This window comes from Cydia fagiglandana, chromosome 16 (assembly GCF_963556715.1).
Source record: "Cydia fagiglandana chromosome 16, ilCydFagi1.1, whole genome shotgun sequence".
Classification (NCBI taxonomy): domain Eukaryota; kingdom Metazoa; phylum Arthropoda; class Insecta; order Lepidoptera; family Tortricidae; genus Cydia; species Cydia fagiglandana.
The window spans coordinates 13,144,880-13,216,968 of NC_085947.1; the positions used below are offsets into that span (position 1 = coordinate 13,144,880).

Here is a 72,089-nt window from a genome sequence, read left to right on the forward strand (position 1 = left end):
TCCAAAATGTCTGCAGCACTATGTATAATTGACCCATCCTCCTTTCTATTGAAAAACTTTAGTTTGCTTAAAATTCAAATTTGTAGCGTTAATTGTTTAAAATTCGAATAGAAATTGTAAAGTTACCTTACAGACCTCGCATCTAAATATATTTGGTCATGATATTTTTAAGTTTTATTCACCAGTACTGGAGTTTGCTTTTATTAGCGATTTCATCAAGATGTAGCTTTATTTAATCCTCGTATTTCAACCCGTACAAGATTAGAACCTTTTTCATGTAATGTCATTCAGTTTTTCTTTATTGATTTAAAATGCCATCTAAATGAGTGGCCATCTAAACGTTACGGTCACGTGATCGCTGTCTCGAGTTTATCATTTTTTCCCCACCTCAAAAAGTGCCCAGCGCCGCTAAAGAAGTTTTCACTTCAAAAATACTATTATCATATATTGTAAAACACGTTACATCCCTAGGTCGTTGTTGTGTTAAAAAAACGATGTCAAAAATGTAAATGTTGCATAGTTTTGACAGAACTTGATTTTTTTTTTTAACTTAAAACCATTTCAAAAGTTACTAAAAAGGACCTTTAGCCTCTAGCCTAGGGTTGCCATACGTCCCGGTACGCCGGGAAATGTCCTGGTTTGAAGCATGATGTCCCGGTGTCCCGGCCCATAAGCAAATTGTCCCGGTTTATAAATCATAGTTATTTAGTAGGGGGCATTGAGACAGACAGACGGCCGGACGGGCAACAAAGTGATCCTATATGGGCTCCGTTTTTTTCCTTTTGAAGTACGAAATCCTAAAAATCTACCTACTATTATCTCGAAAAAATTAAGTTTTGCAAACTATATGGTGTTACATATCAAGTGATAGAGCTGTGGGAATCTCAAATATATTTTATTAATAATTTTAAGATTAATAGTTTAGAAGTAATTTAAGTAAATAGACAAAAAATTACCACTTCCCCTCTTTATCTCCGAAACTACTAAAATTAAAAAAAAAATACTAAATAGTTCCTTACCTATAGATGACAGAAAAACCTATTAGAAGTATGCAGTCAAGCGTGCGTCGGACTTATTACTTAGTCTTTGATCGTCCCTTACGGGTCTTTTTTAAACATTTCACTTACGTTTCACATCAAAATATACATTGTTGAAAATTGTGTAATGTACGGAACCCTTGGAAGGCGAGTCCGACTCGCACTTGGCCGGTTTTCTTTAAATGTCCCGGTCTGAGCCCCCACACTTATGGCAACCCTACTCTAGCCGCCCATACGTCAAACCTAGCCAAGCAAAATGAAATTTTATTTTGTCAACACAAAGTTCAAATTAGAATGGAACGGGGGACCTTTTTATAGGTCTCTGGGCAGCTAGAGGTTAATAATAACTTCGTGATACCGAGATATCTTTATCTCACCCTAAGACATATGTAACTTCGTATAAGATGAATAAAGTCTAAGAAAAAAACGTGCCTCGGAAATCAAGAAAAAGTCATTCTCGGATAGATGGCGCACACACCTTTAGCCTATTCTCGGCTAGATGGCGTGACGACACCGTTTCATATTTAACAATTTTAACACATAAATATCAGTGAATGAACATGGATCAAAATGATATAAAAATAACAAAATCATTTATCGATAGGTATATATTCATTTTTTTGATAATTTTTTACGTGTTTATTTTGAGTTATAGTCGTGTGTCGATAGATGGCAGTAAATTTACAGTGACTACAACATTTACTATGACAGGACCCCTCTATACTATCTATTCTTTTTGTCTCAACTTTGCCACTCCCATAGAAACTTGCCCATTACGCGAATGTTCGCCCGGCCCGACTCCCCAACTTTGTCATTTGCTCACTTGTGTCAATGTTTACCTGTGTTCATTAATGACACGACATGTCCTTACGATGTGAGAATAATTTATCTTTATTGCAACGTCTTAAGGTTCAAATTAGTTATTGGTCATATAATGAGCTATAAATCTTAATGGTTCAGTGTGTAAAACTGACACGTTTTATTATCTAGTTGAAGAATTGATTATAAGTTAAGTACTTAAGTTAGCTAGCTAGTTTCTGTCCTTTAGGGCACAATTTGTTAATAAATCATTAATTTCACTACAAAAATATCTAAACATCTGCTAAGATCACTGATAAGTATTATTATGTAAATGATATCCTACTGTCATTACAATACAATACAATACAATACAATACAATACAATACAATACAAATATTCTTCATTGCTCATCAATATGAAAAGAACATAATATACAAATTAAGCATAACGTAAACTATGGTAGACAACAGGCGGTCTTATCGCTAAAGAGCGCTCTCTTCCAGACAACCTTGTGGATAAGATTTTTATTTCTTTCTTTTGAATAAATAATAATAAATAATACGTTCGTTCGTTGGTTTGTATAAATCAATAAATTATAATCAAAATATTAATCAGCAATACTCAACGCTTATGTTTGCTGATATCGTAAAATCCAGTAGTAATCCTACCTTATTAAATTCAAATACATACGTGTTTATTGAACTAAGTCCAAAATGATGAAACGCTTAGGTATATCGGCATTCGCAAAACCAACCAACCAAATCTAAGCAACCATGGTTGCTCCACTTGCTCCAGTCCTGAGCTCCTGGGCTATAACCGCGAAAATCGAAGTTCGCAAATTGCGGGGATTTTTCTCTGGCACTCTAATTACGCCTTCATTAGAGTAAAAGTGAAAGATCCCCGCAATTTGCGAATTTCGGTTTTCGCGGTAGCCGCTCTGAGCCGTCATTAAAATAATAGGATCTTGCATCGAGCTGTTTCCTTTTTCCGGACGGAATACTCGTTAAATAAAGGCATACTCGTAGACAGACTAGACGCAAAAGCAGTTTACTCGAATAAATATGGCTGAGCCGACATCGCTTAGTCGGTAGCAATATAGCAACTGCACGACAGCTATTTAAAATGAAATATTTGCCAGTTCATTTTAATTTAACTTGTAGGTATAGTTATTATGTTATCACGTATGTACAGTCGCCATCAGATATATCGGAGCGGCCAAGGTGTTCACAATATCTGAACGCGCACTCTAATACCCTGACATAGAGGCGTGTTCAGATATTTGTGAACACCTTGGCTGCTCCGATATATCTGATGGCGACTGTACTCGAATTCAATCGATCGATCAAATACCGCAATGTATCGCAAATCGCATTCGGTTATCGGTGGCGTATGGAGAGACCTTAAGGCCACTTGCACTATCCCAGTAACCCGGGGTTAAGCGATTAAACCGTTAACCCAGTGTCAAATTGTACTGATAACCATGGTTAAACCTGGAGTTACCATGGTAACCGATTAACCTTGGGTTCGTGGAATGGTGCAAGGTGGCGCTTAGATGAGTAGTCTAAGAAATAAATCGTGCCTGCAGTTTGACGGACGAAGTACTTCCACAGAATAAATAATAGTACTAGGTACAGAAGACTCACTCTCTAACAAAACGTGTCTGTCACGATCATCACAGATATGGCCGCTATGGCGACAGCGCCACGCGCGGCTTATGGCAAAACAATACTTTTAGCTACCTGTAGCAAAGCGACGAAATCGCGGATCAACTTATGCCAACCAAAGCTACCGCAGCCATACAGCGCCATCCATATTAGCTACCAAATTCGAAGCGTTTTGGACTTGAATCTTTGATAACCACTAAAATCTGGACGATCGCCGATTTTGCCTCCAGACGTGATTTCATTGCTCTCACTGTAAAGTTTATTCACACGAGTTTGAAGTTCAAAGCTGTAAGGCGGCTTTCCATTTCATCGGGCGCGGCGGGTTCAACAAGTTTCGTATAATTTATGCATTTCATATACTCGTATGTTCGATTGATGTATGACTGGAGTCATTTATTGATGTCAAAGATGACAGAATTTGCCAAAGGATAGACTAAATACTACGGGACCGCCTAACACTAAATCAATTCGGCCCAACAAGACATAGTAAAGCTTTCGTTATGGCTAGGTACTTGGTCAAACACATTTACTAAACAAATTTAACAACAGAAATAGCAGAACACGTGTGAAGGGATCCATATCTGATCAAACACTTTTAGTCGATTTCTTTACTATGCAACGCCGGACGCGGCAACCGCTAAATTTGGCCGGCTCCGCATGGCTGACATTTGGCCGGGCCCGACTGCCTCGAACTTCAAGATATTCACAAGAGACGACACGTACTAGATACGTTATAGTTTAGATATCAACTAGTTCTCTTTTGCAGCGCTATTCCGGCAACCATATGTCACTTTTACGTTAGATAGAGTAAGATATCTATTAGATGTGAATTGGATCTCTAAGTCATATCCTGTGAAAATTGTTCAAGAGTATCTCCAGAATCGCACAAATGTCAAAATTTGACAGGTTAGATCTTAAACATCGTTATCGTATCTTGGTGATGTCTAAAAGATATCTAATAGATGTCTATTTCAAAATCCGAATCGGGCCCATAGTCCCTTGTCCCTTCAGTCATTATGTACACATCTCTCGATGAACTATGTATACATAATACATATTACTAGTTCTAGTTACTATTTATTTATTATTTTAATGTATATTAACTGTGCAGTTAGCTGCGAAATTGCATGAAAAATTTATAAATGAATTCATTGATAAAGTCGCCATGCACTTTTACGGCTGATGTAAGCAACCAGTGTTGGCCGAAACGTTAATGCAATTGAAAATTCTTGACCACTACCCAGTACAAGTTGAACCGTCAACTGTAACCGTCCGTTACCGTTTACGGTTCAATTTGTAATGGTTAATGGTCAATTGCAATTAACGTTCGGCCAACACTGGTAGCAACTAATAAAGTCGCTGGCCATGTCCAAGCAAGATTGTCATTTATTGACAATAGTGATCACTCGCACAAAACCTTAGTTTCATATGCGTAATGCCCTTCCAACATAATGCTCGAGAGTAATGTCGTCCCATTTTTCCAAATCAAACAAATATGAAGTACTCTGCGTCACCTTCGCCGGCGGCGTTCCTTCTCTTATCTAAGCCTCAGCGTATCTAAAGCAAATCAAAATATATTCAACCCAATACAAGTTCCAACGACCTTAATTTACAATCTCCCGTTTCTTTTCAGGTCCAAGGGGAAAGTTTAAATTGAACGGAGGCAATTTATGAAAAAGGCAGAGTTCCTTGCACGATACGCAAATACTCCCATAGACTGCCGATGTTTGCTCTCGCCGTCTTATCATTTGATAAGTTAAAACACAAGCCGCGGGCAAACAACCTTATCATGCCCGTCTCACTGGGGACTCTGCGGCCCATTTCAGCACACAACACTTGAAACGCAAGATTAATTACGCTGCAACGCGATGGAAACGTGCGAGTGCAAGTGAAAAGACTGTGAATATTGTGTAAAGTAGTTTTAAAATTCGGCAAACTGGAGGATCTAAGCACGATCGAGGTGCAGGAGACACTGGGGGAGGCTAATCTCAGTGCGAGGACGTTAGAGTGTTTGGCCAAAAACGATGGGCTGGAGGGGAGGTACTGCCCGGCGTACCACGACGGGCTGCTGTGCTGGGACCCCACGCCGTGGAACACGAGGGCCATACAGAAGTGCTTCAGCGAGCTAAACGGAGTCCAGTATGACGATACGCGTGAGTAGCTTTTTAATTATTATTTTTTATAGGTACGTGTCTATGTTGAGAACATTAAAATCCTCTAAAGAAGATACTGAAATCAGAAATATTTATTGTGTACACTGTGTAGGTACAAGAACTATAACTAAGTACATTTTTTGATGAGTATCAACAGTTGAAAATACACAGTACACAGTACAGTTGAGCTGAAGGGAGGGAAAAGGGAAATGCCGTGTAAAATATATAGAAAACCAGTTGCAAGATGACATATTACGCGGAAAACCATGCTGAGAGTCATCGTATTGAACAGAGTCTAGTATACGCTTATATGTTATATTATATCGTTTTGCGAAAAATTTTCACTATTTTTGACGGCCTTCTAATCTATTCGGTAGTGACACTGCCTAAGAAGCAGGAGGTCCCGGGTTCGAATTCTGGTAGACTTCTATACTTCCGTCAGTACAAATGAATAACAAAAACGAAAGTCACTCCATACATTATTATTATAGGAAGCCGTAGTGATATTTTTTTAGGCTAGGCTGTCAATGGCATATACTCAGTATTTACCATTGCCTTTTGAATTCTGGCATCTAATTTTATTTTACATATAACTACTCAAATGCGATTATTTAGCTAGTTAAATGCTTATACATATAAGTAATTAACGGTTTTACGCTTAATAGGTAATAATCGTGATTGTTGTGGTCCCTTCAGAATATTCGAAACTACTCGTATTGTATAAAAATAAGTATGAATATCGTTATGAAATAAAGAAGCTTAAAAAAAGGCTGCTTTACATAAATGATATTTTAAATTTTTAACAAGCAGAAAAGTCTGCGAACGATGCTAAATTATTGCGATGCTAAAATGATATTACCAAAACAAATCTCATAATAAATTTCACTTGTAAAAAATAATTTCTAAGGCCGTTTAAGCTTTTCAAATTTGGCTGCGTAAAAGTTGAAAACAATGAATTATTTATGTCATTTGCCGCCGTCACCTGACAATAACCTTTTGTTTTTACGCAATACTTACTGTTTTTGTGCCAAAACATTTTTAAACAAGAAAATATCTAAAAAACCGGCCAAGTGCGAGTCGGACTCGCTCACGAAGGGTTCCGTACCATTACGCAAAGAACGGTAAATAGGGTTTCTGGTTTCTCGACCTTTTTAATTTCTCGAGGCACGGGAATTCTCGACCATGATTTCTCGAGTTTCTCGAGTATCTCGAGAAATTTTGAAAGCTCCGAAACACACGATGTTATTTAATTTTTTTTGGCATTTTACAAATCGGACTCGTAGGAATCGTAGGTGAGATCAAGAATCAAACATATATGGTATATTTTTAGTCACCATAAATTGCACTTAATAATCAAAAATACAACAAAAAAAACTATAGATACAGGCGTACGCATCGGCCATGTTATGCTATAGTGTATTTCTTTAGGTATTCAACAAAATGTAAATAAACCATAATATGGTATTTTATTAGGCAGCAATATTCAGTCAATAAATTTAACTCGATGTGACAAAACTTACAGAAGTTTTACTACGTAATATTACTCGTACTTATTCAACGTAACAATAAAGCTGCTAAAATTGTAATATTTTGCTAATAGGAATATATTGGGATGATATGATTTATCAAAAGTAATTTAGTTTTGTAATATTTGTTATTACACTTATTACATGGTAACAAAATTCGTAACAATTTTTTTTAAAGCGTTTTTCAATTAAAAGACACTACATGAATGTCAAGAATCATGATAGTTCAAAAGTTTCAAAACATGAAAATCGGTTAAGTCTAGAACGATAGGGGACGGATGAAGATACCTAGTTTTTTATTTGGTTGGTAATAAATGTATTAAGTGGGTTCCTACCTGAAAACGTAAAAAAAAAACATTGTTCATATTTATTTAACTACCTAAAGAAATACATTATAGACACATCATGTGTTATACGCGTGTTTTCTTTCTACTTATCACAAGAGATTTATTTCTCGAGTTCTCGAGGCTAAGAAATTAAGAATATATTAATTTCCCGTCTCGACTTAGGACCAATTTCTCGAGATTTCTCGCCTCGGGAATTCTCGAGCAGAAACCCTAACGGTAAAACAATCACGTTTGGTGTATGGGAGCCCCACTTAAATATTTATGTATTATATTATTCTATTTTTTTTTTACCTATTTGTTGTTATAGCGGCAACGGAAATACATCATCTGTGAAAATTTCAACTGCTTAGCTATCACGGTTCATGAGATACAGCCTGGTGACAGACAGACGGACGGGCAGCGGAGTCTTAGTAATAGGGTCCCGTTTAAACCCTATGGGTACGGAACCCTATAAAATAAACTAAAGATAATTTACCTTCTAATCGTAATACAAATGAATCAAATGATAGACTTTGACCACGCTAACTTTACACACACTTGACAGTATTTAATGCTTACATATCCCTTTAAGCTCTGGCTGAAAACTAGGCGTCGTCCGATTCTGATGATATTCTTCGGTCATTGTATAATTTAAACGTATTTACCAATAATAGAAGAAGTAATGATATGTCTCTAAATTGAAAATAATAAAATTGAACGAAACAAAAAAATGCAAATCTTTTCAGATTGAAAATTATTTTTAGGTATTGTTTACATGTAGAAACGAGGGCCTTAAGGTGGTTCGCCTAGGTTACTCAAAACTTAACTCTCGCTAGATGGCACCACTTTTGCAAAATTTCAGGTTTTATTTTTTTGTGAAATGGTCATGGTATTTGTATACTTAAAAGTATGTTTCGCGCACTCTTTAAATAAATATTGAACAATTAAAGTAAACATTGAATACTTCATTGTGCAAAAACCACCTTTTTAATTCGACGGAGTGTTGCTGTCACGCTTTTTCCTAGTATTACTCACACATGCAAACAGTGTTTCCGTGATCCTTGTAGTAGACAATTTCACACAACGTAAGTAGGTATGTTGCATTGCAATAGCGTAACGGTATGTTCGTGGAAATAACTACGTGCAAGAGGATTGGGGTTCAAGACTGGTGCGAGTAGGTAATTTCTTTTTGTTTCTCCTTTGTGTTATCTTACCTTTAAACGAGCAATTATTATATATATGTTACTGTAAAAGCCCGAAGTACGGCAAAACCTAGGATTTACCGGTAAAACCTAGGTTTTACCGATGCCGATCGGTAAAAGCCCGAAATGTTAAATCTTACTAGTTTACTTCGGGCTTTTACCAACACCGATATGGTAAATCCTAGGTCTTACCACGGCAACCGGTAAAGTTTGAATCATGCACTGATTCTTGAGATTATTAGATGAAAAGTAGGTAGGTTTGGATCTCCCGGTTCTGCTGAAGGTGAAAGAGAACTCTACTAGCCTGCATCGTGGCTAGGCACCCAGGTTTAGGTATAGTTAACTTTAAAACCGAATCTGCAGCTGGCCACTTTATTGAGTAATAGAAACGCGTTCCGTATGTGTTTCGCTTTCCAGATGACCAGGGTGCCTAGCCAAGGTGCCAATGGTTTACGCTCCGTAGCGACTGAAGCGCAGCCGTGTCTGTCGCATTAATATGGCAGAGTGATAGAGAGAGGTATTACCCTAACGTTCGCTACGGAGCGAACGACTGGCATCATGGCTAGGCACCCAGATTTAGGTATAGTTAAGATTACCGCCGAATCTGCAGCTGGCCACTGTATTGAGTAATAGAAAAGCGTTCCGTATGTGTTTCGCTTTCCAGATGACCAGGGTGCCTAGCCAAGATGCCAATGGTGTACGCTCCGTAGCGAACGAAGCGCAACCGTGTCTGTCGCATTAATATGACAGAGTGATAGAGAGAGGTATTACCCTAACGTTCGCTACGGAGCGAACGACTGGCATCTTGGCTAGGCACCCAGATTTAGGTATAGTTAAGTTTGCCCGAATTTGCAACTGGCCACTGTATTGAGTAATAGAAAAGCGTTCCGTATGTGTTTCGCTTTCCAGATGACCAGGGTGCCTAGCCAAGATGCCAATGGTGTACGCTCCGTAGCGAACGAAGCGCAACCGTGTCTGTCGCATTAATATGACAGAGTGATAGAGAGAGGTATTACCCTAACGTTCGCTACGGAGCGAACGACTGGCATCTTGGCTAGGCACCCAGATTTAGGTATAGTTAAGTTTGCCCGAATTTGCAACTGGCCACTGTATTGAGTAATAGAAACGCGTTCCGTATGTGTTTCGCTTTCCAGATGACCAGGGTGCCTAGCCAAGGTGCCAATGGTTTACGCTCCGTAGCGACCGAAGCGCAGCCGTGTCTGTCGCATTAATATGGCAGAGTGATAGAGACAGGTATTACCCTAACGTTCGCTACGGAGCGAACGACTGGCATCTTGGCTAGGCACACAGATTTAAACGCTTTTTAAAAATCAAAAAACTATTACTTATGAAAGCAGAAGAATATAAATGATCGTATTTGATTTATAATTGTTACATATTTGCCGTAACTTATTTTTAAAATGTGTTTTTCAATTAAAAGACACGTCAAGATTGTTTACCTTATTTCTAATGCTAAAAAAAACAAACTATAGTAATAATTGTGTTTTTCATTCATAGACAAAATCCATTATTTTATCCACAGGAAATTTTATATATCTCTTTTTTATTGCAGTCAGGATGTCCTGATTGTAAAAATAAGAGAGATTAGGTAGAGTATAATTTCTAATTTTCTTTGTCAAAAATAAACGAATACGTGTAGCCCATACCATACTTAATCAATCGATTTATGATAATAAGAAAAATTAAATAAAAATAAAAAAACAATACGAAATTTAGATGTAACAAAAATACAAAAAGTTATGTTCCAGCATACAATTGACTGGGGATCGAACCGGGAATCTTCCGTTTGTAAGCAAAAAAGCGACTGTTTGCATAACACGCCATGATAGTTCTTAGCTAAGCTGACGAACTTCGGGTACTTATTCTCGCTTAGGTCAATTAAGTACCTGTCAAACGTCAGTGTCAACAAAATTGCACTAAACATGACGGCATTCCAAATTCGCGCCGTGGTCAGCCCGGCAACGTCGGAAATGGTATGGCAACGTCGCAAATGTATCTGTACACGACATTTGTGACACACACATACGTAAAATTGATGAAAATTTAACTATGATTTTTGCATGATTTCTGTATGAAACATTGTTTTCCTGTTAATTTCGCGCAAACGAATATTCGAAGGAAGATAAATGCGGAAATATTTATGTACTAATAGTGTGTAGTTACTTAATGAGCTTTGATTGAATTTTGTATGAAAATCGAACCACCTTAAGAGGGATATTAGACGTCTATCAATCTTTGATAAACGTAGTTTAGGGCTTTTCAATCAAATAATCAATATTAAAGTTATGCATAACCTTTCGTAGCCCATAAAAAAATAAGTGCTTTGTTGCCAGGGAGGTTTTGAGATTATCCTGAGAAACGGTTACTATGGGACCAACCCATAAATCGCGGAAAAAAATAGGCTGTTTCATACATTTTGGCGGGACAGTTTTCTATGGAACGGTATTTTTTTTTCGCGATTTCGGGGTTGGTGCCATAGTAAAAGTTGCTCAGTATAATCCCAAAACCTCCCTGGCAACGGGAATGCACTTATCTTTTGGCCACCGTGTATAACTTGAGATCGTTCGTACAATAGTTTAAACAAATAAGTTTGTTTTTGTTATTTACTCGTTTAGTAAAACGTAGATCTACTACAATAGTAGTGTTGATAAGATACTACAATGAAACGAATGTTCATACTATTTAACAACTTAAGCGATATTATTAAATTGTACAACGGGACTTAATCGCGTACCGTAAAACGGGGTCAACAGATCGCGGTGTGAATAGATAAATTTTGAACTTTTTCTTTCAAGTTGTTATATTTAAAAACGTACATCTCTAAAATTAGATTTTTTGGAATACATATATAGAAGACTATTTATTCTCTACATTGATATCAAAAGAACTTAATCAAACTGCCTAAAAGTTAGATTTTTTTGACTCTAAAGTAAGGTCTCGCCGAGGTAAGAAATGAAGCCTGTCTGAACTTTGTTCTAGCGGTAAATGTTTTGACATTAACTAAGTAAAAGTTAGCTAACCTGGTAATATAGTATCTGTAGTACCTAAATAATAAATAATATCACTAATTTTCTCTATAATAAAGCATTTTTTTGCAAAAAACCAAGCAAATTTACGTGATAAAGGGGTCAGTGGACACGCATATGGGGTGAAGAGTTACGCCATAGGGGGTGATTAGATACAACAAAGGGGTGTAAAGACTTTTAACGCCTTGGGGGTTAAAAGACACGAAAAAATAATTTTGTGTCGAATAGCTGTTTAACAGATATATATACCATTTGCCAATAGAGTATCCACATAATAATGACCAAACTCGATGCCTATGACCACTAAAACTTAATATTTCTATTCACCCCTTTCTTGTGCCTATCGACCCCGTTTTAAGGATGTGGAGAAATCAGGTAGATTTCTTTGATTTTCTCTGAATTGGGTTGGTAAAATTTTTTTTCACAAAATTGAAGAACTAACCACGACTCAAAAAGTGATATCAAAATTATTACTTTTATCATTTGGATTATTGGCGAAAATCGTCCTTGAAGTTGAAAATCGTGTCTTTTCACCCCGTTTTACGGTATTAAAGTTTTAAGGTTAACCTCCAACGTTTCGAGGACGGCGTTATCCCCGTGGTCTCGGAGAAGACTGGCTAAAGTTGACAGCGACATCAGCGCGAATTTTTCGAACTACCTGCACTTGGTCCTGTTTATCAGGTTCTCGAAACGTCGGAGGTAAATCTTAAAACTTAAATACGCGATTAAGTCCCGTTGTACAATTTAATAATATCGCGAAAGTTGTTAAACAGTATTCAGAACATTCGTCTCATTCTCAAAGATGGTGAAAGTTTAAATCAGAACTTTAGCGGCATACAGGGTGATGCATTGGTCCCTTAATAAAAGCTGTTCAGTATGACCTATAAAGTGAACGGTGGATAAAATTTCACCCTGTATTATTGTAGTATGGTTGTAGCGTACTATGCATACATGTTCAATTAGGATTGTTCATTTTTTTTAGACCCCCATTTTTATTTTATTTTCTGAAAATATAGGTTAATTTAAGATACCAATTTGAATGATTTAGTAATTCGTGGCTCGGTTGAATATTTATAATTTATTGAAAATATGAGATACGACTTCTCGTAAATTACATGTCGTCGGCTGATTAGGATAATGCACAAGCAACAACAAGCATTAAAAAAATAGTTGTCATTGTCAATTGATTGTAATGTCACCTGTCGACAATGTCAGTGTCACGTGTTTCTATAAATAACAATCGTCTGGAATGGAAAACTCGTTTATTTTGAATCATTAATTTCAAAATACCTACGCTATAAATTTAAGAAAGCTGATTCCAGAAATCTGCCTAAGTTATATAATATAACTTAGTTTTATTGGAGTATGTATCCATATAGCATCCAACCATAACTTGGCTGAAATCAAGGGAGCAAAAATACAAATGTAAGTTACCTACATCATATATATATTAACTGATTCGATTTGTAAGAAGATTGGATTCATAAAATCGTTACAAGCGTCCATTGCTAAAGGTAGCTTAGCACCCAGTGGGTGCTTTCTACCGGCTTGTCACCATTGTTTGGATATTGTACTACATACTTATACTACTATATTAGGAACATGCCAATTTTGCTAATTATATCCTATTATTTCAGGTCATCGTGATTCCTATTTAGATACAGCTGTGAGATATGTAACTGCACTTGGGCCCAGAACAAAGTTGAGCATTTTGTATTCAAACGAACGTCATATTAATTATTAATCGTCGTAATACTTTACGACCGTAAATAATGCCTGGGAACAGAGTAAATAACAAACCATACACTTCTCTTCTGGATGGTCAACAAGAAGCCATCATTGTCAGATGCTCGTGCAGAACATGATAAACATACATTTAATGTAAAGTTACTATTTTTTTTGGAAACATATTTCCCAAATTAATAAAAAAGTAGGTAAACAAAAACATGTTTTATTATTCACAACTCTTTATTAAGTCTTGTCCACCATGATATCAGCAGCTTGAACTGCAACATGTACCTGGAAATTAGAAATTATATCTTTTTAAAGCAGTTTCAGGCTGAATTTTGAGTATGGCTATGTATTCTTGTATATTCTTTCTTTCTAGTAGGCACCATCTCTGTTTAACGGTTTGCCTTTAGATACTCTGGCTACATTACCACAGAAAATAAATAGATACCACGACCCTACCAATAAAGTGAGCTTTTAAATACTTAATTGTAGTAAATTAATATTAATTTTATACTTACATCGACGTGATTCTCACAGCAATACTGTGTGTAACACGTGAAGTATTCCAAGTTTAATTCACGGCACCATCTTTCACGTCGTAGGTCTTCGTGGATTCGAACTATTATTTTTGTGAATCATTCCCACACATAGGAACAAGGTTTTTGATATATTATTAAGCAATGAAATCTACTGTTTAGGTATTAATTATAAATCAAATTGTAACAAACAAGCGCAGCGGTTTAACTGAAAAATGTTGTTATGACAATCGATGACAATGATAACTTTGACAATACGTGAGTGACGGATTTATTTACTATGGTTCGATAACTTTTATTATGCAATGACTTTACATTCAGCCCAGGAGAAGGTCAAACTAAGGTCATAAGGATATTTGTTGAAATATCTTCAATCCTCAATTATTATATCGCAGCAAATGTCGGAAACTGTTTAAAAACCTTACATCTCGAAATGGTTTTCGAAATAGAACATTTGAAAAAAAATGAACAATCCTAATTTAACGACTTTGTCATATCGACGACGTTACGAAATGTCCTTACCGTGAGGACAATTTCGAAGTTTAAAAATCTCATATTGATCTGTTATTGATAATTATGATATTAACTGAGGCCCGCACTTTACTTACTTACTGCTGTGGCGCAACGACCCGAAGTGGCTCTTGGCCTCCGACACCAAAGACCGCCATGCTACTCTGTCCAAAGCCGATTATGTCCAGTCGGCGACGACGCCGAGTTCGCTGAGGTATTTCTGCACTTCGTCTCCCGGGTGTCATTCTGAATCCCTAACAACGTTTGTCCTAAAGTCACTTGCCCTAACTGGTTTGTCCTAATGGGCACATGCCCTAACAATAAATTGTCATAACGATTATTTTCCATAATGTAAGGTTCTGAAAAATGGTTAGGTTTTAGAACTTGCTGCCACAAAAGTAGGTTAGGTTAGGGTTAGAACTGCGACCCTTGCAAAAAAGAAAATATGCTTAATAACATTAGGATAAATAATCAATAATTAGGGAAACCAAAATTAGGGTTTTTAGTGTTAGGACAACTGATCATTATGACATACAATATTATGGAATGCAAAGACAGGAAAAAAGACTTTAGGGATTCAGATGTATGTAGGGCGTCCAGACGGTCTTCACTTTGGCCAATTCTAATTTAACAATTTATTATAGTTGTGATACAATCATTACGACTTTGACACGACTCACAGATATCACAGTGCATCTGACGCGCATCAATAGAGTTAGACAAAGATAAGTATTCAGCGGTTTGATAGCCCAGACTGTGAAAGTGCAAGTGTTGTGTACATAGCTCGTGCACGGTCTGTGCTGTCAAAATCGTTTGAGGGCTATCTTGGTATAACTCTAAGGCCCACTTGCACCATTCTATTAACCCGGGGTTAACCGGTTAAACCTGGAGTTACCACGGTTACCACTACAATTTGACACTGGGTTGACGGTTTAACCGCTTAACCCCGGGTTAGTGGGATGGTGCAAGTGGGCCTAAGCGACTTTGTTACTATTTAGCACGCGCGCAGGGATCAATCAATGTGAGTTGTGACCGATTGTCAAGGTCGCATAAAACTAGATCAAAACCTTAAAAATATTATTACATCAGAATCAGTCTCCTTATACAGGGCGTCCCAAGACTATGGAACACCGGGGGAAAGTATCTTAAATATCGTAGATAGGATATTTTACTGAAAGAAGACATTCATTTAAATAAAAAAAAATTAACTGCATTCATAGATTTTTAAATAATTACATGATTGAACCGGGAATCGAACCCGCTACGCGAGAAAAAAATTAACCTGTAGCTTTATCATACGGATCGAAAGGCTTCATCATAAGGATTATTTTTTGCTAAACAAAAACAAACATAGTGTCAGAAATAAAAGGTAGACCATGACTTTTTACATTTGATGTGAAATTTTGCGAAATAATAAAAAGAATGTGACTTTGTTTTCAACAGAATGGGACTCATTTTGAGCATTAGATAAATTAAATAGATAAATTTTGAATTAAAAATGTTAAAATTCATGGTCTTCCTTTTATTTCTGACACTATGTTATTTAGAAAAAAAAAATCTTATGATGAAGCCTTTCGATCGGTATGATAAAGCTACAGGATCATTTTTTATTTCACGTGTAGCGGGTTCGATTCCCGGTTCAACAGTGTAATTATTTAAAAATCTATAAATGCAGTTAAAATTGTTTTTTTGTTTAAAATAATGTCTTCTTTCAGTAAAATATCCTATCTACGATATTTAAGGTACTTTCCCTTGATATCCCTTGGGATACCCTGCATGTTGATGCGAGCGGAACAGATTATCAACAACATATCAATGACAGATCGAGATTAAATTTTTAATGTTCGAATAAGCCTCCGTGAATGTTACTGAATATTCAGCGTGTATCTCAAGTTGAGTCATAAAATGCCCTTGTTGTGCATTATAGGCTTTTATAGCTTGTGGTATATTAAAACAGTCTTATGTGAAGGAAATAAAGTCGAAAATTCAACTACAACATTTATAACAGGACCATGAACCTTTGGCATTGATATTTATTTTCAGTGTCAGACAATGTTATATACTTATCATAGATAGATTCAATGGACGCTAGAGGTACTTACTTATAGGCTTTATTAGTTTGGTTCATTTACAATAATTTCTTTCACCGAAAAGCGATTAGTAAATATCAAATGATATTTTGTACATAAGTTCCAAGAAACTCATTGATACGGGTCGGGGTTTGAACCCGCGACCTTCGGTTTGAATATCGCACGCCTTGCCGCTAGGCCACCAACTTTTCTTCTTAAATAATATTTTGTGTTTTCATATCGACATAGTTATATTAATTAATATTTATTCTTAAGTATCTAGAATGTTTAGAAATATTATTAATTATAATTAATAATTAGCAACTATGTAATAAGAAGTTTTGATTAACTTTTCAAACTTATAATGTTTGAATAGCAGGCAATTAACTAAATTACAACTAAAGAAAAATTAGAAGTTTCACAAACATGGACTTTCAATATAATTAGTTGCATTGTTTTTAATATATGAAATATTGAAATGGACGTTAATTTTATAAGTTTCGCAATTCTTTTTAATTAAGTAATAACTAATAGTCGAAGTACGTATTCGTCATATTTAATCTTCAAAGAATTATTGGAAAGATAAAAACTTTATATGAAGTTATTTTATTGCTTTCTCTTACAAATCAATTACATGTAACAAAAGTTATTACATTAAAGAAAATGTAGAAATAATAAAATAGCCTATATACGTCCCACTGCTGGGCACAGGTCTCCTCTCAAGCATGAGAGGGTTTGGGCTATAGTCCCTACGCTGGCCCAATGCGGGTTGGAAACTTCACATATACCTTTGAAATTCTTCGCGGGTGTATGCAGGTTTCCTCACGATGTTTTCCTTCCCCGTAAAGCTAGCGGTAAATATAAAATGATATTCCGTAGGTACATAAGTTCCGAAAAAACTCATTGGTACGAGCCAGGATTTAAGGCTCCTCTTCACGTTGGGCCAATGCCAACGCCAACGAGGGACGCAGCCATGCGGTAGAATGAGATAGCAATATCACTTGCTCCCTCTAACGCATAAATGCGTCCCTCGTTGGCGTTGGCGTTGGCGTTGGCCCAACGTGAAGAGGAGCCTTTAAACGCGCGACCTCCGGATTGAGTGTCGGACGTCAGATCCACTCAGCCACCACCGCTTCAATGACACATACACATAATATTATTTTACATAGACATAATATTTTATTTATTTAGACCTGTCGGGAGTACGTGATATAACTCGTTCTGTACGAAAATAAATAAGTGATGTCATTATCCTAGCTTATATCCGATTAAATAATCTTTGAATGCAGCTCTTCTTATCTCTACAAAATGTGCCTCATCTGGTCATGGTTCCTACACACAATGCGACTGCGAGTAGTGAAGATTTTTTCTTCTCTTTATTTTAGCACAAACAGTCATTACAAAGATAACCGGGAATAGCAAAAAAGACTTGTAGCCGTATTCATGCAAAGTTACAGCCTTGATTAATGCTTGTTGTGGATCGGGTGCTAACAAACACGATTCGTAAACACCAATTTGCCGCTAATCAGTTGATCAAGGTTTCAGGAAAAGCTCGGAAAGTTAGAGAGCCTTCGGCCCGTCTTTATCTCGTTGCTAACTTACAAGATGACCGCCAAGATTATGAACAGCTGATTTTGCACTTTGTTGTCAACAACAAGTACAAAATCTGCAATCTTGTTGACAAGTGCAAAATCTGCTGACGTGAAGGTTTCTATTGAAAGCTTTAATTCATCGGCATAGTTAAAAAAAACTTAAATATTAATGAGAAAGTTGGTGCTTTGTGTGATTTGCAGTAAACTAACAATACATTTTTTTAGGCAGTCGTGTAAAAACAATACGATGCAAAATAAAGTCAATGTATTCTATTGCGGGGATGTTTGTTTTCATTTAGTACATTATTTATTATTTGCGACCTTATTTATTACGACTACTTACTATGCCTATAATACAACACAACAACAACACAACAACAACACAACACAAGCCTTCTTGAGCTTACTGTGGGACTTAGTCAATCTGTGTAAGAATGTCCTATAATATTTATTTATTTATTTATTTATTTATTTATTTATAATACGCAAGAGAATTGCCTCGTTGCTCTGATGCAGAGTGCGGGCCGATACGACTCACCTAAAGATAAAGATAAAGATAAAAAATAGTTTATTCAAGTAGGCATATTACAATGCGCTTATGAACGTCAAATAAATTTACCGGCTCCAACCGTACACCTCTGCCCCGAGAAGATTTAAATCCCCCCTCAGTTGGAGGAGGGTATCCCAACATGGGACCGGCAACAAACTCGGCGGGACACATCTTTTCAAAACATTATTACATCTTATAATTAACATGCATTACGAGTAATTAAGAAAAATACAATTTAAATTACTATAGAATTCATGCAATTATACTCAGTGAGTACATAACTTTATAGAATTTGATATAAAAAATAAACATATATGTACATGAAATCACAAATACGTAGCTCTTTCAGAAAACATATCAAATCTTACAAAAGGAAAAGAAATTAAAATCAATAAAAGAAATGAGAATACATATTATATGAATCTGACTGATTGTTATGAGATGCTTTCATACAATTTGATGTGCTTTCTTACCTGAGCTGAGTCACCTTTAACTCTACACATAAGGCCTGATTCGAATTCAATCTGCCAAATTGAAAACCCTATTAATGGTACTGAAGCTAGCTGAATCAAGATTTGTTTTTCCATAATTTATTGAAAATTTGTTTAAAAATTGTTATTTATAAGTAAATTCATCATTTTCCATTTCTTCCCGCTCCTGTCGTTAGTTTTGTTGTATGCCCTCCATCATACATCCGACAGTGTTTTTTGACAGTTTCTTAGTTTGAGTCCTATCAAGAACAATGTTTATTTTGAAATATTATATTGCATATAGTTTTTGTTGTTTTAACGAACTAATTCCTTGGACACTCCACTCCATACCGTTCAATAGGTCAATACTGTGGGACTTTGTTGAATCAAGTTTTTTGGTCCGATTTCGAGGGTACTGGCTTAAGCATGCTGATTGCCTCATAAACATCGTGGATCATCTCCAAATATTATCAAAGTAATATTGGAAATCCGCATTATATTAAACTAAAGCTGCGAACCGTTTCTTTTAGTGATGTTGGTGTCGATTTCTCTGTCGAAAAGTAACCAATGCCCGGTAACTGACACCACATCGACGAAATTCCTGATACGCCAGATATTTGAAGATATGTCTAGATCCTCATTGTTTCATGGATATTGCAATGAAATTACCTTTCAGTATTGGTATAATATTAGGTAACAGGTTATGTTGGAAATTAGTTATGTGCAAGTTTCTTCCATACTTATCAAGTTTTTGACAGCAATTTGGCGCCTAATTAAAAAGACGGCGGCGTTTATTTGATTTTTTTGATCATCTTAGAATTGATAAAAAAAAAATTTTTTGGTATAATAATTTTGTGATTCTGATAATTATAATGTCGTAGTGTATATATAAAGTAAGCTAGAAAATATCCAAGAAAAATCACTCTGAATTTGTCAAATTTGTTTCGAATCAGGCCTTAATACAATATTTTTAATTACTACTTGTCGTTATTACAGTTTCTGGTTTGGACCATGCATGTTTGTCTGTCAAGTAGTCCTCGACTCTGTAATAAGCCTTCAACATAATATTATAATATTGGCTTAACCACTACTAGGTGATTATTATTGTTATTGCTGTCTGTGTTTGTTTGGCGCTTTCTGATTTTGTTCCACTAACACTTAGTTTTTGATCTTAATTATTACTTAACCATTATATAAAAATATTGTTTTCAACAGAAAACGCCTCGCGGCATTGCGCGGAAGGCTTCTGGCACAACTACTCGGACTACTCAAACTGCACAGAGCGCATCTCCAACACCTCAGCGACAGACGTCACGAGCCTCATCTACCTCGCTGGCTACTCGCTCAGCCTCGCTGTGCTGTCGCTGGCTGTCTTCGTCTTCCTATACTTCAAGTGAGTTGACACTAGCTTTAAGGCTGATTTAGACGGCGCGCGAACTCGCATGCGAGTTATGCGGCACGCGAACTCACATGTTAGTTAAGGTGACAGTCCATTTCCAACGACAGCTGCATTACTGTTCATTTTACTATGGAAATTGACAATGACAGCGACGCGTTCAGTACTAGTAGTGCAGCTGCAGTCAGAAATGGAATTTTAGTAATTTTACCATTATGCGGCGCGCGAACTCGCATGTTAGATTGCGGACTGTTGGTTACGTCCGATTCAACTGACCGATTGAAACCCCCCATGGCTCGAAACTCGCATGCGGGTTCTCGCATCGTCTAAATCAGCCCTTAGTCTATGGTTTCAGCCGGCCTAGCCAAGATGATTGTCGCTAACGCTACGACAACAAACGCTTTGTGTCTCTCTATCAATCTTCATATTAGTGCGACACTCTGCCCGATTCGAACTTTAAGCTACGTCAATTAATAGATCTGGATATAAAATTTTGAAAGGCTTTCTCGGAAAATATTAGATGTACAGAGACAATTCTAGTGTCTTATTGTAGCAAATTTAATCTACTTTAAAAGCGCCCTGGGAAGTTACTATCAAAAACTAGTACTTTAGGGTTATAATCGCCCAAATCTAAAAAAAATTGCGGTTTATTCTATTTTTGACAAAGTTGCGTTCGGCGCTCGAGGTCACAAACTTGGATTAACTATTCATTGGGCCAACATCATAAACAAGTCTGCAGAAAATCAGAACTACCGGATTTGACGCAAAAGAGCCAGGTTACAAAATTCGACAAATTTACTGGATTACTCAGTTTGCACAAAGTAACTGTACTGTACCAACATCACATCAACTCGATAATTGATCGTAATCAATTCTTTCTTTGAAAATCTTTCGCATTGAACATCTAAAGCATCCGCTATCGGAAGATAATAAATCTAATACAAAGAGCGGAACATTGGAGTACCCCTCGATTTCGATACGAATTCAAGATAGGAGTACTTAATATATATTATCCTTAAACTAGCGACCCGCTCCGCACGGGTTAATAAATTATACACCTAAACGTTCCTCAAGAATCACTCCATTGATAGGTGAAAACCACATGAAAGCGGCGGCGGGCTACTTTGTTATTGCTTAAACTTAGATAAAAATAACATCCATTTAATATTTTTAAAAAATTCTCTACCATAACTGCAACATATAAGAGCCACAATAATGTAACAGGACCGTTGTCACTGTCCTATTACATTCACCAAAAAAAATTTTTTTTTGTACAACCGTACGTATGCATCGCATAGCATCGAATCATATCAGGAATCCGATAGATAACACATTCAATATGACTTTTCTAACAATTTTGTCAAGTGCTCTTCAAATATTTCATTATCATTCTGAAGAGCTCAGTAATGATTCATTGATCCCAAACTAAAGATTTATAATATAATACATAAATAAGTACCTACTTAATAAAATTAACTAATAAGTAATAACCTACGTAGGTTAACCATTGGTCTTGTACATGAATACTGTGACATTAATTTGTTGCGATATACCTTATATTCAAGTGAATAAAAGGTATATCGCAATTTAAGTTGGTAACCAACTCACTTTAAAAAAAACATACTTAAGGTGTCGCCACAGATACAGATTCTTAATTGGCTTGAGCCCGAGCAGGTGACGTTACTGTACTATATTAAGTTACCAGTCAATTTCGTGTCACGTTAATCATGCCGAATAAAAAAACCGGGCAAGTGCGAGTCGGACTCGCGCACGAAGGGTTCCGTACCATAATGCAAAAAAAAAACAAAAACAAAAAAAAAGCAAAAAAAACGGTCACCCATCCAAGCACTGACCACTCCCGACGTTGCTTAACTTTGGTCAAAAATCACGTTTGTTGTATGGGAGCCCCATTTAAATCTTTATTTTATTCTGTTTTTACTATTTGTTGTTATAGCGGCAACAGAAATACATCATCTGTGAAAATTTCAACTGTCTAGCTATCACGGTTCGTGAGATACAGCCTGGTGACAGACAGACGGACGGACGGACGGACGGACGGACGGACGGACGGACAGCGAAGTCTTAGTAATAGGGTCCCGTTTTACCCTTTGGGTACGGAACCCTAAAAACGATCAAGCTTACCGGCTTAACCCGCAGACATCCTAGAGTATAATAAAAACCCTTTTTTGAATATACTTAACTGTCCTAAAAATGGTGTTACACAATTGATTTGGTTATTTACATGATTACTATATATTTTCTTAGCAAAAAAGCTTTAAACGTACTCAATTTTCACACATTCGGCGCGATTCGGGAAATGAATTAGAGATTCACTAGATATGAAATAGTAAAGATATGTGACGTTCCACGGAAAAAGGTGGCATTGCCCCGGCTGAATATTGGAGCGGCGTTAATAATAGCGTAAGCGCCAGCCGCCATAAGGTACCTTTTGCCGTGGAACGTCACATATCTTTACTATTTCATATCTAGTGAATCTCTAAATCATTTCCCGAATCGCGCCGATTATTATTTAATTGAATGGGACTTAATCGCGTATGTTCTCCGAGCCCACGGGAACGATGCCTCAAAACGTCGTAGGTAATTTAACCTCGTGCCGCCCACCATACAAAATTATAGCCAAGAAAATTAGAATCTTGTTGTATTTTCAATTGGGTTCATTTTCATTTGTTCGAAAATTTTACGAGACAAATGAAATGCTACCTACTTTCTTTTTAATTAAGGTTGACATTCCATCGAAACTGAGTGTACATCCTAATGTACATTGGGCGGCACGAGGATAAAAGCTTAAGTATATACGCGTTTCAAATTTCAATCCCGTTAAAATAACAATAAAGCGACAAAGTGCTGTGTCTGCTTGTTGCGAATTATTATTATTATTCGTATATTCATTCAGCTTTTCCATTTCAGAGATCTAAGATGTCTACGAAATACAATACACACAAATCTCATGTCGACGTACATTCTATCAGCATGCAGTTGGATACTGAATTTATCTCTACAGGTAAGTTATGATTATGATTACCTATTTGGGTCATTTGCAATTGTTTTGTACCTTTGTCAAAATTTTTCTTAACATTCTCAGTTACGTAACCAATTTTAACCATATATAAATGCATTTTTATAGCTAACATTCGTAATGAAACTGAGAAAATTAAGAAAACATTAATCTCATCTTTTCTTAATTTTCTCAGTTTCGTTACAAATGTTAGTTATACAAATTTGCATTTTTGTGTGGTTAATTTTCGTTACGAAACTGAGAATGTTAAGAAAAAAATAGACAAAGGTACAATAAAGCAAATGACCCATTTACCAGTTTATTTATGTAATTCAGGTGAGGTTTACTCGGGTAATTCCGAATGTCGAAAACTGTCGGATAATTCCGAAAAGAGACTTTTATTCTGATGGAATTAAGGGTGATTTTCATCTGAATTTCGGAATTATCCGACATTCGGTATTACCCGAATACACCTTGCTTAATTGTTAATGTAAACTATAAATCAAGTGAAATATCACCTAATAGTAATTAGCAGGTGCTTTGTACACTATTTACTGAAGTCGAGCAATTATCCAGCTTTAATGCTCAAACTTGGCTGCGAAACTGTCTTACTTACTTTAAAGGTCTTCTATTAATAGCAAAGTTACTAAATCTCAATCTTAGAACTTAAATTTTAAATCAGTTTCGATCCGAATATTTTTGGACTAAAAAGTGTCCCTCCGCAATCTTAGTATCGTAATAAAGAGTTATATAAGTATGACCATCCGTTAAAAAGTGATTATCGGGGTTTTTTAGTGACAATTTATTTTGTAGAATTGAATAAAATTGGAACTAAGGAAAGTTCGAGACAACTGGCCCATAATGTTTTGTCCTTTTTGGTTCATTGGCAAATAGTTAATATGAACGTCTTTTGCCCTATAGAACAATCGTTCCACTATGGCAATAATAAATAACATAGTTATTACATAGTTATATAAATGTATACAGGTGTATACATACTTGGTCACCTTAATTAGAACGAACAATCCCTCTGGAACACCTTTTCTTTGGGACACACGAAAAAGCACTTTCCTGTTCACTAAATAATTCCATGATGGAAAGAAAAGAGCACGTTCCTCTAAAAATAAATAAAACTAGTTCTAAACTAAAGTAAAATTTTCCCCAAGGAGACTAACTGGAAGTCAGTATGGGCCCGATTCGGATTTTGAAATAGACATCTATTAGATATCTTTTAGACATCACCAAGATACGATAACGATATGTTTAAGCATCTAACCTGTCAAATTTGACATTTGCGCGATTCTGGAGACACTCTTGAACGATTTCCACAGGATATCACTTAGAGATCCAATTCACATCAAATAGATATCTTACTCTATCTAACGTAAACATTGGTTGCCCGAATTGCGCTGCAAAAGAGAACTACTTGATATCTAAACTATAACGTATCTAGAATGGATCTAGTACGTGTCGTCTCTTGTGAATATCTTGAAGTTCGAATACGGCAGCATTACTTTGAACTAAAACTTTGACCTAAATAGGCACTTTCCTGGTCACTTAATAATTCCATGACAGAAAGAAAAGGGCACGTTTCTCTAAAAATAAATAAAACTAGTTCAAAACTAAAGTAAAACTGGAAGACAGTAATTCTTTGAACTAAAACATTGACCTATATGTCAATATTGCGTTTGTGGGACGAATAAACGAGCGAGAGCGGACACGGCTGTTTTTCACGAAACATATAAAAGTCTTCGCTAAGTGTAGACCAGTATAAATGTTTTCACGGTGTGTGTATAGTTGTTAGGGATGCAGGTCTAGTTACATTGGAAATGGCAAGCAGCCGAGGAGAAATGTTTTGTGAATTAGGGAGCAAGACACAGCCCTTAGCGTAATGGACAAGGGAAGATTTACGACCGTCTGTCTGTCCTGTCCAGTTACAAATGAATGTGTATAGGTTTTTAAACAACTTTGAATTTCGTATAAAGTTAGGAAAGAACAATGAAAATGAGAAAGAACAATAGTACATTGTGCAACATGGGGCGTAAGTTGAATATTGCAAACGAGAGTAAGTTAAAGCCCATTCATAATAAAAAAAAAATCGCGACGACTTGCCGGAGCGATTTATAGACTCGAGTTTGCAATATTATTACGCCCCGAGTTACACACAATGTTTTTCATCACACTTGCGATTCAAAAATTAAGTATAAAGACAAAAAACTGTTAATTATAGCACTAGAAACTTCATAACTCCCTAGGGAGAACGCTTTTTCTATAACTCCCGCTAAACCTGCGTGCAATTCCACATTTACTGAGCGAGTGTGATGAAAAATTACTTCCCAAGTAGGTAATAACTATACTAAAATCTAAATGATAACAAAGATATTGCGTAAGAAGCGACAAATTCGTGCTTCGAATTTGACAGTTGATGTAAATGGCGTTGTATGGTCATCCGCATACCCAGTAGCAAAAGTGCATACCCACTTTATTATTAAATTCCACTCGTGAAGTTGGTATACTGGGCATCCAGGCGGCGTAGCACGGTCGCGTTTTTATCGCTTGTCACCATGCCTGTCACGTTCTAACAAGTATGTTAGTGCGAAAGGAACGCGCATAGTGATAGTCGATAAAAATGGAACCGTGCTGCGCCCACAGCTCGCTGTACATATTATAGTAAGTTCTCTGGTATAGACTAGACATAAAAATTCAAAATCGCTCTCCTTCCTGATTCGACTGGCAAATCATATTACTTTTTGGCAACCGGGTTTTTTAACCTAATTAGACCCCGCTGAATCCGAATTTGCCGGTTGCTTGATCGAAATGTTGACCGGAAGTGAGATATTTGACATTAAAGGTCCCTTTTTTTAGTTTTTCGTAAATAACTCTTAAACGGTGGCGCATAGCAAAAAATGTTCTATAACATAAGTAATCTGCATAAAATTCCCTACAAGTAAGATTCAGTACAATTTTTCGCTAGGATCAATATTCAAAGAGATATTAACGCGGGAAATTTAATTATAATCACTTCGAAGGTCCCTTTTTTTAGTTTTTCGTAAATAACTCATAAACGGTGGCCAATATCAAAAAATGTTGTTAAACGATAACAATCTACACAAAATTTTGAACAAAACAGATTCAGTACACTTTTCGCAGGGATCAATATTTAAAAAGATAATAAAGAGGGAAAGTTTTAGTATAAGGAATTCTAAGTTTCCTTGTTTTTATTTATTCGTTAATAATTTGAAAAGTATGACGCATAGCATTGAAAATCTTATACATAAATAATAAACATAAAATTTCCTACAAGAAATATGTAGAACACTTTTCGCTAAGATCAATATTTAAAAAGACAAAGCAGCGGGTAAGTTAAATAATCAATTTTAAAGTCCCTGTTTAGTTTTTTGTAAGTAACTCGTAAACGGTGTCCCATAGCAAAATAGGTTTTCAAGAATAAATTATCTACATAAAATTTCCTCCAAAAAATATCTGGTACACTTTTCTCTAGGATCAATATTTAAAGCGATATTAAAGGAAGAAAGTTAATTACAATCAGTTCACAGGTCACTTTTTTTTAGTTTTTCGTAAATAACTCGCAAACGGTGGCCCGTTGCAAAACAATATTGTACATAAACATTAAACATTAAATTGTCCACAAAAAAGGTTCTGTACACTTTTTCGCTACGATCAATATTTAAAGAGGTATTAAAGGGGGTAAGTTAATTGTAATCAATTTCCAGGTCCCTATTTTTAGGTTTTCCTAAACGACTCGTAAAATAAGGCTCATAGCAAAATAAGTTCTTAATGTTCTTGTAAATAAATAATCGGCATAAAATTTTCTACGAAAAACATATTGAACACTTTTCTCTGGGATCAATATTTGACACGATATTAAAGAAAGAAAGTTCATTACAATCAATTCACATGTCACTTCTTTTTAGTTTTTAGGGTTCCGTACCTCAAAAGGAAAAAACCGGCCATGCGCGAGTCGGACTCGCGTTGCAAGGGTTCCGTACATTACCCAAATTTCAACAATGTATTTTTTAAATGTGAAACGCGAGTGAGTTGCCTTTAAAAAACCCGTAGGGGTCGGATCATAAACTAAAGTAATTGGTCCGACTCACGCTTGACTACATATGTCTAACAAAAGTTACAAAATAGTTTTTTTCTTATTTAAAAAAAACTATGTTGTAAGTTTTCGGAGTTTCGGAGATAAAGGGGTGGAGGGGCTCTCCGAAACTACTGGGTCTAAAATTAAAAAAAAAAACATACAAAATAATTCTTTACCTATAGGTAACAGGAAAACCTATTAGAAATATGCATTCAAGCGCGAGTCGGACATTACTTAGTTTTTGAACCGACCCCAACAGGATTTTAGAATAGGGACCTGGAAATTGATTACAATTAACATACCCCGCTTTAATACCTCTTTAAATATTGATCGTAGCGAAAAAATGTACAGAACCTTTTTTGTGGACAATTTAATGTTTAATGTTTATGTATAATATTCTTTTGCAACGGGCCACCGTTTACGAGTTATTTACGAAAAACTAAAAAAAAGTGACCTGTGAACTGATTGTAATTAACTTTCTTCCTTTAATATCGCTTTAAATATTGATCCTAGAGAAAAGTGTTCCAAATAGTTTTTGGAGGAAATTTTATGGAGATAATTTATTCTTAAAAACCTATTTTGCTACGGGACACCGTTTAGGAGTTACTTACAAAAAACTAAACAGGGACTTTAAAATTGATTATTTATAACTTACCCGCTGCTTTGTCTGTTTAAATATTGATCCTAGCGAAAAGTGTTCTACATGTTTCTTGTAGGAAATTTTATGTTTATTATTTATATATAAATTTTTTAATGCTATGAGTCATACTTTTCAAATTATTACCGAATAAATTAAACAAGGAAACTTAGAATTCCTTAGACTAGAACTTTCCCTCTTTATTATCTTTTTAAATATTGATCCCTGCGAAAAGTGTACTGAATCTGTTTTGTTCAAAATTTTGTGTAGATTATTATCGTTTAACAACATTTTTTGATATTGGCCACCGTTTATGAGTTATTTATGAAAAACTAAAAAAAGGGACCTTAGAAGTGATTATAATTAAATTTCCCGCGTTAATATCTCTTTTAATATTGATCCTAGCGAAAAATTGTACTGAATCTTTCTTGTAGGCAATTTTATGCAGATTACTTATGTTATACAACATTTTTTGCTATGCGCCACCGTTTAAGAGTTATTTACGAAAAACTAAAAAAAGGGACCTTTAATGTCAAATATCTCACTTCCGGTTAAGATTTCGATCGAGCAACCGGCAAATTCGGATTCAGCGGGGTCTAATTAGGTTAAAAAACCCGGTTGCCAAAAAGTAATATGATTTGCCAGTCGAAATCGATTTTATGAAAAATAAAACCAGACTAGTAGTAAAAAGTTGATATTTGACAATCGAGTTACCACAAAGCATGGTGGAGTACAGCGCCAACTATTTCAGCTATTAAGGTGGGGGACACATTTTTTTTCTTAAAGTCTACATCACTTTTACATTCAACTCGAAATAACTGTCAGTCTCAATTTTATTACTTTAGTTATACCTGTAACTTTTACTCTAAAATATTTTCACAGCCGAATTTGCAATAAAACAACCACATCTCATAAAAATAATGGCAATATACAGGGTGATTCATGAGACGTGAGCAGGACTAATCCTGCACACTCAGTAACTGATAATTGATCGATCACCGTCGTGTTTAGGTGAAACAAGCACACTTTTTCCTATTTTTTAACTTTTTGGCGAGGGCAAATTTAATTCTCTACAATCATGGTCACCCTACAAGACCTAATTAATAAACATAGAACCTCTTTAACCGTAATAACAGCATTATGATTACGAAGAAAATAAACTGTCAAACTTGAGTGAGATACGTGTTTTCAAAAGTAACCAGACCGTGATGACATTCAATTTGACACAGAATATCGGTAGTTTAGTATTCTAACTGTAGGGTGACCATGCATGTCGTAAATAAATTAATAACTTTTTTTTCAACACGATTAGAAAATTAACGTTAACCTCACTAATACTGATAGGAAACAGTTGCTTATAATTTACAAAATGCGCAGTGTTAGTCCTGCTCACGTCTCCTGAATCACCCTGTATAACTTAGAATAGGTATCTAGGTAATGGCCTGACTCGGACGTTAAAGCTGGATAAGTACCGAACTTGGCACCGAACGAAAGTTTGCGCAATGCGCATGCCTTAATATATACATATTACATACAAAACTAGCATACATATATTATAAAAATATATTTTAAAACTAAACACTAGAAAATCACATTATGGTATAAATGGCTACTTTCCTACTAGTCAAATCAGCTGCTTTTTTAGAACTGTCAAAACGATTTGCTAATATGGAATTTATATGAAAACGTGTGTAGTGACGTAACGGTCAACTCACCTACTTTTTATGTTTCAATCCGATTTAATAAATAGAATTTGTGGTTAAAAATAACTGTTCTCTATGTATTTATAATAATTATCTGATGTTTTATTTCGTGCACAGTGTGAAATAATTAATTTTAAGTAGAGGAAAGTACCCAATTACACAAATATGGTATGGTACAAATGACATGTGCTTACAACATGATGATTGAAACAAAATTAGTCGTAATTGTGCAAAGTTTGAGCATAAAACTTTTTGCGGCGCAATACTAAAAGGTACCTACATCGACCTATCTAGTTTCAAAAGTCATTAAAAGCTGACATCCCACATCAAAGATCCCCACATTCGTGTAAACCTCGCGTCTTCGTAATGGATTTTTACCGTCTGTCTTTTGTTTAGAATTGGTCGGACGAGGCGTCGCAAGATCAAACGTCGTGTATGATCCTAGTGATTTGTATGCACTACTTTTATCTGACCAACTTCTTTTGGATGCTCGTCGAGGGTAAGAATTTTGTTTATTAAAGGCCGAGCCACACCGGCTTGCGTGTGCGTGACGTGCGCGTGTGCGTGCGCTAAAATGTTGGAGCCGCACACGCACCCGTCACGCAAGCGGTCTGCCGTCTTTCATAAGGATCTGTATACTACAACGCTGCACGCACACGTGCACGACACGCACACGCAGCCGGTGTGCACTCCATTAACGTCTAGTTTCTTAAGATACCCCCTTATTTATCAAATATTACTAGCCTATATTAGTTAATTTATGTTTTATCTCTTTTTTACAAATACATAATCAGCAGTCAGAATGACAGATTAAGACAAACAATAAATAGATAATTGAGGCTTGTAGCGCGTATATCGTCGGGTGACAAGCAAAAGTCTCTAACTAACACCATTGAAATTATTGGACAATAAACCGTGTTACAAGTGTAATAAAGTGCATTGTTACTTTAATTTTTTGATAGTACTTAGTGACTTTTGCTTGTCATCCGACGATATGTATAACGCCATTATTGTGTATAGTAAAGGCACCAATCATAACACATTTAAGAGACAATTTAGAACATTTTTGATGCTTCACTGGGAAATTTCTACCGCTATATGCGTAAAGTTTTTTATTATGTTTTGTTTTCGACGTGTATAATAAAAGATGCAGTGCAATCGTTTTAACAAATTAGGCCTTTGTTTTTTTTTCTCTCCAGTCATGGATTTGGTATTCTAGGGTGGCCAGATTCCAGTTTAAAACTCTCATAATAAAACAAGGCTAGACTAGAAACCGAAGCTGAAAAACATTTGAAGAACGTAGACATAGTCTGTTCAACTTTATCGTAAACCATAAAATTTTATTATTTCGAGATTATTTCTGTGTGAATTTAATGGTTGGCAACTGCAGTTGCGCATAAATAACGCATATTTTTATTGGAAACAATATTCACGGATAATCATAAATCGAATATATAAATAGAGAATCTATGATGTTCTTTTACTTTACAAGAGCAATAAGAAACACTATTCACGGAGAATCATAAATCGAATATATAAATGGAGAATCTATGATGTTCTTTTGTTTTACAAGAGCAATAAGAAACACTTAAAAAATTCCAACGTAGGCGGGTCCGTGTACCGGGCTATAAGTAAATAAGAATTAATGTAATCAAATTCTTCAGAATTGACAGATGGCATGCGATGGACGTAACGGTAAATTTTTATTACTCGCTGAATTCTTTTAATAGAATATTTTGAAAAGAAACCTCGGAGGCTTTCCACGTGTAGTAGATATGAAATATGATATTAACCATAAATGGCATAAATTTTAGCAGTTCAAATTCACAAAGAACATTTTTCTATTGCCACTAGCCGCGGCAGTAAAAATTAAATTGAAATATTTTTGCGTGATCTCTAATACGCAATTGGTTTGTATTTATTTTCTTCTAATAAACATCGAACACAAAATATCAAAACAAATTACTCTAGGGTGTAGCTAAAAAAATGATTGACAGACTGAAATATAATGCTTTGACAATAATTGGAGTAAAAAATAAACACATTAGCTTCGACCTTCGGTATTATGTTTCAGAAGTCGTTTCTTTGTAGGTAACTTTTCTTACAAGTTGTTAATTATATGATTTGTCGAGGGACTGCCGAATGTATTAATATATTAATAAAAACACTGGCTCGGTGTTTGATATTTATAATCTTGTTAGATACATTGTTTAACAAACACGATTTAGAAATATATTTTATTTATATTTCTTCTCTTTTTACTCTTTATTCTTAAATCCACAAAGTCATAACCGTTGTGAGAAGTTTTAAGATGATCGGTAACTCTACACCATAATATAATAATTATGACATTTATGAGAGAAGGGCAATATTCTTTGGAAGCATATTTATTTAATGTTTAATGATATATTATATTATCAATAATATTGTCTTTTTGTTTTTAGGTCTATATCTGTATATGCTAGTCGTGGAAACGTTTACTGCGGAAAATATAAAGTTAAAAGTCTACACCACTATTGGATGGGGTAAGTTTAAAAGTTAATGTGAAATAACCCCATACTCAGCCAGCGTTGGGTAGACCCATGGTAGACCTAAGCATTGGGTACGGGTAAACGCCGACCACATATTATTTTTTATTTCATATTCGAACTTTACCCAACAAGCTTAGGTAAACCTAACAAACAAACACGACAACAACAAACAACAACACAACAACAACACAACACAACAACAATAATAACAACAACAACAACAACTACAACAACAACAACAACAACAACAACAACAACAACAACAACAACAACAACAACAACAACAACAACAACAACAACAACAACACACAACAACAGCAACAAGTGAGTGGGTAACAAGTTTGGGTAAGCTTGGGTATACTAAGTAATCCCGGGTAAACCTAAGTTTACTCAATATTCTAGCATTACCCGTAATATAGGTATACTTAATTTAAGTAAACTTAAGTTTACCTGAGTAGGTATTATTTATTACCCAAGCCGGGTAAAGCCCGAAAATTAAATGAACTTTTACACTATTACCTAGCCAGTGTTGGGTAGACCTAGGTGTGTACGGGTAAACCCCGAATACAGATTAATATTGTTTAAATTTTCGGACTTTACCCTCAAGGCTTGGGTAATACTAGTTTTAAATACCCGGGTAAACTTAAATTTTATCTACCTTCTAACATTACCCGTAACATATACGTAAGTATACGTAGTATTGCGTAGCTATCACGTGGAACTTCTTTGTACTTACTAATAATCTGTCAACCTTTTAATGGAGATTTTGCGTCAGCTTTTATTTATAAATCTGTAGGTACACGTGAATTGTCATTTCAGTAATACAGTCGACTCTCGTTAATTCGAAACTCAAGGGACTTTTAAAATATTACGAATTATCGAGAGTTTGAAATATCAAATGGTTCGAAATTTTTGAGCGGAAAATTATGAAAGTTCGAATTAGGTACTGAGTAATAATCAATTATGATTTATAAATTGCTAATTTTTTAACTATGTATATCAAAAGGTTAGAGATTTACCTACATATTTACATGCACATACATAATGTGAATTAATTATTAGTCTTTCAGAAGAAGTCTCTAATAAGAAGTGTCTGCAAGTGTGTGTTTTATTTGAAAGCACATTGTTGAGACTGATCAATAACTTTTTTTAAATCAGAAATACCTAGTGCCTGAAATGCTTTTACAATAACAAAAGCTCGTGCAAAGATCAAGGACAATCCTATAAGATGAACTTGAACTTGTCTCAGAATGTAGGGTACATACCTCTGCAATCTGATAACTTCGAATTGTCGAGTGTTTGATGCCTATGGGTTCGAATTAACGCGTCGTTTTGTTACTTGGCGAAGATTTTTTTGTTCGAATTTACAAGTGCTCAAAAATGTATGGATTTTTTTCGAAATATAAAGAGATTTTCTAGGGAACTCGTGATAACTTCGAATTATAGAGAGGTTCGAATTATCGCGGGTTTGAATTAACGAGAGCCGACTGTACCTACATAAAGCCGCCCATGTATTTGGAAACGTCGATAAAATGATTTAAACATTCATATACCGAGACAAACCTTTTGATATACATTTAACGCGTTTCCCTTCACGATCACTTTCAATTTCAATTTGTAATGCAATATAAACACGTGTCATTTCATTTCGAACTTTATGTTTCGTATTTAAGGTTCTAAATTGTGTGTCTGTAATAAAAACTTGGAAGTAGATTCTGCTTTAACAATTTGATATGGTTTTCTTCTCATTTTGATACGACCTTCACCTTCAGGTATCTCACGCTCAACCATAAGCGCGAGCGAAATGGCATCACAATTATGTTAAGAACGGGTCACTCACGTATTTTATGTCGAAAACTCTAGACATGTTTCACTCTGTACCGAGGATGTCATGAGCGTTTTTCGACTTAAAATCTGTGAGTGACCCGTTCTTAATATGTATGTTTAATATGCAAGCGAAATGGCTTATGAGACGACTCCTGATTATGATTACATTACGTTAGCATCTAACTAACCGCTAACCCTGATTGGTGCTGACTGTCAAAGTCGTGTCAAAACAAAAAGAAAACCATCAATTTTTTTTTTTATTATTATGAATGGGCTTACTCATGGCCACAGACTAGCCGAGGCGTAGACGTGGCCTACGATGGAGCGAGCTCGCCCAGAAGGTGCCTGTTCACTCTTGATTTGAAGGTTGCCGGGTTATAAGAACACGGAAATATAGACGCCGGCAAGGAATTCCATTCCATTCATAAAGCATATAGGCTTAGCACAGGAATAGCGTGAAAGTGTCTCGCCCGCAAGATAGACTTTACTACCCTTTTTAAGTATAGAGGGATTCTATCTCGCAGGCTCCTGTATTAAGCTTGCAGAATCGGCCTCAAAGGCTTGATTTAAAATGAATTTGTCTGTTATGTTCGCAGGCGCGCCGGCGGTGTTCCTAACGATATGGGTGATATCGCGGTGCCTCGTCACCGTGGTGCCTTCCACCGGCTCCGACGGGGTAATTGATCAATTTACCGCTTATTTCACTATAACGAGCCGCCATCTTGCCGGTAGTTAAGATGTCGAGTTGACATTTTGGAGGGCGATTTTCTCATGACAGCATTAAAGCACTAAATTTAGACGGCGCGCGAACTCACATGCGATTTTAGTTACATTAAATTGCGGACTGTTGGTTACGTCCAATTCAACCGACCGATCAAAACCCGCAATGTAATGAACCTCGCATGCGAGTTCTCGCATTGTCTAAATGAGCCCTTCAGCTTCACTCTAGTTAACCCAGACTAGTTAAACCAGAGTGAAGCTTAGTGCGATGCCGAGATAAGATATAATTTACTCATCGGCCGGCGTTGATCTAGATTCAAACTATCCCCATTAGTATATTCGCTTATGCGACTTGTTAGGTAATAAAATAATTCCCAACAAAAGAGGTCAAAAAAATTTAAATTCAAATTCAAATAAGTGTTTTTGTTTCGATTTCGAATTTCTAATAAAAGCTAACAAGGATGAATTGTTACTTTGTACTAACACGCGTTAGTTTTGTATTCTAAAGTATTGATAATCGAGAAAAATCATGTAGGTTTATTTGCATTTTTCGGAGCTTCGTTTGAAAAATATAGTTTTATAAAAATTTAAAGAGATCAATAGATATTAAAAAGCTAAATATATAGCTAATATAGTCATAAATAAACATTTAATGTTCGAAAACATCCTATCAGTAGTAAAAGTAAGCGAAGTGAATTATAAATGTCACTTTCGAACCACAACGATCTGAGTGTGACACAAAAAGCCTCCGCAAAGCTGAAATAAAGTAAATATTGAACAACACGTAGTATTTTCTTAGCAAAAAATAACCCAAGAAACGTCAAAAGAAAATGTTATTGATATATATCACGTTAACACATCGACGCGTTTCTTGTACGAGTATTTCTCGAGCGCTCGATGTCATGTTATAGACATTTTTTATTACAAAAAAGAAAGGCAATAAAATATATGGCCCAGAACAATGAAAACACACGAACGTAACTATACTTTATGTGAACTTATACAAATAGCTAACTATGTGTATAAGTTCACATAAAGTATACGTTTGTGTGTTTTCGTGTGTACCTAAGTACATATACGTACCTATAATTGCCAACAATGAATACTAGTGACAAGCAAGTACTAGCGACATTATAGCATGTGCCATTACTCTCGCTAATTTGGTACTTAATTACAAGGAACGACTTTCTTTTTGCCGTGATTTGACTCGCACACCTGTGATCACCAGGTGTATGGTGGAATTGTTGGATGACGTTCACGTAATAAAAATAACGATCAATTTTTAGTGTTCCGTACAAAACTTTGTTTACGGAACACTTATGGGATCACTTCGGTCTTGTTTAACATTGTGCAAGAAAGTAGGTACACACCAGAGCTCGGAACCCAGTACCTTTTAATATATTAACAAAACCATTGTTTTATTTCGTTTCCATGCTTCGTTCTTTAAATACTTTTCGTTCCCAGGTGACTGAACGAAAACGGTTTAAAAAATAAAACGGTTTCCGAGCCCTGGTACACATAACATACATAAGGATGGGGCAGATATAGGGTTTGCAATCCGGATCCGAAATGTATGCAATTATCCGGATCCGCGAATCTTCCTATATATTTCAGATCCGCCGTGTAAACCTTAGGCAGATACCATCTGTTGCCCCCACCGGACCACAATGGTAGCAGTCGAGTATGTACGAAATTCAATATTTGAAATGTGTTTCAGCTGGCAATGCCAGGCGAGGCGAAGGTCTGCCTCTGGATGCACGAGCACCAGGTAGACTGGATACACAAGGCGCCCTCGCTCATAGGGCTCGCGCTCAACCTCTTCTTTCTAGTCAGGATCATGTGGGTACGTATTAAAAGTATGAAACTTAAGTTAATCCGTCGAACTACCATCATACAACAAACGTCTGATACTGAGTCGCTACGACCCAAATTGAGTTAGTATCACACGTGTCTAAGGCGCTCCACAGGTTAAGCTATACAATGCGCTAATGGCCAAACTAAAGTTTGACTTTACTTGTAGGTACAACGTAGTATAAGTATTCAAATGATGAATAGTAGCGTTGCAAAATCGCACACAAACACATACAGTTGAGTATACAAAGTCAAACTTGAATAAAAATGTGTGCATTTTCAAGTATAATACTATAAAAGCCAATTTAGCGGACCGGATATACATTTTAAAATGTTTTTTTATTAAATATTAAACACAACGTTATGGATTCCATTGATGCTGCCAAATACATAGGTGCAAAGGTCTGTACATGATCGCGAAAACCACACTTTACATAGATCAGAAAATATTTAAGATCTATCTACTTAACTGACATTTCATTTAGGTACGGTCAGCCAAGAAAGTGGTCTCTTCAGATGATAGAGTCGAAAAGTGGTAGAGCACTTTCTTGGCTGACTGTACCTACCTACCCGTCCTACCTTTAAACGTGATTCGAAAATCATGGAATATCTGATATAACCGTAATGGAACCTTTCCGGGTTTCAACCTTGCAACGAAAACTTAACTAGAAACGGTATAGTTTATTTATTATTTACAAATCCACCGCAGCCAGATACTATCTAGTTTTTAAGTAAAATTGAATAGGACAGGGATCCGTAGATCTCTATAAATAATTTGTAAGGTAATAAGGAGATCCCAAATTCACTTTTAGAGTTTAAAGCTTACGCTCGGAAAAGTGGCAGGTGCTATCAGTTGGGGTTTGTTGTGATAGTTGAGAGTACAGGTGGAAAAGAAAGGGTCCATTCGTAGTTTTAAAGGCGGCCTTCTCGGCTCCGACTGTCTGTGTATGTAAATGTGTGTGTGTGTGTGTGTGTGTGTGTGTGTGTGTGTGTGTGTGTGTGTGTGTGTGTGTGTGTATGTGTATGTGTGTGTGTCTGTGTGTCTGTGTATTAAATAAATAATTCTCCCATTTTCCCCAAATTCTGTTGGCTATCGGTAGGGGCACAGTCTATAAAACAATAAAATCATTCGATGAAACTGTTGTTGCAGGGCAATCGTGATGAAATCATGGCCGTTCATTTATTTGGTCGAGCGCAATGTATGAATTGCCTTTGCTTGCGTCCAGCCCTCGGCCTCACAAAGAGAAAACCTTATATATAGAGTTTGATCTGACTTTTTAGACATTTATTTATTTATTTAATCTTTATTGTGCAGTAAAAATTCAAACGTACAAAAGGCGGACTGAAAGCTACACGGCATTCTCTACTAGTCAACTTTCGGGCAAAGCAGATAACTTGTAGGCGTTGTGATATCATGTTATAATTAATTACAAACATAACATTGTGACGATATTAGCCCCTATTAGACAACCCTCTAACATAGGTACCTATATTTTTTTCCTCAGGTTCTCATAACGAAACTGCGGTCAGCAAACACTCTAGAAACAGAGCAGTACAGGAAAGCGACCAAGGCTTTGCTGGTTCTGATACCTCTGCTGGGGATCACCAACTTGCTGGTGCTGTGCGGTCCCAGTGACGACTCGTGGTTCGCTTCGGCCTTCGAGTACACGAGGGCACTAATGCTTTCCACACAGGTAACATGAAAATCTTGTTGTCTTCCAGCAGAGCAATTAGGAGGGATACAGTATAGCTTCTGACAAAAGTAACTTCAGACAATTTCCATTTCGGGAGCAACGGCTTTCCACTAACTAAACTTAACATATAACTTTGATTTTGATGTCGATCGCTTCAGCGTAATATACTTATTCCAAGATTATAGGCTTCGGTTTTCTTGAAAAAAAAATGTTGTACGGCAAAGTTTGAAAAACAGAAAAATGTAGAAACCTAGTTTTTAATTGTGTCAGTAACATAAAAAAGAATCATGGAGAATGGAAAATATTTAGAACTGGAAAAATCTTTTCTCTTTTTGTACGGACGATCACTTGCTATACTTCCCTCTTACTGGGTGGGCACCGTAGCGACTAGTGTTGATTAAGACTTGAGTCCTGTGAATCGTCTTCTTTAAGGCTCAACTGTTATTCAAGCTCATATGTTTTAGTTAGTCGAAACTCGAGTTCTTATCAGAGACCCGAATTTTTGTAGAGATCACTTGAAGGACTTCAGACAATTCTTATTTTAGTAATCTTTCTGTAAAATGGTTTATGGAATATTCATTTCTTTGTTATGAACGCTATATGCCCGGCTCAAGTTTCTACTCAATTTGTAGGTACACATACTTAATCATTATGCTCGTCCATTGAAATCGAAAATAGTCTTGAGATCTTTAGGCAAACGCAAACTGATGGGCGAAGTTAGATCTTTCCAGTACCTACAGGGCACGGCCGTGCCCAGCCGCCACAAGTAGGATTCATTTTGTTTTGATTTCGAAGACTAAGACGGGATAGGTATAATAAGGCTACGAAATAGCCAAATAACAGTACTTGAGTTAATTAAATCTACATCTCACTATGTTTATTTAGCTCTCAAAACAAATCTGAAGAAGAACCCGAAAGAGCCTGAACAAAAACACTAAGCTTAAACTTTGTGCTAACATAAACCCGCCGGCGCGCTCATATCATGTTGCTAAGCTAGTTGTAAATAAAAACTCACCTAACTTTGCTTTCTCAACTGGTTATCTAACAGAAACCAAGCCTTATTGCATTGGATTAAGAACTGTTTTTGAATAAAATGCAAAGGACATGTAAGTCACACCATAGAGGTCAGACTTACCACAATTCTGTTTATTTTCTAATACTGGTTTCAAAACATCCTTTGTGTGGCAATAACAATCTAGCCAGGCAGACATTGCTCTCTGTATAACCCTTTGAAAGCTGGAAACCCTAACCCTAAAGGTGCAATATCATAATTTGTCAAACCCAGAACGCTTATCTTATAGAATGTTAGATAAGATATTGTTAGAATGTTAGAGATCTAAAAACGACCTTCCATTCCATCTTACTTTGAAACCTTCTCAGACAAATTTGCATTTGATTTGATAGTTTTGGGCGGTTAGAGTCAAATCACGCTAATTTTTCATACCAAGTGCTACGTCAAGTATGGAGCTGGGATATGTATGCATTCTTACGGCCAAGTTTTTGCAAAGTTTGGCAACTGGTCAAAGTCTAAGAGAGTTACCAATGTTATATTTTCTAGCTTATATGCATAAACATTGTTATTCGAGTAGTAGTCTAGATACGTAAATGTTTCAAAAAAACCGGCCAAGTGCGAGTCAGACTCGCGTTTCTAGGGTTCCGTACATAAGTCCGACTCACGCTTGACTGCACATTAGGTTTTCCTGTCATCTATATGTAAAGAACTATTTTGTGTATTGTTTTCAAAATTTTAGACCCTGTAGTTTCGGATATAAAGGGGGGCTCATTTTTCGGTTATTTTCTTAAATAACTTCGAACCTATGTATTTTAAAATTATAAAAAAAAATATGTCCATCTTTGGGTCACTAATTTACATATGTGTACCAAATTTCAACTTCATTGGTCCAGTAGTTTCCGAGAAAATAGGCTGTGACAGACGGACAGACAGACAGACGCACGAGTGATGCTATAAGGGTTCCGTTTTTTCCTTTTGAGGTACGGAACCCTAAAAATAACATATTTCGATATTTCATTTGTACTGAAACATTATAGCTAGGTACTATAATATTTTCAGAAAATGTAGTGAAGTTCTTTTGTGCAACCAACGTACAGCCATATTAACTGGACAAAGCTTTTAAAGCCTCAACCCTCTTCTAAGCTCTTCCAATTTTCTAAAGAAGATTTGCCAATTACAGCTTAAAAAGTTTACGTTCATAAAACCTTTATCAAATAGAACACAGTAAAACTTTTGAGGTAAAGCCTCGATGGAATTATGAAAATTCCTTTCAATGTAAAAGTTATGGACTGCTGATTGGAATTTGCAATAACTATTAAATTTCAGAGTTTTGAAACATTTATATGATTTTGATTTTATTCGACTTTGATTCATTATTTTACTTTAAGTGCCAATTCACATTAAATGTCGACGTTTTTTACACCTGACTGATTTTATAAAGTTTTACAAAAGAAAGTTATATTTCGTTGCTCCGGAAAGCGTAAATGGGAAACATATTATCGGTAGCAATTGTACCATCAAAAGAGGCTACATTACAACAAAGGGGGTTCACCAGACGTGCTCGCTAAGCCCTTCTTGTTGATTTCTTGATTTGTGCTATCAAGGTTCCAAGGTGTATTCTTTATATGTTTTTCGAACAAAGCTCTGTCTCCTAGATATTTAATATTAATTGTAAATTGTTTCTTCCAGGGTTTCACCGTAGCATTGTTTTATTGCTTCATGAACACAGAAGTACGGCACGCTATTAGGTACGTAAAAAAACAGTTAACGAAAACCAGGAGCCCAATTCAAACTTAGATTTTGACCCCAAATCGAAGTTTAAATATCTAAATGATGTCATTTATGTTATCACTTATCACTCGCCCGTGCGCCAATGCCGCCAATACATGCATGGACAAGAACGAGCGAAATGCATGCGCGAATGATAACTAAATGACAGTGGCGTATCGTGAATAATCTAGCCATGAAGTCGCATCTGAGAGGCCCTTTACTTTCTATGTGCCCCACCGAAGGGGCCTCGCGCGAGGCCCCTTGGCGCGCAAGGCCGTGGGTGACGGCCCACTTCACCCACGCCTAGCTACGCCACTGCTAAATGACATCAATTAGATAGGTATATTTGATTTAAGTTTATTTGATTTTGATGTCAGAATGCAAGATTGAATTGACCTCCTGGAGCATACGAACAGACAGACAGCGACGTTACCCCATACATAAGACCAGTGGCGTAGCTAGCCGTGGGCGAAGTGGGCCGTCGCTCACGACCTCGCGCCCCAAGGGGGTCGTCGCGCGAGTCCCCTTCGGGCACAGTGAAAGAAAAGGGCCTCGCAGATGCGAATTCGCCCAGGGCTAGATTAGTTCACGCTACGCCACGGCATAAGAATCCCGTTTTGCTGATTTTGGTACAGGAAACTTAGCCTCAGAAACAGCCTATTCGTCGCAGAAGTTGACGGCTAGACGACAATTTTTACATATTGTTTAGCTAGAAAACATTCCCGCACCCAAAACACGGGGGTATGTTTATCAACTTAATTTTATGTCCAGGTATCACGTAGAACGGTGGAAGACCGGACGGGCGATAGCTGGAGGCAGGCGGAGAGGCGCCTCTTACTCCAAGGACTGGTCTCCGAGATCCAGGACCGAGAGCATACGGTGAGCGAGCGTTCTGGCTTCAGCATGAGATAGCTATGTTTTAGTTTCCATTTAGTTAAGATTAACTATCAGTCCAAAAATCATGTTCTAACCAGGCGCGGTCCGACACGCCCGAGTCGCCATATAAATAAAATATATCTTAAAGGGTTCTTCTTCATGTTAAAGGGCTCATCTTCGGGTCATGATAAATTCTGGGGGTCATAAGTATCATAACAGCTTTACACAAGCAGCCATACTTACTCATTATTTCTTACAAAAAAAGTAATATCATTGCTATACATACAATGCTAAGTTAATTTACGGTGTAAACATAAGTTAACGTATGTACCTAAGATGTATATTATATTTACACAAAAGCAAAACATGCTTACTTAGTCAATGCAAATATTAAAAAGGCAATAATTCCATTTATATACCTTTCTTTACGGTATTTATACTTCTGAGAATAAGATACTGATTTCAAAAGAATTGTCTATTAGCTTAGCTTTATTGATTTAAATTAGAAACGGTTTTCTTATTCAATGAATAAGCTTTTTTCCTCCTAATTTAGCTTTATTTCTTTCTAAGATAAATATTTAGAGAAGATGTTTGTTGTTATAGATTTAAGCTTCCAATTAATTACTACAATTTGCCTTATTTTTGTGACAATGTTTGGAGATTGAATCTGAGTCAAAGAATGAATGTACTAATTATCGCGCTCATTCATTCCTTGATTGAGTGTTAGCACAAAGGCTAATTATTAGTATTTTCTGTGTTTATTTTTGGTAATAATAAACAAGTATAATAAAATGTACACTACTGTATAATAATTTATGTAGGTATCCACCTAACTCTCATGATGATCATAATTTTGATTAGCGTATCACTATAACTTCTAATATTAAAAAAAAAAACACAATGCACCTATGATAGACAAATTTGCGATATTTTCAATTTGGCTAAACCTGATGTAATCGTGTAAACATTTATTAGTCACAAATTCAAACCTTCAACGACCATACTTATCGACATAAACGGCTCTATTCGGGAAATGAATTAGATCTCTACTAGACCTCAACAAGTTACGATATGGATAATTTAAAGATATTTGTAAGATAGATATGTCAAATTTGACGTTTCCGCGGTTCTGGAGGTCCTCTTGAACGATTTCGACAAGTTATGACTTAGATATCCAAGTAACATCTAGTCGATATTTAATGTAAATCTAGTTGATCTCTATATCGTCTCTAGATCTTGTGATTATCTCGTTTCCCGAATACGCGTGAAAGTGTCATTCTATGGAACTTGCTAACTAAGTAAACAAAAGTCACTACTAAATTCATCATTCAGAGACAATTTCAATATGGCGGTCTGTTTACATAGTTAACATGTTCCATAGAATGACTCTTTAGTTCGAAAGAAGACGATAGACCAAATCAAATTCAAAATACCGCAAATTGGCATCAAACAAAATAGTAGGTAATCGTCTATGTAAGCATGCTTCATTATCATACCCGCTTCAAACCTCGCTTGTTTTTTCTTTCCAAATCCATATTTGACGCACAATTTCTGTTCCCACTAGGCTCACGGTATGAAGAAGCTTGGCGGTCCTGGATACGATCCAACAAGGACTTATTGCATTTAAGAAGACTTCAGAGGAACAATAATGTGGATTTGGACGAGCATATTCTCTTTTTCGTTATTTTGTTTATAATAAATGTAACCTAATTTGTGTTACTGGTTTTTTTATTCACTCGTTCGCATCGCTTGACACTTTAACCCGAAGGAAAATGCATGTGAGATGGGTCATTCTACTTTTTGTTAACATTTTAATACTTGTGAAAAATATAATTATGCATGTATTGAACTACATAGTATAAATTATAATCTGAAATCGGTTTCATATAATAAAGATAAAGAAAAAGCCATCCATTGGTGTTTGATAAAAATAATTAGATTAATTTGTTCCCAAAGTTGTTGTACATAGTATGTGTAACCTAAAAAAATTATGTTTCCGTTTAAAATTAACGAACGAACGACGTTAGTAGATATGGCTCATAAATTCAATTTTATTTTTCTTTCTGCGGTTATTATGTATGTTAACATTATATACCTACTCATTAATGAACCTCCAGGTCTGTTTCTTGTTTCTGTTTCTTAAGTACACTACATTTGTACTAAAAATCCATTTGTATTATGTGACTGTGTGTTCTAAATAAATAAATAAAAAATAGTACTTAAACCATTTAAAAGAAATTCATTTGATAACTCGTACATTAAAAAGCAGCAGAAATATATAATAACACCAAATTAAAACTGCGGTTTTATACAAAGATCAAGAACTATGGCTACTGAAATACCTAATAGATATTATCAGTCTTAGACATTTATTACAGCTACTTGAAGTAAAAATTACGCCTCTTATAATATCCCTTTTATAATCTAATTTAGTCAATGAAGGGATGACCGATTATTGCGAATTAAGCATTTGAACCAAAAATATGTGTGGGTTAAATCTTATGATCAACAAAAAGTAGAATGGCCCATATTTTACTTATTGGAGCATGACTCCGCAATGTAGAATATTCTGAGTGTTAAAAATAAGCTAATTCGACTAATATGTCATAATTACTAAAACTAAACTTGCATGCAAACTTTGGCCAATTCAGCATTGAGCTGCAAACCATCGACTTAAAAGAGAATAAAACAATTAAAGGGTAAGTAAGCATTTATTGCCACGTAGTACGACTAGTATTAACAATAGATATTAGTACAGAGTTATGTAAACGTACACAGTTGGATTATACAGTATGTGTCTGGCCATGGGGCTTTAATTCTAGGGCTTGATTTTACTCGCTAAACTTTTAGTATAGGACCAACCTAGGGGAAATTTTTTTGGCTTTTCCATAGAAAACGTCGACATCTGATTAGCCAAAATGTATGAAAAAGTAAAAAAAAAATTCGGGAGTTCGGGGTTGGTGCCATAACAAAAGTAGCTCAGTTCAGCGTGTAGAATCGAGCCCTGGATTTAAAGCCCGATGGTCAGTAACAGCCTGTATGTACCTTTATTGCTGTCAAACTAACACCTCGGCCACGAAACGCCCGCACCGAGCTCGCTAAACATCGACTGCCAAATTGGCCTGCCAGTCTGCCATTGCTAACCCTTTAAACGCCTCGCCTATTACATATTGATATAACGCACCATCAACGGAAACCTTATTGGAATGCAAGAAGGTTAATATTAAATCTATATATATAAATGCAAGTGTCCTGACTGACTGACTGACTGACTGACTGACTGATTCATCAACGCAGAGCCGAAACTACAAAAGCCAGAAAGTTGAAATTTGCACATCAGGTTGCATTTATAAAGTGTACAAGAGATAAGAAGCGATTTTGAGAAATTCAACCCCTAAGGGGGTTAAAAATGGGATGAAAGTATGTATGGGGTTAAAGTTTTCTTTTAAGCTAGGAATTTGAAACTTCGTAAAAAGATATATTATTAAAATACAAGAAAACTAATTTCAGCGTTTTTGAAAATTCATCCCCTAAGGTGGTGAAAAAGGGGTTGAAAGTTTGTATGGATATCAAAAAAAATTTCAAGTGGTGGACTTGAATCTTTGTATTTAGGGATACTAATAGAAGACAGGAAAAGTAATTTCAGCGTTTTGTTAAATTCATCCCCTAACAGGGTTAAAAGGGGGTTGAAGATTTTAATCCATTACAAATGCTTTGAAACATCTTAAAAAGACATAATAGCTGATTACAAAAAAAAGTGATTGCAAAGTTTTTGGAAATTCAACCCCTAAGGGGGTTAAAAAGGGGATGAAAGTTCGTCTTCGGGTGCAAATTTTATTTTAAGCTAGGAACTTGAAACTTTGTAAAAAAGTATCAAATTCAAATACAAGAAAACTAATTTCAGCGTTTTAGAAAATTCATCCCTTAAGGTGGTGAGAAAGGGGTTGAAAGTTTGTATGGATATCAAATTTTTTTTCGAGCGCGGGACTTGAATCTTTGCATTTGGGGATATTATTAGAAGACAATAAAAGTAATTTCAGCGTTTTGTAAAATTCATCCCCTAACAGGGTTAAAAAGGGGATGAAAGTTTGTATGGGATTAAAGTTTTATTTTGAGTTAGGAATTTGAAACTTAGTTAAATGATATATTATTAATATACAAGAAAACTAATTTCAGCGTTTTTGAAAATTCATCCCCTAAGGTGGTGAAAAAGGGGTTGAAAATTTGTATGGATATCAAACATTTTTTCGAGTGTGGGACTTGAATCTTTGTATTTAGGGATATTATTAGAAGACAGGAAAAGTAATTTCAGCGTTTTGTAAATTTCATCCCCTAACAGGGTTAAAAAGAGGTTGAAAGTTTGAATCCATTACAAATGGTTTTGAAATTTCTTAGAAAGGCATGATAGCCGATTACAAAAAAAATGCATCGTTTTTGGAATTTCAACCCTTAAGGGGGTTAAAAAGGGGATGAAAGTTCGTCTGCGGGAGCAAATTTTATTTTAAGCAAGGATCTTGAAACTTTGTAAAAACGTTTTAAATTAAAATACAAGAAAACTAATTTCAGCGTTTTTGATTCATCCGGGTAAGCTGGTGAAAAAGGGGTTGAAAGTTTGTATGGATATCATACATTTTTTCGAGCGCGGGATTTGAATCTTTGCATTTGGGGATATTATTAGAAGACAATAAAAGTGATTTCAGCGATTTGTAAAATTCATCCCCTAACAGGGTTAAAATGGGGTTCAAAGTTTGAATCCATTACAAATGCTTTGAAACTTCTTAGAAAGACATAATAGCCGATTACAAAAAGAAAGTAATTGCAACGTTTTTGGAAATTCAATCCCTAAGGGGGTGAAATAGGGGTTGAAAGTTCGTCTTGGGGTGTAAATTTAATTTTTAGCTAGGAACTTGAACTTTTTGCAAAAAAAGGGTATTAAATTAAAAAAACATGAAAACTAATTCAAGCATTTATGAAAATCATCCCCCAAGGTGGTGAGAAAGGAGTTGAAAGTTTGTATGGAGATCAGATATTTTTTGAGTGCGGAACTTGAATCTTTGTATAAGGGCATACGAGTAGGTACCTATTATGAGAATACAAGAAAAGTAATTTCAGCAACCAACATCAAAATCCACTTGACTTAAAACTTCATACAACTTGCTAAAAAAGAAAAGTACCTACTTAATTTCAACATTGCTTGGATATGAAAATTATAGGTACCGTAAAACGGGGTGAGTAGGTTTCGCGGGGAGAGTTGGGTTATGAATGGGGAGAGAAGGTTTGAGAGGGGGGTGAGAAGGGATTTTAAGGCTCCTGCTACAAAAATAATGTATTCCAATTTAAAATGGGGCTATAGTAATACGCATAATAAAAAAACAATTTCGATTGGACAATCTTCCAAAATCACCTTTGTATGAAAAATCCTCTCACCCCAAATACGAGGTACTACGGGGTGAGGTGGGTTTTCCTCTTTATCGTCAAAGTTATGAAATGGAACTACCCAAAATAAAATACAAACTAAAATACAAACGTCCGAACCACCATTCAGTTTTCACATGTAAAAAATAAAATTTTATCGAGGTTTGAAAGTCAAATTTCACCCAACTCACCCCATTTTACGGTACTAAAGATGTAAAATGTTGAAGATAAGATTCCGCGGACGAAGTCGCGGGCAACAGCTAGTTCTAACCATGCGTATCTCTAGGTCAAAGAGTTAAGTGTTAAGACAAATGAATGGCGATCAGCGTCAGAGAGCTTACCGCGAACCACTTTCGACGTGTTGTCTCCCTGTCACACTTACGTACGAATTTACAAGTGCGACAGAGAGGCAACACGCCGAACGTGGTTCGCGGTAGGCCCTCTGTGTCGAATGTACATGCTCGGAGCGTGTGTTCCGAGGCCCTTGGGTAACAAATCAAGTTAGTAAACGCAAATAATGAATGTACCTCTACCTCATAATAGTGGGTCTCTATTGTTTCCCAAATAGTTTTAAGCCATAATGTATTGTTTCCCAAATAGTTTTAAGCCATAATGTATTGTTTCCCAAATAGTTTTAAGCCATAATGTATTGTTTGTCCGAATTTTCATTAGTCATAATTGGTTTTTCTCAGAAACGCGTAACTTTTCAGGATTGCCATAAAACAAACCTAACCTAACCTAACCGATCTATACAATAACCTTACGATAATCCTGAAAAGTTAACGGTTTCAGTTTTATGACTAACGATAATATGACAAACGTTACATTATGACTTAAAACTTTATGGGAAACAAAGGGACCCCCATAATAGTAGGTACAACGGTACAGAAAGGACACTTCCTACAAAACCGAAGTTTGACAGCGATTCAGGGGCGAATCAAGCTGCCCCTGTCTAACGTATTACAAGGGCTTTCGTCTATTTAGGGTTGTCAAAATTCAAGTCATCATCTTATCTGTGGTCGTACACGGAAAGGGACGTCAAGTTATGTCAACGTACGAGCCGAGAATGCCTGAAAGGAGGAGTGTCGCTCACTCACAGCGCTACCTCATTCAGTTGTAAATTCAACTCCATGATTTATACAGGGTGATTCATAAGACGTGAGCAGGACTAATCCTGCACACTCAGTAACTGATAATTGATCGATCACCGTTCGTATTTAGGTGAAACAACCACACTTTTTCCTATTTTTTAACTTTTTGGCGAGGGCAAATTTAATTCTCTACAATCGTGGTCACCCTACAAGACCTAATTAATAAACATAAAACCTCTGTAACCGTAATAACAGCATTATGATTACGAAGAAAATAAACTGTCAAACTTGAGTGAAATACGAGTTTTCAAAAGTAACCAGACCGTGATGACATTCAATTTGACACAGAATATCGGTAGTTTAGTATTTTAACTGTAGGGTGCATGTCGTAAATAAATTAATAACTTTTTTTTCAACACGACTAGAAAATTAACGTTAACCTCACTAATACTGATACGAAACAGTTGCTTATAATTTACGATATGCGCAGTGTTAGTCCTGCTCACGTCTCCTGAATCACCCTGTATATAGTTCAACTGTGTACGTCTATTATAATTAATTTGTATAAAGTATTAAATTACAGGGCCAAGTGCCCCAGAGCTGCTCCGCAATCAACCTCGCTTGTATCAATTTCAATTGCACCTAAAGGCTTCCTATTTGAGTTGAATAGGATTTAATTTATACCGGGTGTGGCCTGTAATATGAGCAAAAAATTAAACTGTAGGCTGTACTCCTCATGACCAACATTTGTTCAGCAACTTTTAAAAATAACTTGTGGTTTAATTTTTAATATACTTTAAAGTTTATTCTAAGACGCAATGTATTGCGAATTCTGTTATGTTTAAGGCGTGACAAGCAACGTCAATCACAATGATATGGCGTGCCGATGGCGTCCATTGAAGATAATATTTATTTTGTTGTAAAAGTTGTTGAACAAAAGTGTCACCGTTTGAGGAGTACAATCTATGTTTTAAATATTTGCTCATGTTACAGGCCACACCCGGTATTTCTAACTAGAACAGACGAGTATATTTGTTATTCTATTTTGTAGATTCGCTTAGATTTGTATTTATTTAGAAAGTGAATTATAATTTCATAATGAAATCGTTTGCATGAAAGAGGCTTATTTCAATTTGCTTGTATGAATACTTTGCTAATATATTATAGAATAATAAATATAATATGTAGATTCAATTAAAATGTTGAATTTACATTGACTGTGTAGACAAATTAATCTGAGGGATTATTACTATAATGAGTGTTGTTTTATAAAAAAAACTTTATTTTAGTTTTCAATATTTACGAGTAGGTAGGTAATTCATTAAAATTGCGAATGCTCCAACAAGTCATTGTTATTTAGTTGCGTTATGCAGCCATTGACAGTTTGACACATTCACTGAGCTGTCACATAAACGGGTGTTATTATAATTATTATATTCAAACGCAAAATACGGTATTTTCCTACTAGTCAAATTTATTTAATGCATGGTATAAAATAATTTATTTTAAATACAGTATAATACCCTATTTAACTAACTTAACTAGTTAACTAGTAAAAAAGCGCTTGGGTGTTCGTCACCATCCCTTTACTCAAAAGGAGACTCACTAAAAAGGCAAAGCCAGGAAATTAAAAGGAAATAAAAGATATGGCGCGCCGCGCGAAACTTGCGACGGAAGATATGGCGAGCACGCGCGTTTTTTACCATCTCAACTACTCTGAAAAGTTATTTAGGTATGTTTGAAATTTCGCTTGTCAGACCCTTTGGGTATATCATTAGGTTTAATACTAAAATTATACTGCTATGGCATATAAGGTAACGATATAGGTACAGAGCTCTTTAATCAGATTTAGCTGTTTGCAAGCGTTCTCACTTCTCACAAAGTCCACCGAAATGCAGTAATAACTGCATTTTCCATTGTAGTCTCAGGACAGTAGGTAGTAATAGTGAAAAAGGAGTAGCTAACGTAGTGGAGTTATTGTGACATAGAACATAGAGGTGTTTGTATACTTGCCACAAAACTAAGTGGCGACTCAGGCCATAATGCCATCACTTTTTCTCTTGGTTGGTCTTAGCAAGGTCAAAGGAGATAGCATTACGATCTCAGTCGCCAGTTGGTATTGCGGTAAGTAACGCAGCGTACTACGTAGACGAACAGCACGCAAACGCGAAGCGAAGCGATGCGGCGCGGGGTGAATCAATCCTTTGATACCTTTAGAAGTGTCCGACGTTGATCTCGTTGCGAACGCGAACGCCTTGGGCCCGCCGCGCCGCGCCGCGTCGCGTTCGCGAGTTGTTCGCTTACGCAAGACGCAGCGTAATAGTTAAGATTAATAATTAGGTAGTTGTAACGAATTAATGAAAGAGATTGACACAGGTTATACAGCCACCCGTCGAAGCGAGAGTCGGCCGCTTCTGAAACCACAACCACCACACTACTGGTGCCGCGGCACTCGCTGGCTCCCCACCATTTACATGTCGTAAGTACACCCAGCTGCAAAAGTTCATACCCGCTTTATGAATGAATTCCATTCATTAAACGCCTACCCCTTGGATCTCCATACGTGCCGGATGGGGGGTGAATGCCATAATCGCCACGCTTGGCAGGCGGGTTGGCGATCGCATTCGAGTACACCGAATTTGAAGGACGCTGCTGCCCGTCCACTGGTGGTCATGGACGCAGTTTAAGGACATACCCTGGTCCATTGCCGGGTCTACGGGGGTATTGCAAGTAATATTGGAATAAGGTAGGTTCGTGGTAGGCCCTCTGGCTAGTCAAATTAGTTAGGTACTTTGTTTGAAATGTCATAAGAACGATTTTTCTATAGTCATAATATCAAAACTTGAACTGTCTCTTAAACACTATCTTCTTCTTTCTCGTTCCCTTATTGCTGAGGATCTCGACCACATAGGATTTGTGCCCTGTATACCGCAAGGTGTAGACCGCCGTGCCGCCAGCTCTTCACAGCTGCCCATCCATCCATCCACCATCTTATACTTGCCCCACCCCGAGCACTTTAAACACTATAAATGTATAAATAATCGGAAAGCTCAAAATAACTAGACTGTCTTTTTAACCTTTTCGCCGCCACGTCAATCAAGTAATAAAGTGTCATCAGCGCCATGTCAAAAATTGCTCGTATACAAACCTGGCCAAAACTACGACTTGATATCAAGTCGTGGCGTATAGGGCACGAAAAGTTCGGACTTCATGTTAAGTCAATGGCAGCGAAATGGTTAATCTCTATGTTTGTGCGCAGGAGTACATGGGCAGCGGCAGCGCGAGCGGCGACCAGTCCCCGGTGTGAGGGGAGAGGCGAGGGGGGCCCCCGCGACTACGCACTCTGCCCGAGGAAGACGCACCTGCCTCGCCCGCCTCTCTCGCTCTCTTCAACTGCCCTTTCGACGTGCCTACTATCTCTGTTCAGTGATTATTCGCTTCGTGCATGACTGTGGCACGCTAGTGTGGAACATATTGTTTATATGACGGTTGGCAACTGCCAAATAGTAGTCGTGGCGTCACTTATTTCCCCCACCACCACAGTTGGCACAGAACGGTACAGTCAACAGCAGAAGTTGCTAAGCGGGCGAGATGTTCAAAATTACCTTGACACGCTCATATTCTCTTAACAATAAAGTCGCGTCCAGTTCATTTTGAACACCTCGCCCGCTTAGCAAGTTCTACTGCTGACTGTACAATGCTCGGTGTGAAACAGACTAGAAGAACGCGTCGCATTTCTCGCTCTCGGCTTCAACTGTTTCTTTCCACGTGCCTACGATCTCTGTTCAGAGGGCCTACCGCGAACCTCCCTGTCACACTTACGTATGAATTTACAAGTGCGACAGAGAGCCAACACGTCGAACGTGATTCGCGGTAGACCCTCAGTTATGGACCCATTCATGTGACCCCGGTAGGGCCAGTCCCAGGTGTGAAAGGAATGGAAAGAGACGCGTCGGCCGTCTGTCTCTCTCGCCTTCAAATCTCAAACTTTCTATGTGCCGTGTCTACGAATCTCTGTTGGACTGTGTAAACGTTTCTAAAATGATTGTGAGTACAGTCACCTGCAATAATACGTTACTGTTCGAAGGCCAAAAAAATATGTCACTCGTTCTTACGGCTCAACAAATAAGATCGTGTCAGATATTTTTGCGGCCTTCGTTGTGTAGTATATTATTGCAGGTGACTGTACCAGTCATTGGTACAACTTTAAATGTACCGTGTATCTAAAGTTTATAAAAACATTTGTTAGTTACCAATGTCCAAAATAGCACTCCTATAAAGTAGATTATTTTAGAGCAGTGCTTTGACGTTGTTGGTTGTCGACCCGAGTAGTCCGGGAGGTTTTACAAATGTGTAAAGGATAGTAAATACCTTCCGACCTGGGGGGCCTATAGTTCGTTTTTTTAGCATTAGAAATAAGGTAAACAATCTTGATGGGTCTTTTAATTGAAAAACACATTTTAAAAATAAGTTACGGCAAATATGTAACAATTATGAATCTAATACAATCATTTATATTCTTCTGCTTTCATAAGTAATAGTTATTGATTTTTAAAAAGCGTTTTTCAATTAAAAGACATGTCAAGATCGCTTACCTTCTTGCAAGTTCTTTCTAATGCTAAAAAAACGAACTATAGTCAAAATATATCGGGATGTCAGATGCTAGGAAAAGTCACGTTACTATTTTCATACATTACTTATTTAAGTTTCGATTGGCTTTTTCTATCAACGATTGTCTTCTTGGCAGGCCCCTGGTTTACCAACAATTTTATAATAATTCCTACTTCTTGGTTCCTTAAGCGGCGTGTGTTAAATAGACTACTTACACGGACAATAAGAAGACAACATTCATCGTATGATAATTAATAATTCGAATCCCAAATTGTTGTAACAAAATGCATGACTCAGTTTTTGGTTTATAATAAAATTGGCTAACCACTATGACCTTGTAACTCACAGTTCCTCAAGATGTCTACTTCACGAAATCAATTCAGTTACATACTAGAACAGTTAGTAAATATATGTATTTATATAATTGCTACTTTATCAGTAATAGCCGCTTGTCACACACACTTATATCTTACTGAAGTTAAGATGTTATAACTTGTGCATTTATTACCTACTTTACACTAACCAAATAAATTACTTTTCACCACACCAGCTCGGAAAGGCTTACGTACTTTGCACTTCAAAAACTGATAGCAAAGTTGCATTTTATTCACATGTGAGGCAAAGTAATCAAATGCAAATTTTGAGTTGTTGTCGTTGATAATGGTTGCTGGTAGAATTGACTTTTAAATGATGATTTTGGATGATAAATATTTAATAACATTCATTTGGATTTGATTTGGTTTGTTTTTGTTTGATATTTTACATTTAATATTTGCTTTGGTTTGGTGTGGTGAAATTTTTTGTGTTACCCTCGTGCTTTGAAACCCTCGCAACGCTCAAGATTCCTTCGCAAAATCTTTCGCTTGCTCGGGTATCAATATTAGCACAACAACTTTCCCCCAAGTGAAACAAATAAGTAAATAACTATTAAATAGCGGTGTACACTGTACAACTTAACTATCCACCGTAAAATTGCATGGCGAATTTATCAATGAATTCATTCATAACTTCTCCATGCAATTTCTCAGCTCACTGTACATAGCTTTGTGTGTTTCAATGTTCCCAATTGAAAGGTCTAGTAGGGTCAAAAACATTCTGTGTTCGCGTCTTTCCTGTAGACATACACAAGAGTTAAGGGCTATAAAGGTTAATTTTCTTATTTAACCCTTATCCACGTGAAAAGATCCTCCTTTTATTTAGAGAACTATGATAAAATCATTACTTACATGCCCACAAGCTGTTAACTATTGCCCACAGGAGAGAAAACTAGCGTGTTCGCGCGAACTGTACATTTTTCTCTCCTGTGGGCAATAGTTAACAGCTTGTGGGCATGTAAGTAATGATTTTATCACAGTTATCTGAATAAAAGGAGAACCTTTTCACGTGGATAAGGGTTAAATAAGAAAATTAACCTTTATAGCCCTTAACTCTTGTGTATGTCTACAGGAAAGACGCGAACACAGAATGTTTTTGACCCAGTAGCTAGTTAATTGTACAGAATAGAATCTTCTGAAATACAGTAATTATATTGAATAAGTAATGATAATTGATAATTTAATTGACGTAAATTGTAAATACAATTCTGCTAAGTGTGCCAATACGTGTAGTCGAGTTCATTATTAATATTAAGGTGCTTTTAGAGTAACTTCGATATCGGGGTAATTTTGAAAATCGCTTATATCTACTATTTGTGTAGATTTTTGTACAATATAGAGTTTATACATAAATACAAAAACTAGAAGAACATTCCACAGTAGCAAGGGGTCGGCAAACTTTTGAGAAAAAGAGCCAACCGTAGTAGAAATCCCAAAGAACCGCAAATGTTGTATTCAGTGGTCTAAGAAGAGCTGCGGTTTGCCGATCCCTGCAGTAGCGTAAGTGTTCGTAAAGTATGAAGTATCCTACTTCTCGTTTAATAGATACCTATTAGAGATTTATCAAAATTACCCTGTTGTTGAATTTATCCCAATGCATCCTGTATGACTTTCCGAATCATATCAATCTTGTATCCGTGTCATTATTTTTTTGTTAAATGAATAATGCAAAACAGAAGAATAAACGAATTTTATATCAATTGTTTTTAAGTAGGTCTGTGATAACTATTCAGACTAAAAACTTATCGAAAAGTGTTTTAGGGTTATGTAGAATCATTTCCTAATTGTTGTTAAATATCTTAAAAATCGGATACCTAGTTGGTGTAATGGAATATGATTATTCATATAATATTGACGTTAAAAATGTACATAATAAGAGCAAAATAACATCAACAAGGCATGATATATCCTGATGTATAAAGTTGCCAAAAAATTTGGTTAATATAATATAATTATTGCATAGAGATAAGATGTAATGTAATTATATTGGGAAACAAGACGCTATTTTGTATTATAAAAATCCGTAGTTTATAAGAAATTATTGTAATTCATATGTAAAAATATATTCTATTTTGATGGACCTCATTAATTTTCAAGTGTTTTTAAATGTGAATCCAAAACCATGGTTGTATTTATAATGTGTATAGATCATTTTGACGTCTAAAAAGTGTAGGTATTTATAGCTTACGATTAGACATTTGCCGTGTAAGTCTATGTTCAGGTCAGGTTAAATAAAAAAGAATCACACAATAGAATCATTATAGCATTTGTGTGAAAATGTGACGATGCAATGTTGCATTGATAAAGGAAAATTTTATCAAGTTGAAAGTTATTTCCTGTAACATTTATTTTCGTTTTGCTGTCTTAATTATTTGTAAAATAATTCCAAATTTGAAATTGTATCCTTCGTGTCAATAGTTGCTACAGTTATATACAAAGCTGTAATAAAAATGAATGTACAGTAATAATTAATGAGCTGATGTATTTATATTGTTATTTAAGGGCCGTGGAATAAAAGATTATATGCGGATTAGATAATTATATTAATTTATCTTTTGTAAAACACTGGGAAGCAAGTACAGGTCCGTTCAAGTTCAAAGAGAGGGTATATGAGAATTGCCACAGAAAAATAATGTGACTTAGTGTTGCTACATTTCAATGTATAACTCGATTTAATTAAGTATCGATTTACATTTGATTATATTATTGTGATTGATTTTTGTTTATACATATTAAATAAAACCAACACGCCCCCTCAAAAATGAATCACCTACTTACATAAATTCAAGTAGAATTAATCCAGAGACCATATATTACTTCCGAGTGTATGCTGGGAAATACATTATGATCCAACATTCGTTGCAAGGATTAGGGAAAACCCAGAAAAACCTAATCAGACCATTTGCATAAAATTAATTAATCATATAAATCTATGATTTTGATTTACTAATTAATCAATAATGAAAATCATTTTAGCACAGTTTACAATCATAACTTATTCAAGACCCATCCTGCTTCTCATCTTATGAAAAGTAACTGCAGGCAACGGCTTCGTCAACACATCGGCCAATTGATCACCTGTAGGAACATGTATTAATTTGATTACATTATTTTGAACTTGTTCCCTTGAGAAATGATATTTGATGTCAATATGTTTTGACCTTTTGTGGCAAGTTGGATTATTAGCTATACTTATACATCCGTTGTTGTCTTCAAATATAATGATTGGGTCAGTAATTTTTAAATTAATACTGTTTGCAAGAGACTTAAGCCACAATGCTTCTTTAACTGCTTCATATAAAGCCATATATTCAGCTTCAGTAGACGATGCTGCTACTGAAACCTGTCTCTTTGTACACCAAGTAATTGTGCATTGCTCAAATAATTGAAATACATAACCAGTAGTACTTCTTCTGTCACTATTATCACTGCCTCCCCAATCAGAGTCGGCATACCCACTTAAAAGGTTTGTATAACTACCTCTTTTGTAGGTTAATTTTAAATCCATAGTACCTTTTATATACCTAAGTACCCTTTTTAGACATTGCCATAATTCTTGATTATTATTATTTGTATACCGACTTAGTATATTTACTGAAGCACTCAAATCAGGTCGTGTACATAACATGAGATACATTAAGCATCCTATAAGGTTACGACAAGGCGCATCATAATTTGTTTTTGAGTTTAATGCCTCATAGTTTAGTTTTGCTTCAGTGGGGGTAGACACGGGATTACATTCACTCATGTTAAATTTACTAAGTATAGTTTGAATGTACGCACTTTGGTCCAAGGTAATAGTGTCACTGTACCGTGTTACTTTTATACCGAGAAAGAATTGTATGTCCTTAAGATCCGTCATTTCAAACTTAGTTTTTAAGTAATTTTTAAAATCATTCATTGTTTGAATATCGGCACACACTATGACCAAATCGTCAACATACAGTACAACATAAATATTTTTGTTGATGTCTCCTTTATCTAAAATATATATACATCTATCGACTGACGAATTTTGAAAGCCTTTCTCCTTAAGTGATTTCTCGAAGACCTCGAACCAACATCTTGCAGCCTGTTTAAGCCCATATAAAGCTTTGTTTAATTTGCACACGTAATTATTTTTATTTAAAACACCGTCTGGAACTTTCATATATATTTCTTCTTTTAGAGTTCCATTTAAAAACGCTGTCTTAACATCCATATGATGAATCAACAAGTTATTTTGATTAGCGAAACTAATTATAAATCGAAAACTAGCTATTCTAGCGACAGGTGCAAAGGTTTCATTATAATCGGTCAAGTATTCTTGGCTGAAACCTCGAGCTACAAGACGAGCTTTATACCGCAAAGGCTTTCCAAATCCGTCACTTTTAATCGTAAAAATCCATTTACAATCGACTATGTTTTTATTCGCGGGTCGTGGTACAAGAGTCCATGTATCATTCATTTTTAATGAATTTAATTCATCCCTAACTGCCTTCTCCCACTGAGGCCTATCATCAAGGGTTTTAATTTCATGAAATGTTTTTGGTACTTTACTTGAGATTGACTGTACACTATACAAATAATCGTCATCAATTTCATTATATGACACAGGCGTACGACCTTTAAGCCTATCACTTCGCCTAGGTGCACTTAGGTCCGACTCATCTCTATTTACAGGTGTCTCAGATGTATCAGAGTTTATCTCAGTTTCAAGTGGTTCATTGGAATTTAATCTGCGAATTTTACTTGGCCTGCCTTGCTCATCAACTTTTGAATACGTTGATTTAGGAACGTGTGTATCTTGAGACTTTTGCGATACTGATTTTGGCACAAAGGCACTATCAGTTTTGTCCTGGGAATATTCAACTTTACTCCCTTCTGGCCTTGGCCTGGACACAAGAAAATTCGTCTCATCCACCACAACATCCCTGACAGTAACACACTTTTCGCATTCTGTGTTCCATACCTTATAACCGTTTGGCTCGTAACCTACCAATATGCATTTCCAAGATTTATCATCAAATTTAGTTTTACCGGTTTTATTATGGACAAACACAGTTGAACCAAACACTTTAAGGGTTTTAATACTAGGCTTTTTGTCGTGCCACATCTCATATGGTGTTTTAGACTGTTTTAAAGCCCTTGTTGGTGTTATATTGATTAAGTGTACAGCAGTTTGCACTGCTTCACCCCACAAACATTTATTCAATTTAGCACCAGTTAACATAGAACGAGCCTTTTCAGTTATTGTCCGCACCATGCGTTCAGACACACCATTTAACTGTGGAGTCCTAGGTACTGTCAAATGATAAGTTATACCCTTTTCCTTGCAAAAATCTTTCATGTCGGTAGATAAATATTCTCCACCGTTGTCACAATACAAATTCACTAATTTGAGGTTAAACTTTGCTTCACTTTTTGCAACAAAATCCTTAAACGCTGAGAATACGTCTGATTTATACGTTAGTGTATATACGACACAGTAATGTGTATACTGATCAACAAACAAAACAAAATAATTTTTGTTGTCAGTTGTCGGTGGAGTAATAGGACCGCAGACATCCGAGTGCACAATAAATAAAGGTCGTTTAACATAACTTTTATCCTTAACTTTATTAAAGGGTAGTCGCGTCTGTTTCCCATTTATGCAAGCTTCGCACAAGTTGTCATTTGGAACAACTTTTTCAATCTGTTGCATGTCTTCAATCATATTATTCGCTTTTATTTCAAGGAATTTAGTTTTACTTATATGACCTAAACGTTCGTGCCATAATTTGTAAGAATCATTACTGCTTTGACATACTTGGGAAACAGACTGATTTATTCTCGCAGGCAGATCAAAATCTACAGCAATTAAATTGGGCGAAGGTTTACCTGTCATGATGACCTCACCATCCCTCGTGATGCTGCAGGTCCCATCTGACTCGAATGTTATTGTGAAGCCAGCCTTCTGCATCTTCGTGATCGACAGCAAGTTGTATGGCACCTCAGGGCTGAACAGCACGTTCTCCAAAACACCAGCGACACCGACATTGCTGACGACATTGATATGGCCTCGTTTTGTTGCTGAAATAAATGTATTAGTTTTAGCAATAGACATTTTCACAGGTGTACTTAATGTTTCGCAAGTATTAAAATAATCATCCCTGTTTATAAGATGATCCGATGCACCAGAGTCCAATAAAAACGTCAGTTTGATTGCGTTATTTTCTTGCAGACGCTCGCCGGCCATAAATGCAAATCCAGAGAAATCATCTGACGTCGATGCTTGATTTAACTGAACATTTTGAACTGTTCTCGGCCTCTCCGTATTATTTTGCTGGTTGTTGTTCCTCTTGAAGTAATAACAATCGTTCTTAGTATGTCCTTTGCGACCACAGTGATGACATTTAACGAATTTTGATTTAAACTTTCCTTTGAACCGTTTATTATTTTGTCGAGGGTAGTTATGATTTGGATTTTCATCGCTAAATTTCCGTTTTTTGCTTGTTTCACCTTTGTTCTCGACATGTAACACTTTTAGACTTGTATCACCTGCTTCATTTTTCAATTTAACTTCATGATCTAACAGCCTGGTTTTGACAAAAACCAATGTCAAGCTATCTTCCGACAAAGTTTCAATAGCCGTTATAACGCCGTCATAAGATCCAGGCAAGGTCAGCAACAAATGCGCAACCTTGTCCGTCTCGTCTAATGTTGCCCCGGCCGCAATCAACTCCGTGATTAAATCATCAAATATAGTAAAATGTTTTACTAGGGACATGTCACCCTGTAGCTTCAAACATAACAGTTTTTTTCTTAAAGCCAATTGAGTTGCTAAGCTTTTTCGATTATACAACGAATCAAGATTATTAAACACCTCTTTGGCTGTAATTGTGTCATTTACAAATCCAATATACGAATCAGATAAATACTCAACTAGGAGGTTCTTCGCCACTCGATTATTGCTCACCCAGTCCTCATCTTGAACCTCGGGAATTTCGTTGTCAATAACATCAATCACATTTAATTCACTGAGCAACGATCGCATTCGAAATTTCCATATACTATATTTTTCACCATCAAAAGGCTTAATGTTCCGTTTTTGTTTTAACTTGTCCATTGTTAACGGTTATCAATTTTTTTACTATGACACTTTCACTTTACGTTAATTTTAATATTTACACTTTTACAACGACCATACTATTTTAAGAATGCTGGACACATAACCTATTGTTATTTAAGGGCCGTGGAATAAAAGATTATATGCGGATTAGATAATTATATTAATTTATCTTTTGTAAAACACTGGGAAGCAAGTACAGGTCCGTTCAAGTTCAAAGAGAGGGTATATGAGAATTGCCACAGAAAAATAATGTGACTTAGTGTTGCTACATTTCAATGTATAACTCGATTTAATTAAGTATCGATTTACATTTGATTACATTATTGTGATTGATTTTTGTTTATACATATTAAATAAAACTAACAATTTAACTGAATTAAAGGTCTACCACTTAACTAAGATGACACTTCTTGCGCGGTAGTTTACTTGTACCTACTACTAGGTACCTAAGTAGGTATAAATTTACTTTAAGTTGTTCATTTTTACTTACACATGCGCAGCCAAACTGTAAAACAGTCCGTTGTTAACTATTATAAATAACTAATTGTCTTAGTAACCGGCTGAGGCAAGTGGTAGACCAATACTTATGCTGACAATCAATAACTTTGCACCTCCACGGGATTAATATTTACATACATAATATGTGAAGCTTTTTGAAATGTTGGTCTTACGTGCGTTTATTGTGTATTACGATATTGTGACTGTGAAACAGATTTTATATAAATAAATTCTATAACTTAAAGACGAATAATTTATTTCACCCTTTGAAGTTTTGTCTCGAGTTTTGAAGTATTTTATAAAATATACATACAAAACGTTGTGTAAACTGCAGAAACGTTTTGTAGTCATACAGGAGGACATCTTGAATTCAAAGTTAGATATAAATGTCTGAAGAGGGACTGGAGGCCTCTTGTCCGGCGCGGCAAGTAATAAAGTCGGTTTGAAGAAAGTACCTTTTTAAATTGCCTCGGATAAAAGAGCGACTCAATTTACTACAGTATTCTAATAAATTCACAAAGAAATCACATGAATCAAGCATGTCTATAAGTTTTTTATAGACTGGAATAGTTTTTGATACGTCCACTTTGGATATAACTATTTGATTCCGAATGTACACTGTAACAAAAGCTATTAAATTAAGAAGGCATAGCCCAAGTTAACTAACTAATCTTTTTGGTGTCGTCTTGGGTCGTCCCATTCGTTTTTCGTCAAGTTCTTAAATTAGTCCTATTCTGCTTTCTTTGGCAAGGTGTGACTTAAAATTCGAAACTATTTTACCCCAAAAATGATTGATTGATCTCGGACTCCTCACCTTCTGCGGGTACTTACGTACTTTTAATGTCGCATTACGCGGCTTACGCCGCAATGTCGCACATCGTCTACCCGTCGTCAACGCATTTAATGTACCTATTAAATAAGGCAGAGCTACCTCTCCCTTTCATCGCATTCCTATTAATTATACTGAGTAAGTTCTTCTACACAAGTTAAAATTAAGATTAACCTTTGACTCCTACCAAATCCCCTTTTATTTATCTAACCTAAACGCAATCCATGAGTTCAACAACGCACGGCTGACTCTTATTTTATCGCGTTTCTAACAGCAATGCTTAATAAATAAGATATATCACAGAAGTCAAAATTAAGACTGACCTTCCACAAAGTCACCTTCTGTACATTTTATGTAGCATGCGACTTACGACGCAATGTCACGTTGTGTAAGCGTCTCACGATTTTTTACGCACTTCTTGAGTTAATAAACGCAGAGATCTCTCTCGCATTCCATAGCATTTCTAACAGCTATACTTAATAAGGTATGTCACAGCAGTCAAAATTAATATTGACCTCCACAAAGTCACCTTCTGTACATTTTATGAGGCATGCAACTTACGACGCAATGTCGCACGTCGTCAACCAATCGTAAACGCAATTCATAAGTTAATAAACGCAGAGATCCCTCTCTCTTTACATCGTATTTCTACCAGCTATGCTTAATAAGATATATCACAGCAGTCAAAACTAAGATTGACCTCCCACAAAGTCACCTTCTGTACATTTTATGTGGCATGCGACTTACGACGCATTGTCACACGTCGTCAACCAATCGTAAACGCAGTTCATGTGCTAATCAAGCGCTGCTCTATATTGTCGCCGAGCACAAATAAAGTTGGTAACAATAAGACCTCCAGACTTACGAGTGTCACAACCTGGTCTAGTCGGTAGTAATAGTAACCATGCCTACGAAGAAGGAGGACCCGAGTTCGAATCCCGGTAAGTTTATCACGAAAAATTGTATCTAAGTAAGTATGTATTATTATATAATAATAAGTAGATAAATCATCATTTAGTGCCCACAGTGCAAGCTTTGCTTTTGCTTTGGGGCTAGGTCGATCTTTGTGAGATTGTCTCCAAATATTTGTTTTATCTATTTAATCTCAGTGACGCCCTATTTGATCAGAAAACAAACAATCGCATTATCACCTGACACCTGTGAGGCTGTGACCTACTACTACTAGGTACTGATAACGACGACCGGGAACATGAACTGCCCAATTAGGTAAAGGATTCGCAAATAGTGCACAAAACAGACAGGGACACCCAACATCCCCTCACCCACTCACCAGGTGACATAGTCGTGTTGTTAACCTTTATCAACTCAAAACTCGTGACAAGACAACTGACATAATACGGAACTCGAGGGTTCAAACAAATAGCACTCTTACGTGTCATCCCTCGTACGTATATACGTGTGGGACACAGATTACCTATGATAGATGGCGTATACGGTTAATAAGTACAAACGCCTGTGCTTAATTATCAATACGCCTTTGGATGACATATATTTTGAGACGTTGGAATTGGAATGATAACTGGACGTAATTTACACAAAAATCTATCAAATATGAATTTAAGTCAATCATTTAAATGAATGATTTTTGAACATGGATCCTTTTCGTTAAACCATGTACATTTGCCCAACTGTTAATCAAATATTTGGAATTTTAATCAGTCGCTTAGCCACTCGAAAGTACAAACACTATTTCCTTTAAGTTGCACCCAGTGTTGGCCGAAACGTTAATGCAATTGAATATTCTTGACCATTAACCATCAGTACAAATTGAACCGTCAACTGTACCGTCCATTACCGATTACGGTTCAATTTGTAGTGGTTAATGGTCAATTGCAAGTAACGTTCGGCCAATACTGCTTGCACCAAACCGTGCAGAATTTGACCTTTATTGTATCACGGGTTTTATAAGTTACGAATATAATAGTCAGGTCAGATGCAGCCGCAGTAATCGACCCTCGGCCCTGCTCGGCACGAACAGTGACGTTTCTTTAAACTTAAACGTCACTTTTGACACTGACATATCCAATCCAAATCGTATCTAGACCTAATATTTTACGTAAGTATCTTAAAGTTCGAATTCAGCCGCCTGGCGTTTGTAGCCGTGACCCATCTCATAAAATTACCATTTTTAGGATTCCGTAGCCAAATGGCAAAAAACGGAACCCTTATAGATTCGTCATGTCTGTCTGTCTGTCTGTCTGACGTCGGGGCTCGTATTACGATGAATACTAAAGTGTCATTTTATGGAACTTTCTAAATATGTAAACAAAAGTCACTAGTAAATTCATCATTCTTTGACAATTTCAATATGGCGGTTTGTTTACATAGTTAGCAAGTTCCATAGAATGACACTTTACCTACTCATACTCTTGTTATAAATGTTGTTGTTGTGTTTATAAACGTGATTGAAAACAAACTAAATAATCGTAAGTATTGTAAATTGACTACATCTAACGGGCGACTGAGATCCACAGCTACGAAGTACGTGCAAAATCAAAACAAAAACAACGAAATAAAACCCTAATTGAAGATATAATAGCAACGACATAAAGTTGTTTCTTGGCTTATTCCTATTTTTACATGGTTTATTTATAAATGTTATTGTTAATACATCTTATAAAACAAAATCCCCCGCCGCATCTGTCTGTATATACCTATATGTTCGCGATAAACTCAAAAACTACTGAACGGATGTTGTACTGTTACTTTGATGTGTTAAAAATTATTTGTTACGAGATAATTGCCTTGTAAACCATATAAATTATAGAAATAATGTTATACAATTAAAACCGCAAAACAAAACCGTAAAATGAATTTAATGAGTCTGTGAAACTAATTTCTAAGAAACAACTTCCTTAGTCCACACACCGTTTTTATCCGTAAAGTTCCAAGAGAATTACCCGGAAAACATTACTATTGCTCTTTTATTCCCCCCGGACCATTAATTCCTAACAAGTTTTACTCAATTAGAGATTGTAGCAACGCTTTGGACGGATTACCCCGTTTCTTTTCTAACAAATATATCTGTCATTTATACTACTTTAATTTTGTTTGGATTGCAAGAGTAAGAAAATAAAGTGGGTTTTCATTGTTGTTATTTTTTAGCTACTATGTAATTCCTACTGGCTTGTATTATGTAACGACTGTGTAACGGGCTTGTAATACAGCTAGGCAAAAAAGAGTAGTAATTAAAAAGTGGCAACACTGTCGTCCCTTTCAAACCAATGAACCCATAAGAAAACGGGACGACACTACAGTGTTGCCACTTTTTAATTTCTACTCTTTTTTGCCAAGCTGTAATTCCTACTGGTAAATTTAAAAAGTGTTTCTGTGTATACATTTCTGACCCACCTTAGCAATACAAGATTTATTATTTAAAAAAATCTACAATAGTATAAGAACGTAAAATACAAGTAATAGAAGGATAAAATTATGTAGTTAAAACCTGGTGGTGATAATCAAAACTATTGTATCGTGTACAGATGTAGTGCATAATTGTTTTCCATCTTATTTTCTCGGAAACTTTCGTATTTGTCATGCTACTTTAGTCAACATCATGTACTTTTTGTATTAATTTATTTTACCTATTTGATAGAGAATCACTGTTTTATTCAAGCCGGACAATGTTTGGCATTTTATAAGAACAGCATTACAAAGCAAACTAAACTGGATTGCCATTGGCCTAACTAATACACGTAAATTACGTAGAACATCGTGATAGTGACTGTCCTATCAGTCGACCAATCAGGCACCAACGGGAGCGAACTGCAAAAAATGTCCATTAGGACGCCGGAGACAAATTGGGAAGGGAAACCGACTTGATGAATGACAGCTTCGTGATACAACAACCGTATCTAGGCTCATTTACAGCCGTATTCGAACAATGAGATACGTCAAATACTAGATATTGAAACGATATGGATCAGATATATCAGTATCAATTCAGTAGAAATTTGCGATACGTACCAAACACAGAATAGGAACGTGGAATGTAAGAGGACTATTACAAATGGGGAAACTTGCGATTGTAGAGAAAGAGATGAGCGCACATGAGCTCATAATACTAGGAATGTGTGAGACTCGTATGAAGGGACAGGGCCATTTCTCAACTTTAAATGGTAACACAATGTTTTTCTCCGGTCACGAAACCGAAAGTAAAAATGGTGTGGAACGCCTTATAGTGACCGGTAAAATAGAGGGAAAAAGGCCTAGGGATAGAAGTCCCAAACGATGGTCGGACCAAATAGCGGAGGAACTAAAAATACCTGTCAGCGACGCACTCCACCAAGCTACAGAACGGGACCGATGGAGACAACTAGTTGACGGAATCAAACGGAGTCACGATCCTTAGCAATGAGGGACCGATTGAAGAGAGAGAGATATCAGTATCAAAAAAGTATTTAAATTGAAGTTTCTTCAAACAAAAACGTAAATACAAATGTAAATGGGTGAATCAACTTTTTCGTATCACTAGTTGGCATGGTTACGGTCTCCTGGGTCACTCTTTAAATACTAGTTATTTCGTATTTAAATGCACCAAACTTGAATTTTTTGGTAGTTATAATTATAAGGCCTTTGCATAACGGGACATCTACTAAGCACGTTTGTAGAACATGGTACAGCAGCTCTTCTAAGAAACTATTCTACTATTGTCTCCTGGCTGATGGGACAGAATAATTACAAGAAATAGTTGATCGACCCAAATGCTTCAATTGTTCTGAATTTCGTTTGTTTTGACAGCGCACTCTATGACGCCTTGGCGGAACTGCGCCGAACGCCACTCAGGTGTACCGTAACACCCTAGTTTGCTCTATTTGTCAAAGGTTGCGCGATAAAACGCCTCTTAAAGGCGATAGATGGCACAATTCAACCGTTTTCCGACATAATATACGTTGATGTTGGGCCTAAATTGTTTGTTAAACGAATCAAAATCAGATCACTTACGTAGCGTCTCAGGATTAGGGTAAAAATAACGGGTATACTTTATGACTACTCTCTGGCGACCGTAAAGTTAATCTTATAATCTTGTTTTAGTACACGTTCGTAACTTCACTACTTAGGCGTAGATACAGGAAACATGGAACAAAACAGTGTCACGCATCGCGGCGTTTGCGCGGTCAGATGATCCGTAGCTTTTAATTTTTAATGAATACATTGAAATCGAGCGACATAAATGATAGGTAAATACTCACTTATCGTATGAAGTACGCTTCTCAATAAAGTCATAAAGGAAGGCGGTCGTGGTCGGCTCCAAATAAATTGTAACAGATACGATGGCAACACTGGTTGGTATGAAGCTGTCAGCTACTTATCATGGCGCGGTATTGCAAGTGCCCTATGTGGTCCAATTACAAGTTATTTAATTAATTTCAATTATTATGAAGAGTTATTAGACGGATAGATGAATTATAATGCATACAACCCAATGATAAAAGGTGTCATTCTATTACACATAAATTTAAACATGATATAACAATTCAATTTTTCGGAAATTGGCCCGCAGTTTTTCAAGAAATCTAAAGGAATCCAACGAAGAGGCTTTTCTATAGTGTTAATATCCAGAGTGGAAAATGAGTACTACCTACCGTTTTTATAAAAAAGCGGTTTGCGCGTGGTCGTCCACTTTCCTCCTAAACCCCACTGATTAATAGTCCGCCGGACGGTATCGGCCTGTCAGTTAGAACAAAATTTTGACAGTTGTGAACAACTGACAGGCCGATACCGTCCGGTGGGCCCCTTTAACGTACGACGCCCAGCCGTCCCGTATGTTTAGTGTCTTAGCTAGCGCGCGGTGATTCGCTTCTTTCATTGTTCTGGGACTCAAGTTAAAACGTGCGAAGTCACATAGCTTTTATATTGCTTGCGGCGGTTCATCTCCTGTTTGGTCCATACCAATTAAGGGACAGGAAAACAAATAATATAGTTTACTTTTTGTTCAATTAGAAGGAACTCATGTATTATTAATTTATTAACAAGCTATGTTCATAAATTACTTGTCTCAAGCGGCTTTTATATGGAGGCTTTACTAAGGGGTCATTTATTTATTTATTTTATTCATTTGGAGATCCAACAGCTATGACATTAACATAGAAATTATAGTAGATACAGGAAGCCAATTATAGGAACTCACAGGTAGTGACATAATACTAAATTAACAGGTATTACTTATACCAAAGAGAATAGATAGTATAGAAGGCTATTGCGAAAGTAAATTTTGTAGTCACGGTACATTTACTGCTATCTATCGACACACGATTAAAACTTAAAATAAAATCGAAAATATATAAATTAATCAAGATGTTTACACGGATAAATGATTTTTAATTTTTATTGTTCCATACTGAGCCATGTTCTTTCACTGATATGTGTTAAAATTGTTAAATATCAAACGGTGTCGTCAACGCCATCTAGCCGAGAATAGGCCAAAGGTGTGTGGCATCTATTCGAGAATGACTTTTTCTTGATTTCCGAGGCACTTTTTTTCTTAGACTTTATTTATCTTATACGGAGTTATATATATCTCTGCTTATACTAAGGGTAATTATTAATCTAGTTTGGTACAATTCTCGGGAGGATTAATTTTCCTTGTTTCGCGACAGAACCAAAAATCTTATAAAAATCATAATGGTCAAAACCTAATGGTCAAAGGTATAGATCCTACTCATTTGTTAAATATAATATACCTGACACACCCTGACGACCTGGACACATTTCTCAGCAACTGGACAAATGCTGCACTTAATCGGGAGGATTGGAAGTCTAGGCCTTTGCCCAGCAGCGGTGTCCACCTTATAGGCTCGTAAAAAAAAAACCTACCGTATTAAGCTACCATAGACTGCCTTTTTACTTAGGTGGAGACGAGCGGAGATGAGAGCCTAAAAGTGAATGGATTGACACATTCATTCCTCAAAATCGGCTCAGAAGATTATATACAATATTGCGTTAACACAATACTAAAATTATAACGTTCAATAGTTATTTGTTATACAAGGGGGCAAAGTTGTTGTTTAACCGCTCGTGCTAATATTGATACCCGAGCAAGCGAAAGATTCCAAAATTGAGCCACGAGCGTAGCGAGTGGTTCGAAAAATGGAATCTTGAGCGTTGCGAGGGTTTCAAAGCACGAGGGTTAAACAAAATTTGCCCCCGAGTGAAACACAAAATTTTTCACCACACCAACTCGAGGCAAATATTAAATGTAAAATACCAAACAAAAACAAACCAAATCAAATCCAAATTAATGTTATTAAATATTTATCATCCATAATCATAATTTAAAAGTCAATTCTACCAGCCAACATAAGAAAACAACTCAAAATTTGCATTTGATTACTTTGCCTCACATGTGAATAAAATGCAACTTTGCTATCAGTTCTTGAAGTGCAAAGTAAGCTTTTCCGAGCTGGTGTGGTGAAAAACCTTTTAAATCGTTGTTCCCGATTTTGTATAACATCTGCAAAAGTTTTTCAATGCCGCCAATAAAATAACGATTCACTCAAATTGCATTAATTAAATTTGATGAACCTTAAAGGCAAACCTTTTAAGTGGTTTTACATCGTGAGCGTTTTGATTTTATTGCCTCCTCTTAAGTGTATTTAGATTGCTTTCATCGGTTTCTATGTTAATTAATAAGGAAGTTGGAATCGTTTGTGGAAATCTAATTCGTAACGTTTTTAGGGTTCCGTACCCAAAGGGTAAAACGGGACCCTATTACTAAGACTCTGCTGTCCGTCCGTCCGTCCGTCCGTCCGTCCGTCCGTCCGTCCGTCTGTCACCAGGCTGTATCTCGCGAACCGTGATAGTTAGACAGTTGAAATTTTCACAGATGATGTATTTCTGTTGCCGCTGTAACAACAAATACTAAAAACAGAATAAAATAAAGATTTAAATGGGGCTCCCATACAACAAACGTGATGTTTGACCAAAGTTAAGCAACGTCGGGAGTGGTCAGTACTTGGATGGGTGACCGTTTTTTTTTTTTGTTTTTTTTGCATTATGGTACGGAACCCTTCGTGCGCGAGTCTGACTCGCACTTGCCCGGTTTTTATCTAATCAGCCGTCCACTGATTTGTAAAAATAAGGGTTTAAAATGGAATGAAATGGGAAATCTTTTTTCACCAAACCAGTTTGGAAAGGCACTGCACTTCAAAATAGCAAAGTTGCATTTTATTCACATGTGAGGCAAAGTAATCAAATGCCAATTTTGAGTTGTTTTCTTATGTTTGCTGGTAGAATTGACTTGATGATTGATTGATTATTTTGGATGATAAATATTTAATAACATTCATTTGGTTTGATTTAGTTTCATATTTTATATTTGCTTCGGGTTGGTGTGGCGAAAAATTTTGTGTTTTACTCGGGCGAAAACTTTGTTTAACCCTCGTGTTTTGAAACCCTCGCAACGCTCTAGATTCCATTTTTCGAACCATTCGCTACGCTCGGGGTTCAATTTTGGAATCGTTGACTTGCTCGGATATCAATGTTAGCACGAGCGGGTAAACAACAACTTTGCCCCCTTGTAAAACAAATAACTATTATAGACCTCTAGGAGGCAAGAGGAGCTACATCTCGATCGCACTAATATTCGAGTTAGCGAGATGCATAGAAAGTAAGTTACGTTTTCGATAGCGTTTATGTCAGTGCCAAAACTAGGGGTAGCCACACTGGACTAACAATACTCATTATCTTGATTGCCACTACAGCTTAAATTAGGCAAATGGAGAACTCAGTGTGCTAGTTCCTAAATCTAGTTTTAGTTGGCTTTTATAATTACAGTAATTACCAGTACCATTAGCGATGCGGCGTATTTCACGTGTTTGTGATAGGGTAGCAGAAATTAGGTTTTGAATAATTAAGGCAATATTGTTGGAGATTAGATATTATGATTAATCACTATATTATGAGCAGTTAAATGGAACCAGAAATTACAAATATATTATGACGGAAGATATGGCCCTTGCGCGTGTATCTATATTTTTATCTTTTACCTCAATTACTCTGAAAATATAAAATGTTTAAAATTGTTTATGGTGGTTATAATTTTGCTCGTCACGCGTCCGAAAAATTATGCTCTGTGGTATTCAGGGTAACGATATACAACTGAAATATGTTACACGGAATTACAGCATAAAAATACCAATAGGTACACCGTGAAAGCCAAGCTAACAAAAATATACACAATACACATTGTAACAATAAAATTTTTAACTCTTCATTTTTTCAATACTGTTTAGTATGTGAGCCGTCTTCATTTGATGCCTTTATCGCCATCTAGTGAGCGCAGGCGTATTCACCCAGCGCCCTATCGAACTAAGCATGGTCCGGGTTGCTAGATTAAAAATAATTTCGGTGTCTTCCTGCATCTTTGTTTTTTTTTAATCGAAAGGGGTTTGTAAATTAAAATTGTCTTCAAATATTGTTTTTCCTTTCTATTTAATATTAGTCCAAATAAAGTAAAGAAGAAAGGTAATGTTTTCTTTTCAAAATCACCTAGGATCGCACGAATCCAGTTCGGGCTGTGGCAACTCTGTCATTTGGTCTGTCATATCCTGCCAAAATGAAGGTCGGACATTTTCTTTGGAGTTGTTCCGCAAAGAACAAGCCTTTTCAGGCGATTTCTAAATTAATCGGGAGAAATCTCCCTTTTGAGTGAGTATTTTAGTGATTTTTGCGACGAGTTTTGTGTGTAAGATTCAGTTTAATAGTGTGGTGATTTTTATTTTCAGCCCGGGCGAGGGACTGGAATCCATGCCGCTCCAAATTTAAGGGCCTTTGTGGCCGTGTTTTATAGGCCTCGCTCGTGTCGAC

At 36.2% G+C, this 72,089-nt stretch overlaps 1 protein-coding gene across 2 annotated transcripts; it reads left to right on the plus strand.

The window, feature by feature from the left end:
* Window positions 1-20,472: 20,472 nt before the first annotated feature.
* LOC134672089 (diuretic hormone receptor) lies at window positions 20,473-52,350 on the plus strand. Of its 2 annotated transcripts, XM_063529997.1 has the most exons (11): window positions 20,473-20,608; window positions 23,540-23,633; window positions 30,469-30,571; window positions 32,517-32,597; window positions 35,027-35,106; window positions 36,868-36,993; window positions 38,507-38,695; window positions 41,397-41,455; window positions 42,249-42,356; window positions 51,236-51,338; window positions 52,119-52,350. In XM_063529997.1, the coding sequence occupies exons 2-11, from the start codon at window positions 23,580-23,582 to the stop codon at window positions 52,164-52,166; spliced, it is 951 nt and encodes a 316-aa protein (XP_063386067.1). In that variant the 5' UTR covers window positions 20,473-20,608; window positions 23,540-23,579; the 3' UTR covers window positions 52,167-52,350. The 2 variants fall into 2 exon arrangements, with proteins under 2 accessions (XP_063386067.1, XP_063386068.1); XM_063529998.1 differs by lacking the exons at window positions 51,236-51,338; window positions 52,119-52,350 and adding an exon at window positions 43,918-44,072.
* Window positions 52,351-72,089: the final 19,739 nt, after the last annotated feature.

Excerpts from the sequence above, each read along its gene's own strand:
- LOC134672089 (XM_063529997.1), top strand. The coding sequence starts at position 23,580 with ATGTCGACGTACATTCTATCAGCATGCAGTTGGATACTGAATTTATCT. Across the intron at positions 23,634-30,468 it reads TACTGAATTTATCTCTACAG|AATTGGTCGGACGAGGCGTC; the intron begins GTAAGTTATGAT and ends TCTTTTGTTTAG. Across the intron at positions 32,598-35,026 it reads CTACACCACTATTGGATGGG|GCGCGCCGGCGGTGTTCCTA; the intron begins GTAAGTTTAAAA and ends TTATGTTCGCAG.